The 72,089-nt window shown below is 46.7% G+C and overlaps 1 protein-coding gene across 1 annotated transcript; it reads left to right on the forward strand.

The window, feature by feature from the left end:
• Positions 1 to 22,054: 22,054 nt before the first annotated feature.
• On the forward strand, positions 22,055 to 32,584 carry LOC311135435 (ras-related protein Rab-11A). Its single transcript, XM_084169384.1, has 5 exons — positions 22,055 to 22,166; positions 23,741 to 23,936; positions 25,705 to 25,898; positions 29,111 to 29,191; positions 31,936 to 32,584. Exons 1-5 carry the CDS (start codon positions 22,127 to 22,129, stop codon positions 32,070 to 32,072), a joined length of 648 nt encoding a protein of 215 aa, XP_084025510.1. The 5' UTR covers positions 22,055 to 22,126; the 3' UTR covers positions 32,073 to 32,584.
• Positions 32,585 to 72,089: the final 39,505 nt, after the last annotated feature.

Genomic DNA, 72,089 nt, shown 5'->3' on the forward strand with positions numbered 1-72,089 from the left:
AGTTTAATAACATGTTACCAAATCATATACTCATTCAGTTGTTTATTAATAACATGTTACCAAATCATATATACTCATTCAGTTTAATAACATGTTACCAAATCATATACTCATTCAGTTTAATAACATGTTACCAAATCATATACTCATTCAGTTAAATAACATATTACCAAATCATATACTCATTCAGTTTTATAACATGTTACCAAATCATATACTCATTCAGTTGTTTATTAATAACATGTTACCAAATCATATACTCATTCAGTTTAATAACATATTACCAAATCATATACTCATTCAGTTCAATAACATGTTACCAAATCATATACTCATTCAGTTGTTTATTAATAACATGTTACCAAATCATATACTCATTCAGTTGTTTATTAATAACATGTTACCAAATCATATACTCATTCAGTTGTTTTGGTTTTACACCATCATGCTTTGATACAAAATGATTCATGAATCAACACTCCTGTAAAAGTTTCAAGAGAAAAGTACTCTAAATATGGTAATACAACTAAATAATACATGCGCTTCATGTATATATTATGTATTATTATCAAATCCACGGGCTTCATGCATATATAATGTATTATTATCAAATCCACGGGCTTCATGTATATATAATGTATTATGATCAAATCCACGGGCTTCATGCATATATAATGTATTATTATCAAATCCACGGGCTTCATGTATATATAATGTATTATGATCAAATCCACGGGCTTCATGCAACCCAATAATCTGCATGGACACAATGTACATGAGGATGGCTAAGGGGTGGTCTAGAGGGGGGGGGGGGGGGGCAAGGCCTTGAGTGGCCCAGCCAGAGCCCGGACTTGAACCCGATTGAACATCTCTGGAGAGACCTGAAAATAGCTGTGCAGCGACGCTCCCCATCCAATCTGACAGAGCTTGAGAGGATCTGCAGAGAAGAATGGGAGAAACTCCCCAAATACAGGTGTGCCAAGCTTGTAGCGTCATACCCAAGAAGACTCAAGGCTGTAATCACTGCAAAGGTGCTTCAACAAAGTACTGAGTAAAGGGTCTGAATACTAATGTAAATGTGATATTTCCGGGGGTTTTATTTTTATGAATTTGCAAACATTTATTAAAACCAGTTTTTGCTTTGTCATTATGGGGTATTGTGTGTAGATTGATGAGACGGAAAAAACATTTATTCAATTTTAGAATAAGGCTGTAACGTAACAAAATGTGGAAAAAGTCAAGGGGTCTGAATACTTTCTGAATGCACTGTAAATACTTTGATTTAAACGCATGAAAACTGGCATTTGATTTGATTGGATTTAGCTGATTTGGCTCTAGGTGAGTTTGATTTAGGGTAGGCATATTCACTAGAATTCTTGCAATGTTTGTAATAAGGAAATAACTGTCGTGGGTGGTGGTAATTACTGTTTGTGGCAGTGGGATGTGACTCGTGGGTGGTGGTAATTACTGTTTGTGGCAGTGGGATGTGACTCGTGGGTGGTGGTAATTACTGTTTGTGGCAGTGGGATGTGACTCGTGGGTGGTGGTAATTACTGTTTGTGGCAGTGGGATGTGACTCGTGGGTGGTGGTTGGTGGTGGGGGGTAGGGAATGCATGAAATAGGGACGTTTTAATTCAGAAGATGCTACTCTCATGAATCAGTACTGCATTGTAATGTGTCTTTGTGACAACCAAAATAACCCAAGAAGTTCCTCTTTCTGGTCTGATCACTACCCTGAGAAGGTCCTCTTGGATCAGGATCAAATCTGTTGTGCATAGTTAGCCTATCCTCCACGTTGCTTGGTGATGAAAGAGACTCAGCCTGCTCTCTGATGAATGGAGAGATTGCAGAAAGCAGAGAGATTGCATACAGAAAGTTCTAGTTCTTTGAGTTCTGAGTCGGAGGGAGGAAGGGAGGGAGGAAGGAAGGGAGGGGGGGGAGGAAGGAAGGGAGGGGGGGAAGGGAGGGAGGGAGGGAGGGAGGGAGGGAAGAAGGGAGGGAGGGAGGGAGGGAAGAAGGGAGGGAAGAAGGGAGGGAGGGAGGGAGGGAGGGAGGGAGGGAGGGAGGGAGGGAGGGAGGGAGGGAAGAAGGAAGGAAGGAAGGAAGGAAGGAAGGAAGGAAGGAAGGAAGGAAGGAAGGAAGGAAGGAAGGAAGGAAGGAAGGAAGGAAGGAAGGAAGGAAGGAAGGAAGGAGAGTGCTAGATGGAGCCAGAGAGCGGATGGTGTGGTTGTAGGAGCAGCGGATTACGGTGTCTATATTTAATCCTAAATCTGTTATCACTGTGTGACACATGTCCTCGGCTCTGGATGTTTAGAGGTGTTTGGGTTCTACCACAAATGGAAACAGGAGTGTTCAGACACACAGTTCAGACGCCAAAATTATGGAATAGAAATGAAGAGCAGGCTGACAGTGTTAAGAGCAGGCTGACAGTGTTAACAGCAGGCTGACAGTGTTAAGAGCAGGCTGACAGTGTTAACAGCAGGCTGACAGTGTTAACAGCAGGCTGACCGTGTTAAGAGCAGGCTGACAGTGTTAACAGCAGGCTGACAGTGTTAAGAGCAGGCTGACAGTGTTAACAGCAGGCTGACAGTGTTAACAGCAGGCTGACAGTGTTAACAGCAGGCTGACAGTGTTAAGAGCAGGCTGACAGTGTTAACAGCAGGCTGACAGTGTTAACAGCAGGCTGACAGTGTTAACAGCAGGCTGACAGTGTTAACAGCAGGTTGACAGTGTTAACAGCAGGCTGACAGTGTTAAGAGCAGGCTGACAGTGTTAACAGCAGGCTGACAGTGTTAAGAGCAGGCTGACAGTGTTAACAGCAGGCTGACAGTGTTAACAGCAGGCTGACAGTGTTAACAGCAGGCTGACAGCGTTAAGAGCAGGCTGACAGTGTTAACAGCAGGTTGACAGTGTTAACAGCAGGCTGACAGTGTTAAGAGCAGGCTGACAGTGTTAACAGCAGGCTGACAGTGTTAAGAGCAGGCTGACAGTGTTAACAGCAGGCTGACAGTGTTAACAGCAGGCTGACAGTGTTAACAGCAGGCTGACAGTTTTAAGAGCAGGCAAACAGTGTTAACAGCAGGCTGACAGTGTTAAGAGCTTTGCTTGACGTACCGATTGGTTTCATACAACCGCTCTGAACACTGCAGCAGACTTCCTCATTGGTTTTGGGTCGAATTCGTGCCGCCCCCAGGTGATAAGGGTAGGTAACAACACATCTTTCACGCTGATCCTCAACACGGGGGCCCCTCAGGGGTGCGTGCTCAGTTCTCTCCTGTACTCCCTGTTCACCCATGACTGCATGGCCAGGCACGACTCCAACACCATCATTAAGTTTGCCGACGACACGACGTTGGTAGGCCTGATCACTGATGACAATGAGACAGTGTGTTGGCAGGACAACAACCTCTCCATCAATGTCAGCAAGACAAAGGAGCTGATCGTGGACTACAGGAAACGATGGGCCACACCTCCATTCACATCGATGTGGCTATACAGTGCATTCGGAAAGTAATCAGACCACTTTACTTTTTCCACATTTTGTTACGTTACAGCATTATTCTAAAATGGATTAAATTTGTTTTTTTCCCCTCATCAATCTACACACAATACCCCATAATGACAAAGCAAAAACGTTTTTTTTAGAAATATTTGCACATTTATAAAAAATAAAAAACTGAAATGTCACATTTACATAAGTATTCAGACCCTTTTACTCAGTACTTTCTTGAAGCACCTTTGACAGCGATTACAGTCTTGAGTCTTCTTTGGTATGACGCTACAAGCTTGGCACGCCTGTATTTGTGGAGTTTCTCCCATTCTTCTCTGCAGATCCTCTCAAGCTCTGTCAGGTTGGATGGGGAGCGTCGCTGCACAGCTATTTTCAGGTCTCTCCAGAGATGTTCGATCGGGTTCAAGTCCGGGCTCTGGCTGGGCCACTCAAGGACATTCAGAGACTTGTTCCCGAAGCCACTCCTGCGTTGTCTTGGCTGTGTGCTTAGGGTCGTTATCCTGTTGGAAGGTGAACCTTCGTCTCAGTCTGAGGTCCTGAGCGCTCTGGAAAAGGTTTTCATCAAGGATCTCTCTGTACTTTGCTCCGTTCATCTTTCCCTCGATCCTGACTAGTCTCCCAGTCCCTGCTGCTAAAAAACATCCCCACAGCATGATGCTGCCACCACCATGCTTCACCGTAGGGATGGTGCCAGGTTTCCTCCAAACGTGACGCTTGGCATTCAGGCCAAAGAGTTCAATCTTGGTTTCATCAGACCAGAGAATCTTGTTTCTCATGGTCTGAGAGTCTTTTAGGTGCCTTTTGGCAAACTCCAAGCGGGATGTCATGTGACTTTTACTGAGTGGCTTCCGTCTGACCACTCTACCATAAAGGCCTGATTAGTGGAGTGCTGCAGAGATGGTTGTCCTTCTGGAAGTTTCTCCCATCTCCACAGAGGAACTCTGGAGCTCTCTCACCTCACTGAACAAGGCCCTTCTCTCCCGATTGCTCAGTTTGGCCGGGCGGTCAGCTTTAGGAAGAGTCTTGGTGGTTCCAAACTTATTCCATTTAAGAATGATGGAGGCCACTGTGTTCTTGGGGACCTTCAATGCTGCATAAATATTTTTGTACCCTTCCCCAGATCTGTTCCTCGACACAATCCTGTTTTGGAGCTCTACGGACAATTCCTTCAACCTCATGGCTTGGTTTTTGCTCTGACATGCAGTGTCAACTGTGGGACCTTATATAGACAGATGTGTGTCTTTCCAAATCATGTCCAATCAATTGAATTTACCACAGGTGGACTCCAATCAAGTTGTAGAAACATCTCAAGGATGATCAATGGAAACAGGATGCACCTGAGCTCAATTTCGAGTCTCATAGCAAAGAGGCTGAATACTTATGTAAATAAGGTATATCTGTTTTTTATGTTTAATACATTTGCAAAACTTTCTAAAAACCTGTTTTTGCTTCGTCATTATGGGGTATTGTGTGTAGATTGATGAGGAAAATGTTTTGTTTAATCCATTTAAAAATAAGGCTGTAAACGTAACAAAATGTGGAAAAAGTCAAGGGATCTGAATACATTCCAAATGCACTGTACATTATTGTTCTAAATAAAGGAGGAAGCCTCCCGGTAATGGAACAAGCCTAGAGAAAGAAAAGTCACAGCTTACCTTTCAAGTATCCTAGCCTCTATCAAAAACCAATATGTAGCCTTATACGCAGTTACTAGGCTACATATTTATCTCCATAGTAATTGGCTCAGTTGGTAGAGCATGGCGCGTTGTTAGTTTGATTCCCAGTCCCAGTACGAGATGGGGACCAGTATGAAAACGTATGCCGTTGCTCTGGATAAGAGTGTCTGCTAAATGACAAAAATGTAATTGTAAATTGAAGATTTATGTCTAATAAGTTAAAGATGTAGCCTATATTGCAAGCAATAAAAGAAGTCACTCTCCTTGACTGTTTTCACATTTTGTTACAGCCTGAATTTAAAATGGATTACATTGAGATTTTGTGTCACTGACCTACACACAATATCCCATAATGTCAAAGTGGAATTATGCTTCTAGAGATTTTGACAAATTATAAAAAATGTAATAACTGAAAAGTATTCAACTCCTTTGTTATGGCAAGCCTAAATAAGTTCAGGAGTAAAAATGTGCTTAACAAGTAGCATAATAAGTTGCATGATTTTTGAATACCTCATCTCTGTATCCCACACATACAATTATCTGTAATTGTTCAGTCAAGCAGTGAATTTCAAGCACAGATTCAACCGCAAAGACCTGGGAGATTTTCCAGTGCCTCGCAAAGAAGGGCACCCATTGGTAGATTAATAAATCCAGACATTAAATATCCCTTTGAGCATGGTGAAGTTATTAATTACACTTTGGATGGTGTATCAATACACCTAGTCACTACAAAGATACAGGCGTCCTTCCTAACTCAGTTGCCGGAGAAGAAGGAAACCGCTCAGGGATTTCAGCATGAGGCCAATGGTGATTTTAAAACAGTTACAGAGTTTAATGGCTATTATATGAGAAATCTGAGTGTCACGCCCTGACTCAGGGGACGTTTATTTGTTGAGTCAGGGTGTGTATATTCCGTGTTGTGTTGTTTCTATGGTGTAGTATCTGGTATGTCTATTTCTATGTTGGCCGGTGTGGTTCCCAATCAGAGGCAGCTGTCGCTCGTTGTCTCTGATTGGGGACCATACTTAGGCAGCCTTTTGGCACTAGTTAGTTGTGGGATCTTGTTCCGTGTGAGGTATGTTGTTTGTCTACCTTGGACTTCACGTTTCGTTTCATTTGTTGTTTTGTCGTGGTGTTTATTCAGTATAAATAAACATGTATGCATATCACGCTGCGCCTTGGTCCGTCCCGTCTATAAACGATCGTGACACTGAGGATGGATCAACAACATTGTAGTTACCCCACATTACTAACCTAAATGTCAGAGTGAAAAGAAGGAAGCCTGTACAGAATAAAAATATTCCAATACATGCATCCTGTTTGCAATAAGGCACTAAAGTAGAACTGCAAAAAATGTGGCAAAGAAATTAACTTTATTTCCTGAATACAAAGCGTTAAGTTTGGGACAAATCCAATACAACACATTACTGAGTACCACTCTTCATATTTTCAAGCATGGTGGTGGCTGCATCATGTTATGGGTATGCTTGTCATCGGCAAGGACTAGGGAGTTTTTTAGGATAAAAAGAAATGTAATAGAACTGAGCACAGGTAAAGTCCTAGAGGAAAACCTGGTTAAGTCTGCTTTCCAACAGACACTGAGAGATGAATTCACCATTCAGCAGGACAATAACCTAAAACACAAGGCCAAATATACACTGGAGCTGCTTACCAAGACGACATTGAATGTTCCTAAATTGGCTTGTAAATCTATGGTAAGACTTGAAAAAGGCTGTCTAGCAATGATCAACAACCAACTTGACAGAACTTGACATTTTTTTTAAAGAATAATGTGCAAATACTGCACAATCCAGGTGTGCAAAGCTCTTAGAGACTTACCCAGAAAGACTCAGAGCTGTAATCGCTGCCAAAGGTGATTCTAACATGTATTGACTCAGGGGTGTGAATACTTATGTAAATTAGATATTTCTGTAATTCATTGTTAATACATTTGCAAACATTTCTTAAAAATTGACTTAATCCATTTTGAATTCAGGCTGTAACACAACAAAATGTGGAATAAGTCAAGGGGTGTGAATACTTTTCTGAAGGCACTGTGTATCTCTGTTCTGATAGGCTACAATGTATCACCTACCAGTAAGTAACAGAGTACTGTATATAAGGCATAACACTGCATCCAGCAGCCTGACTTTAGTTCCATTAGGAGTTTATTCATTGATGGTTGTGTCCAGTATCACAGCTGGATTTTACCCTCCAGTGACAGTCAAACACTAAAGGCTTGAGGATCAATAAAGATGCCATGATAATTGACAGTCAAACACTAAAGGCTTGAGGATCAATGAAGATGCCATGATAATTGACAGTCAAACACTAAAGGCTTGAGGATCAATGAAGATGATAATCTGATTGTGTCCAGCCCAATTTAAAATAAAAGGAGGATGCATTTCATTTAAATAACATCACTGTTGATCGATGCTTAGACATAATCAATTAATTAGGTCAATCACAGAGAACACATAATTTCAGACTACAATATAGCCTTCAGGAGAGATCATCTTTGAAAAGCAAAATGTTATAATGGTCAAAAACACAGCATGTCCATCCAATGAAATGATGATGATCCTCTAGTCACCTCCCAGGATCACAACACGATTGTTGTCAAACGGTCACTGAATTAGACACTGCTATACTATCATTTACGTTTACATTTGTCATTTTAGCTTATCCAGAGCAACTTACATTATTTAAAAAAAAATCATACTGGCCCCTCGTGGGAAACGAACCCACAACCCTGGCGTTGCAAACGCCATGCTCTACCAACTGAGCTACCTCCCTGGCGGCCATTCCCTCCCCTACCCTGGGCCAATTGTGCGCCGCCCCATTGGTCTCCCGGTTGCGGCCGGCTACAGCAGAGCCTGGATTCGAACCAGGATCTCTAGTGGCACAGCTAGCACTGCGATGCAGTGCCTTAGACCACTGCGCCACTCAAAATAAACCTAAAATTCATGACAATTCATCAGCCATTACGGTTGTATTATTTTCACTTCTCCTGTTGTTTATAATAATAATAATATGCCATTTAGCAGACGCTTTTATCCAAAGCGACTTACAGTCATGCGTGCATACATTTTTTTTTTTTTGTGTATGGGTGGTCCCGGGGATCGAACCCACTACCTTGGCGTTACAAGCGCCATGCTCTACCAGCTGAGCTACAGAGGACCACATTTATGAGAATAACGTGTCTCGGGTCGATCAAAATAATATCAACGAAATAAATACAGTTGGCGTGAGCACCATTCACGTGACCGCTCACAAATCACACGAACGCGCACGGACGTCATTGGACCGATTATCATGCATTTATTTTCTTGTCTAAGTGCCTCTCATTTTAAAGCGGCAATCAGCAGTTAAACAATAACAAAGCGACTTCCCCGTGCCTGATTCTGTGAAAACATGAGGGATGGGGCTGAAGAAATGTAACCACTCTCAACGCTATGGATGCAAGGACAAACCATCCATGATTTCACAATTCTAGTTTGAACCATGTTTTGAGGCTATATAGTGTTTGTTTACAAACATTGGAGTAAAACAAGCTTCTATTTTGGGTTCTGACGGGGGACGACAGTTGAACTGAGGCATTTATAAGTTAGATTCTCCAAGAATCAATTGGGTACATATCATTCATTTAGAAGTCCAAAAATGGATGTAGCAACTGCATATTGCCCCTTTAAACAATTAACGTTCACTCAAGCATATTTCCATTATAAAATATTTTTATTATAAAACCTGTGATCAAGGATGTGAGTGGATTGATCTAGTTACTGTACTCATGCTGAACTCATCCTTGAAAGGCGGCGTTCTACCGAATATTTGTATGACTATCTGTGGTTCTACTGTTTCCATGTGGTTATTCCTGGGTAGTGCAATCATTTCCTTCTACAGCAGGGATCATCAACTAGATTCAGCCACGGGGTCGATTTTTTTCTTGAGCCGATGGTCGGTGCCGGAACATAATTACGAATAATTTGTAGACTGCAAATTGACCGCAAGGAGCTCAAACAGATATAATGTTTGACTAAAACATAATCATTTCAAACCTTGCACAAAATGTGTATACGATCACGTGTCTCTATTATGCGTGGGAATACTTGGGAACAGATTTCTTAAATTAAAATCACCTGGAGCTGATTTCCTGGTGTTTTTACAGTCAGAAACGCAACATGCAACAATTACAAAGATTTTATTTGTCACATGCACCGAATACAACAGGTGTAGCCCTACCGTGAAATGCTTACTTACAGCCCTTAACCAACAATGCAGTTCAAGAAATAGAGAAAATATTTACTAAATAAACTAAAGTAAAAAATACATATATACAGTACAAGTCAAAAGTTTGGACACACCTACTCATTCCAGGGTATTTCTTTATTTTTACTATTTTCTACATTGTAGAATAATAGTGAAGACATCAAAACTATGAAATAACACATGGAATCATGTAGTAACCAAAAAACTGTTAAACAAATCAAAATATATTTGAGATTTGAGATTCTTCAAATAGCCACCCTTTGCCTTGATGACAGCTTTGCACACTCTTGGCATTCTCTCAAATCAAATCAAATGTATTGGTCACATACACATGGTTAGCAGATGTTCTTGTGAGTGTAGCGACATACTTGTGCTTCTAGTTCCGACAGTGCAGCAATATCTAGCAAGTAATATCTAACAGATACACAACAAATACTTAATACACACAAATCTAAGTAAAGGAATGGAATAAGAATATGTAAATATATGGATGAGCAATGTCATTATCAGAGCAGCATAGGCTAAGATGCAATAGATAGTATAGAATACAGTATATACATATGAGATGGGTAATGCAAGATATGTAAACATGATTAAAGTGGCATTATTAAAGTGACTAGTGTTCCATTTATTAAAGTGGCTAGTGATTTTCCAGTCTGTATGTCTAATCTATGTATATAGGCAGCAGCCTCTAATGTGCTAGTGATGGCTATTTAACAGTCTGATGGCCTTGAGATAGAAGCTGTTTTTCAGTCTCTCGGTCCCAGCTTTGATGCACCTGTACTGACCTCACCTTCTGGATGATAGCGGGGTGAACAGGCAGTGGCTCGGGTGGTTGATGTCCTTGATGATCTTTTTGGCCTTCCTGTGACATCGGGTGCTGTATGTGTCCTGGAGGGCAGGTAGTTTGCCCCCGGTGATGCGTTGGGCAGACCGCACCACCCTCTGATGCTCTCAATTGTGCATCTGTAAAAGTTTGTGAGGGTTTTAGGTGATAAGCCAATTTCCTTCAGCCTCCTGAAGTTGAAGCTGCTCTGTTGCGCCTTCTTCACCACACTCTCTGCGTGGGTGGACCATTTCAGTTTGTCAGTGATGTGTACGCCAAGGAACTTAAAACTTTCCACCTTCTCCACTGCGGTGCCGTTGATGTGGATAGGGGGGTGCACCCTCTGCTGTTTCCTGAAGTCCACGATCATCTCCTTTGTTTTGTTGACGTTGAGGGAGAGGTTATTTTCCTGGCACCACACTCCCAGAGCCCTCACCTCCTCCCTGTAGGCGGTCTCATCGTTGTTGGTAATCAAGCCTACTACTGTTGCGTCGTCTCCAAACTTGATGATTGTGTTGGAGGCGTGCTTGGCCACGCAGTCATGGGTGAACAGGGAGTACAGGAGGGGGCTGAGAACGCACCCTTGTGGGGCCCCAGTGTTGAGGATCAACGAAGTGGAGATGTTGTTTCCTACCTTCACCACCTGGGGGCGGCCCGTCAGGAAGTCCAGGACCCAATTGCACAGGGTGGGGTTCAGACCCAGGGCCTCAAGCTTAATGATGAGCTTGGAGGGTACTATGGTGTTGAATGCTGAGCTATAGTCAATGAACAGCATTCTTACATAGGTATTCCTCCTGTCCAGATGGGATAGGGCAGTGTAAGGTGGAGGTGATATGATCCTTGACTAGTCTCTCAAAGCACTTCATGATGACAGAAGTGAGTGCTACGGGGATAGTCATTTAGTTCAGTTACCTTTGCAATCTTGGGTACAGGAACAATGGTGAACGCAAAGGTAACTGAACTGAATGAATATCGCCCCGTAGCACTCATGTCTGTCATCATGAAGTGCTTTGAGAAACATTTAGCCTTTGCAGCAGCTAATGGGGATCTCTAATAAATAGAAATCCAAAATGCCTAGATAATAAACAGCCAGTAGCAGCCATTTGATCAGGCTGTTGATTGTGGCTTGTGGAGTGTTGGATATTGGCAGGAACTGGAACACGCTGTCGTACACGTCGATCCAGAGCATCCCAAACATGCTCAATGGGTGACATGTCTGGTGAGTATGCAGGCCATGGAAGAACTGGGACATTTTCAGCTTCCAGGAACTGTGTACAGATCCTTGCGACATGGGGCCGTGCATTATCATGCTGAAACATGAGGTGATGGCGGCAGATGAATGGCACGACAATGGGCCTCAGGATCTCATCACGGTACCTCTGTGCATTCAAATTGCCAACGATAAAATGCAATTGTGTTCGTTGTTCATAGCTTATGACTGCCCATACCATAACCCCACCGCCACCATGGGGCACTCTGTTCATAACGTTGACATCAGCAAACCACTCGCCCACACAACGCCATACATGTGTTCTGCGGTTGTGAGGCCAGTTGGATGTCCTGCCAAATTCTCTAAAACAATGTTGGAGGAGGCTTATGGTAGAGAAATGAACATTCAATTCTCTGGCAAGAGCTTTGGTGGACATTCCTGCAGTCAGCATACCAATTGCACGCTCCCTCAACTTGAGACGTCTGCGGCATTGTGTTGTGTGACAAAACTGCACATTTTAGAGTGGCCTTTTAGTTTCCCCAGCACAAGGTGCACCTGTGTAATGATCATGCTGTTTAATCAGCTTTTTGATATGCCACACCAGTCAGGTGGATGGATTATCTTGGCAAAGGAGAATTGGGAATAGAGAGGACGAGTTTAACAACCGTAAGTTTACATACACCTTAGCCAAATACATTTAAACTCAGTTTTTCACAATTCCTGACATTTAATCCTAGTAAAAATTCCCTGTCTTTGGTCAGTTAGGATCACCACTTTATTTTAAGAATGTGAAATGTCAGAATAATAGTAGAGAGAATGATTTATTTCAGCTTTTATTTCTTTCATCCCATTCCCAGTGGGTCAGACCTTTAAATTGTTTAACTTGGGTCAAACATTTCGGATAGCCTTCCACAAGCTTCCCACAATAAGTTGGGTGAATTTTGGCCAATTCCTCCTGACAGAGCTGGTGTAACTGAGTCAGGTTTGTAGGCCTCCTTGCTCGCACACGCTTTTTCAGTTCTGCCCACACATTTTCTATAGGATTGAGGTCAGGGCTTTGTGATGGCCACTCCAATACCTTGACTTTGTTGTCCTTAAGCCATTTTGCCACAAATTTGGAAGTATGCTTGGGATCATTGTCCATTTGGAAGACCCTTGGTCCCGAGTGGCGCAGCGGTCTAAGGCACTGCATGTCAGTGCTTGAGGCGTCACTACAGACCCCCTGGTTTGATTCCAGGCTGTATCACAACCGGCCGTGATTGGGAGTCCCATAGGGCGGCGCACAATTGGCCCAGCGTCGTCTGGGTTTGGCTGGTGTAGGCTGTCATTGTAAATAAGAATTTGTTCTTAACTGAGTTGCCTAGTTAAATAAAGGTTAAAAAAAAAATATTTGTGACCAAGCTTTAACTTCCTGACTGATGTCTTGAGATGTTGCTTCAATATATCCACAGAATTTTCCTTCCTCATGATGCCATCTATTTTGTGAAGTGCACCAGTCCCTCCTGCAGCAAAGTACCCCCACAGCATGATGCTGCCACCCCCGTGCTTCACGGTTGGGATGGTGTTCTTCGGCTTGCAAGCAACCCCCCTTTTTCCTCCAAACATAAAGATGGTCATTATGGCCAAACAGTTAAATTTTTGTTTCATCAGACCAGAGGACATTTCTCCAAAAAGTACGGTCTTTGTCCCCATGTGCAGTTGCAAACCGTAGTCTGGCTTTTTTATGGCCGTTTTGGAGCAGTGGCATCTTCCTTGCTGAGCTGCCTTTCAGGTTATGTCGATGTAGGACTCGTTTTACTGTGGATATAGATATCGTTGTACCTGTTTCCTACAGCATCTTCACAAGGTCCTTTGCTGTTGTTCTGGGATTGATTTGCACTTTTCGCACAAAAGTACGTTCATCTCTAGGAGACAGAACGCGTCTCCTAGCTGAGCAGTATGACAGCTGCGTGGTCCCATGGTGTTTATACTTGCGTACTATTCTTTGTACAGATGAACGTGGTCCCTTCAGGCATTTGGAAATTGCTCCCATGGATTAACCAGACTTGTGGAGGTCTACAATTCTTTTTCGAAGGTCTTGGCTGATTTCTTTTGATTTTCCCATGATGTCAAGCAAAGAGGCACTGAGTTTGAAGGTAGGCCTTGAAATACATCCACAGGTACACTTCTAATTGACTCAAATGATGTCAATTAGCCTATCAGAAGCTTCTAAAGCCATGACATCATTTTCTGGAATTTTCCAAGCTGTTTAAAGGCACAGTCAACTTAGTGTATGTAAACTTCTGACCCACTGGAATTGTGATACAGTGAAATTATAAGTGAAATAATCTGTCTGTAAACAATTGTTGGAAAAATTACTTGTGTCATGCACAAAGTAGATGTCCTAACCGACTTGCCAAAACGATAGTTTGTTAAAAAGAAATGTGTGGAGTGGTTGAAAAACGAGTTTTAATGACTCCAACCTAAGTGTATGTAAACTTCCGACTTCAACTGTATATTCAAATGTAGAAACTGGGTTCTGGGAGTGTGTAAACGTAATTGTTTTATTACCGTAGCATTTTTGTATGTTCTCTATAGTCATGTCCTTGTATGTTCTCTATAGTTATGTCCTTGTATGTTCTCTATAGTTATGTCCTTGTATGTTCTTTATAGTTATGTCCTTGTATGTTCTCTATAGTTATGTCCTTGTATGTTCTCTATAGTTATGTCCTTGTATGTTCTCTATAGTTATGTCCTTGTATGTTCTCTATAGTTATGTCCTTGTATGTTCTCTATAGTTATGTCCTTGTCTGTTCTCTATAGTCATGTCCTTGTATGTTCTCTATAGTTATGTCCTTGTATGTTCTCTATAGTTATGTCCTTGTATGTTCTCTATAGTTATGTCCTTGTATGTTCTCTATAGTTATGTCCTTGTATGTTCTCTATAGTTATGTCCTTGAAAATGTATCAATTGACCAAATCTAAATGACAGCTAGATTCCTACATCACCGTCTGGCCTTTCTCTGGCATTTCAAAGATGATGCAAAACAATAAGAAATAGAAAACGCACGTTCTTTTGTTTGTATTATCTTTTACCAGATCTAATGTGTTATATTCTCCTACATTAATTTCACATTTCCACAAACTTCAAAGTGTTTCCTTTCAAATGGTACCAAGAATATGCATATTCTTGCTTCATGTCCTGAGCTACAGGCAGTTCGGGTATGTCATTTTAGGTAAAAAAAAAAAAAAAAAAAAAAAAGGGTACGATCCTTAAGAGGTTATTAAACTAATTTGTGCACAACATTTGAGAGAAACAAGCTTTTTGTGCATATGTAAAATTTCTTGGATCTTTTATTTCAGCTCATGAAACAACACTTTACATGTTAGGTTTATATTTTTGTTTAGTTTATTTAATCTACTCCTCGTAATCCCCAACTGTTTTGACTCACAGTTTAGAACTTCAAAACTTCAGGTCCTACCGAGATTTGAACTCGGATCGCAGGATTCAGAGTCCTGAGTGCTAACCATTACACCATAGAACCGTGCTGTGCTTAGCCGTAGGCACGATACCAATCTTACTCACTGTGATTCTTCCCCCATTACTAGCTGTTGACACAATGTATGAATTTATTCGCTAAATTCATTTAATGTAGATATATTAATGAAATAAAGTCAGAAGAAGTGTTGTCAATGAAAACGCTTGATCCGGAAGTGGCCATTATATATAGCGGTTGGATGCTAAACTAGCTAGCTTTCCTGCTGCTAAGGTTAAATGACAAGGCTCTGGCAGCAGTGTATTGCAGTGCCAGGCAGGATAACACCACTAGGTTAAACGACAAGGCTCTGGCTGCAGTGCATTGCAGTGCCAGGCAGGATAACACCACTAAGGTTAAACGACAAGTGCATTGCAGTGTCAGGCAGGATAACACCACTAGGTTAAACAACATGGCTCTGGCTGCAGTGCATTGCAGTGCCAGGCAGGATAACACCACTAAGGTTAAACGACAAGTGCATTGCAGTGTCAGGCAGGATAACACCACTAGGTTAAACGACATGGCTCTGGCAGCAGTGCATTGCAGTGCCAGGCAGGATAACACCACTAGGTTAAACGACAAGGCTCTGGCTGCAGTGCATTGCAGTGCCAGGCAGGATAACACCACTAAGGTTAAACGACAAGTGCATTGCAGTGTCAGGCAGGATAACACCACTAGGTTAAACGACATGGCTCTGGCTGCAGTGCATTGCAGTGCCAGGCAGGATAACACCACTAAGGTTAAACGACAAGGCTCTGGCAGCAGTGCATTGCAGTGCCAGGCAGGATAACACCACTAAGGTTAAACGACAAGGCTCTGGCTGCAGTGCATTGCAGTGCCAGGCAGGATAACACCACTAAGGTTAAACGACAAGGCTCTGGCTGCAGTGCATTGCAGTGCCAGGCAGGATAACACCACTAGGTTAAATGACAAGGCTCTGGCAGCAGTGTATTGCAGTGCCAGGCAGGATAACACCACTAAGGTTAAACGACAAGGCTCTGGCAGCAGTGCATTGCAGTGCCAGGCAGGATAACACCACTAGGTTAAATGACAAGGCTCTGGCAGCAGTGTATTGCAGTGCCAGGCAGGATAACACCACTAAGGTTAAACGACAAGGCTCTGGCTGCAGTGCATTGCAGTGCCAGGCAGGATAACACCACTAGGTTAAATGACAAGGCTCTGGCAGCAGTGCATTGCAGTGCCAGGCAGGATAACACCACTAAGGTTAAACGACAAGTGCATTGCAGTGCCAGGCAGGATAACACCACTAGGTTAAACGACAAGGCTCTGGCAGCAGTGTATTGCAGTGCCAGGCAGGATAACACCACTAAGGTTAAACGACAAGGCTCTGGCTGCAGTGCATTGCAGTGCCAGGCAGGATAACACCACTAAGGTTAAACGACAAGGCTCTGGCTGCAGTGCATTGCAGTGCCAGGCAGGATAACACCACTAGGTTAAATGACAAGGCTCTGGCAGCAGTGTATTGCAGTGCCAGGCAGGATAACACCACTAAGGTTAAACGACAAGGCTCTGGCAGCAGTGCATTGCAGTGCCAGGCAGGATAACACCACTAGGTTAAATGACAAGGCTCTGGCAGCAGTGTATTGCAGTGCCAGGCAGGATAACACCACTAAGGTTAAACGACAAGTGCATTGCAGTGCCAGGCAGGATAACACCACTAGGTTAAACGACAAGGCTCTGGCAGCAGTGTATTGCAGTGCCAGGCAGGATAACACCACTAAGGTTAAACGACAAGGCTCTGGCTGCAGTGCATTGCAGTGCCAGGCAGGATAACACCACTAAGGTTAAACGACAAGGCTCTGGCTGCAGTGTATTGCAGTGCCAGGCAGGATAACACCACTAAGGTTAAACGACAAGGCTCTGGCTGCAGTGCATTGCAGTGCCAGGCAGGATAACACCACTAAGGTTAAACGACAAGGCTCTGGCAGCAGTGTATTGCAGTGCCAGGCAGGATAACACCACTAAGGTTAAACGACAAGGCTCTGGCTGCAGTGCATTGCAGTGCCAGGCAGGATAACACCACTAAGGTTAAACGACAAGGCTCTGGCTGCAGTGCATTGCAGTGCCAGGCTGGATAACACCACTAAGGTTAAACGACAAGGCTCTGGCAGCAGTGCATTGCAGTGCCAGGCAGGATAACACCACTAAGGTAGAATAACCGATAGGACCAAGGAAGAAAGGAAAGGGACGGTGCCACTTGGATTCAAAGACATCGAACATCTCCTTAATTTTTTTAATTCAGAATGGGGAATAGAGACGACGAGTATGATTACTTATTTAAAGGTACATTTATACTAAATCTGACATAACGTTACTGTTGGTGAAACCATAATATGGAGAGGAAGTACAAAACCAACGACGCTAGACGGAGAGGAATTTGCTTAAGCAAAAGGCAGTTTATTAAACACAGAGATAGCTGGTACTGCTCAAGCTACATGCATGGGATCCTGCTAATTAACATGCATGGACCTAATCATATGCCACGCTAATAGTGTCAGCTGAGAAGGATGGATAAACAGAGTTTTCAGCATTACTTTATACAATGCAACATAATGAAAGGGGTCCTTCTTCTAGTCCCTTGATTGGTTCCCGAGGCGTAGGAGGCGGGTCTGCTCTGTCCAGAGCAGAAGCCCCATTGGTGCACGGCAGAGTCCTCTGCCCTTTGGCACCCGACCAGTAGAAAGAAGTGGAGTTTGTGTGTGTGCGTCCACAGAGAAATGTGTGTGTGAGTGTGTGTATGTCTCAAGGGAAACTCGTGGGGAGCAACAGTGATTGTGGCCTGTGGCGTGGGTGTTGTCCTTGACAAGATATGGTCCTCTGTCCATTGTTCTTGCATAGGAACAGCATTGATTGAAAACAAGCTCCTAACACAAAATGGGTCATGCACAACATTTTAGTCAGACCAAGCTATAACATTTTATATTTACTACGACATTACCTGTCCATAAAATGTGATGTAATCCGAGTTTGCTGGGAGTGGTCGCCTGGCTACGGCACAGGAAGCTAAGCTAGTTAGCGGCTAGCTAACGCTACGCATTTGTAGCCAGCTGACTTTAGCCTGATATCCTGCGAACTTAAAAGGAGGGCGTTTGGATATTATTGGATATAAATATATCTATTGGGTCATTGTCTTGATATTCGCAATAATGCTAACTAACAGCCGTTGATGATTTGTATTTAGCTTGTTGGCCAGTAAAAAAAAAAAAAGAAAAAAAGGGTACGATCCTTAAGAGGTTATTAAACTAATTTGTGCACAACATTTGAGAGAAACAAGCTTTTTGTGCATATGTAAAATTTCTTGGATCTTTTATTTCAGCTCATGAAACAACACTTTACATGTTAGGTTTATATTTTTGTTTAGTTTATTTAATCTACTCCTCGTAATCCCCAACTGTTTTGACTCACAGTTTAGAACTTCAAAACTTCAGGTCCTACCGAGATTTGAACTCGGATCGCAGGATTCAGAGTCCTGAGTGCTAACCATTACACCATAGAACCGTGCTGTGCTTAGTCGTAGGCACGATACCAATCTTACTAACTGGGATTCTTCCGACCATTCTTCCCCCATTACTAGCTGTTGACACAATGTATGAATTTATTCGCTAAATTCATTTAATGTAGATATATTAATGAAATAAAGTGAGAAGAAGTGTTATCAATGAAAACGCTTGATCCGGAAGTGGGCATTATATATAGCGGTTGGATGCTAAACTAGCTAGCTTTCCTGCTGCTAAGGTTTATATATTTATATTTATATATTTTAGTCATTTAGCAGACGCTCTTATCCAGAGCGACTTACAGGAGCAAGTAGGGTTAAGTGCCTTGCTCAAGGGCACATCGACAGATTTTTCACCTAGTCGATTTTTCACGGTGCCACTTGGATTCAAAGACATCGAACATCCTTAAGGTTAAACGACAAGGCTCTGGCTGCAGTGTATTGCAGTGCCAGGCAGGATAACACCACTAGGTTAAACGACAAGGCTCTGGCAGCAGTGTATTGCAGTGCCAGGCAGGATAACACCACTAGGTTAAACGACAAGGCTCTGGCAGCAGTGCATTGCAGTGCCAGGCAGGATAACACCACTAAGGTTAAATGACAAGGCTCTGGCAGCAGTGTATTGCAGTGCCAGGCAGGATAACACCACTAAGGTTAAACGACAAGGCTCTGGCAGCAGTGTATTGCAGTGCCAGGCAGGATAACACCACTAAGGTTAAACGACAAGGCTCTGGCTGCAGTGCATTGCAGTGCCAGGCAGGATAACACCACTAGGTTAAACGACAAGGCTCTGGCTGCAGTGCATTGCAGTGCCAGGCAGGATAACACCACTAAGGTTAAACGACAAGGCTCTGGCTGCAGTGCATTGCAGTGCCAGGCAGGATAACACCACTAAGGTTAAACGACAAGGCTCTGGCTGCAGTGCATTGCAGTGCCAGGCAGGATAACACCACTAGGTTAAACGACAAGGCTCTGGCTGCAGTGTATTGCAGTGCCAGGCAGGATAACACCACTAAGGTTAAACGACAAGGCTCTGGCAGCAGTGTATTGCAGTGCCAGGCAGGATAACACCACTAAGGTTAAACGACAAGGCTCTGGCAGCAGTGCATTGCAGTGCCAGGCAGGATAACACCACTAGGTTAAACGACAAGGCTCTGGCTGCAGTGCATTGCAGTGCCAGGCAGGATAACACCACTAAGGTTAAACGACAAGGCTCTGGCTGCAGTGTATTGCAGTGCCAGGCAGGATAACACCACTAAGGTTAAACGACAAGGCTCTAGCAGCAGTGTATTGCAGTGCCAGGCAGGATAACACCACTAAGGTTAAACGACAAGGCTCTGGCAGCAGTGTATTGCAGTGCCAGGCAGGATAACACCACTAAGGTTAAACGACAAGGCTCTGGCAGCAGTGCATTGCAGTGCCAGGCAGGATAACACCACTAGGTTAAACGACAAGGCTCTGGCTGCAGTGCATTGCAGTGCCAGGCAGGATAACACCACTAAGGTTAAACGACAAGGCTCTAGCAGCAGTGCATTGCAGTGCCAGGCAGGATAACACCACTAAGGTTAAACGACAAGGCTCTGGCTGCAGTGTATTGCAGTGCCAGGCAGGATAACACCACTAAGGTTAAACGACAAGGCACTGGCTGCAGTGCATTGCAGTGCCAGGCAGGATAACACCACTAAGGTTAAACGACAAGGCTCTAGCAGCAGTGCATTGCAGTGCCAGGCAGGATAACACCACTAAGGTTAAACGACAAGGCTCTGGCTGCAGTGTATTGCAGTGCCAGGCAGGATAACACCACTAAGGTTAAACGACAAGGCTCTAGCAGCAGTGCATTGCAGTGCCAGGCAGGATAACACCACTAAGGTTAAACGACAAGGCTCTGGCTGCAGTGTATTGCAGTGCCAGGCAGGATAACACCACTAAGGTTAAACGACAAGGCTCTAGCAGCAGTGCATTGCAGTGCCAGGCAGGATAACACCACTAAGGTTAAACGACAAGGCTCTGGCTGCAGTGTATTGCAGTGCCAGGCAGGATAACACCACTAGGTTAAACGACAAGGCTCTAGCAGCAGTGCATTGCAGTGCCAGGCAGGATAACACCACTAGGTTAAACGACAAGGCTCTAGCAGCAGTGCATTGCAGTGCCAGGCAGGATAACACCACTAGGTTAAACGACAAGGCTCTAGCAGCAGTGTATTGCAGTGCCAGGCAGGATAACACCACTAAGGTTAAACGACAAGGCTCTGGCAGCAGTGCATTGCAGTGCCAGGCAGGATAACACCACTAAGGTTAAACGACAAGGCTCTGGCTGCAGTGCATTGCAGTGCCAGGCAGGATAACACCACTAAGGTTAAACGACAAGGCTCTGGCTGCAGTGTATTGCAGTGCCAGGCAGGATAACACCACTAAGGTTAAACGACAAGGCTCTGGCAGCAGTGTATTGCAGTGCCAGGCAGGATAACACCACTAGGTTAAACGACAAGGCTCTAGCAGCAGTGTATTGCAGTGCCAGGCAGGATAACACCACTAAGGTTAAACGACAAGGCTCTGGCAGCAGTGCATTGCAGTGCCAGGCAGGATAACACCACTAAGGTTAAACGACAAGGCTCTGGCTGCAGTGCATTGCAGTGCCAGGCAGGATAACACCACTAAGGTTAAACGACAAGGCTCTGGCTGCAGTGTATTGCAGTGCCAGGCAGGATAACACCACTAAGGTTAAACGACAAGGCTCTGGCAGCAGTGTATTGCAGTGCCAGGCAGGATAACACCACTAAGGTTAAACGACAAGGCTCTAGCAGCAGTGTATTGCAGTGCCAGGCAGGATAACACCACTAGGTTAAATGACAAGGCTCTGGCAGCAGTGCATTGCAGTGCCAGGCAGGATAACACCACTAAGGTTAAACGACAAGGCTCTGGCTGCAGTGTATTGCAGTGCCAGGCAGGATAACACCACTAAGGTTAAACGACAAGGCTCTGGCAGCAGTGTATTGCAGTGCCAGGCAGGATAACACCACTAGGTTAAACGACAAGGCTCTGGCTGCAGTGCATTGCAGTGCCAGGCAGGATAACACCACTAAGGTTAAACGACAAGGCTCTGGCAGCAGTGTATTGCAGTGCCAGGCAGGATAACACCACTAAGGTTAAACGACAAGGCTCTGGCTGCAGTGCATTGCAGTGCCAGGCAGGATAACACCACTAAGGTTAAACGACAAGGCTCTGGCTGCAGTGCATTGCAGTGCCAGGCAGGATAACACCACTAGGTTAAACGACAAGGCTCTGGCTGCAGTGCATTGCAGTGCCAGGCAGGATAACACCACTAAGGTTAAACGACAAGGCTCTGGCTGCAGTGCATTGCAGTGCCAGGCAGGATAACACCACTAAGGTTAAACGACAAGGCTCTGGCAGCAGTGTATTGCAGTGCCAGGCAGGATAACACCACTAAGGTTAAACGACAAGGCTCTGGCTGCAGTGCATTGCAGTGCCAGGCAGGATAACACCACTAAAGTAGAATAACCGATAGGACCAAGGAAGAAAGGAAAGGGACGGTGCCACTTGGATTCAAAGACATCGAACGGCCTTAATTTTTTAAATTCAGAATGGGGAATAGAGACGACGAGTATGATTACTTATTTAAAGGTACATTTATACTAAATCTGACATAACGTTACCTGTCCATAAAATGTGATGTAATCCGAGTTTGCTGGGAGTGGTCGCCTGGCTACGGCACAGGAAGCTAAGCTAGTTAGCGGTTAGCTAACGCTACGCATTTGCAGCCAGCTGACTTTAGCCTGATATCCTGCGAACTTAAAAGGAGGGCGTTTGGATATTATTGGATATAAATATAGCTATTGGGTCATTGTCTTGATATTCGCAATAATGCTAACTAACAGCCGTTGATGATTTGTATTTAGCTTGTTGGCCAGTTAGCTGGAGTGCGGCAACGTTACCGTCAGGAAATAAACAACTAACGGTAGTTAGATTTTACACCAGTAACAGCCATCTAGTTAACCAGCTACTTTGCCAAATGACCACATAGCTAACGTTAACTTAGTTAGCTAGCTACTGAAACCATAGCTAGTTGCTCCAGCTACCTAAACGTTATAGCTAGCTCTGTGATGTCATGTCTACTAGCTAGCTATGTACCATACTAACAGCGGCTTCAACAACATGCTCATCATCATGCCATAGGATCAAACGTCTTCTTCCTAGCTAGGTGCATTTAAAATATAATAATTTAATTTAATTAATATGCCATTTAGCAGACGCTTTTATCCAAAGCGACTTACAGTCGTGCGTGCATACATTTTTGTGTATGGGTGGTCCCGGGGATCGAACCCACTACCTTGGCGTTACAAGCGCCATGCTCTACCAGCTGAGCTACAGAGGACCACTAGCCTTGCTTTCAATTGTATTGGGTTGCACAGAAAACTGGTAGTGGAAAGACAGAAGTCAAATAGAAATCCATTTCAATACGCTATGCCGGTGGGCAGGACGGTTGGTCATTATGACAGGGGGAATTTGAGACAAAATAGCTCAACGATGGTATTATTAAAGATGGTATTATTAAAGATGTTCCAAACGTGGGTCTGTTGTAGACCCACTTGCTCTCTGAGGTTAGAGCGTTGGGCCAGGAACCGAAAACCAGAGCTGACAAGGCGAAAGATCTGTTTCTCCAGGGTGCTGTACAATGGTTACCCTGGCTGTATCCCCACTTTCTGCTGGTGTCTCAGGGGGAGTTGGGATATGCAGAGAAAAACACGTTTTCATTACACACTTGTAGTACAAGCACCCACCATATTACTAGTATGAATGTTATTACCTCATGTCAAAATAAGTCCACATGTGGATAAAAAACGGTTTAATAATACGCTCCTTTAGATATTTTGTCTCAAATCCCCCCCCAACAACAGCTTCCTATTCAGCTTCCTATTCTACATCATAATGAATGGGCTCCTGCTTGTTAGTTGTTAGCATATGATGGTAATCCGGTCAAAGCACGTTTAGATTCAGGTAAATACTATTTCTTTATTGTACAATAAGGGGGTGTATTGTATTGATGTATGCGATGTCTGTTGTTTTATATTCCTGCTGTAATAGATCTAGAGGATGTGTGTTGTAAACTGACTGCCTTCTTCAATGTGAGGGGAAATCAGGGGATACATTAAGTTGTTTTGAATTGACTCTAACCTGTCTCTTTGTCTCTGGCCCAGTGGTGTTGATCGGAGACTCTGGTGTGGGGAAGAGTAACCTATTGTCTCGTTTCACCCGGAATGAGTTTAACCTGGAGAGTAAGAGCACCATCGGGGTGGAGTTTGCCACCCGCAGCATCCAGGTGGACGGCAAGACAGTGAAGGCCCAGATCTGGGACACGGCCGGTCAGGAGAGATACCGGGCTATCACCTCAGCGTGAGTCTGGGGATTGGGCCCATTTGGAAAACACTTTGAAACACCCTATTTTTCATGGAAATACTGCCTTCCGAAATGTTGCATATTAAACTTTAAAAATCATATGAAAGTATCATGCATAGTCCAACACATAGACCTAATGCATTTAGTTGGAGAGTCAGTCCAACTCATAGACCTAATGCATTTAGTTGGAGAGTCAGTCCAACTCATAGGCCTAATGCATTTAGTTGGAGAGTCAGTCCAACTCATAGGCCTAATGCATTTAGTTGGAGAGTCAGTCCAACTCATAGGCCTAATGCATTTAGTTGGAGAGTCAGTCCAACTCATAGGCCTAATGCATTTAGTTGGAGAGTCAGTCCAACTCATAGACCTAATGCATTTAGTTGGAGAGTCAGTCCAACTCATAGGCCTAATGCATTTAGTTGGAGAGTCAGTCCAACTCATAGGCCTAATGCATTTAGTTGGAGAGTCAGTCCAACTCATAGGCCTAATGCATTTAGTTGGAGAGTCAGTCCAACTCAGACCTAATGCATTTAGTTGGAGAGTCAGTCCAACTCATAGGCCTAATGCATTTAGTTGGAGAGTCAGTCCAACTCATAGGCCTAATGCATTTAGTTGGAGAGTCAGTCCAACTCATAGACCTAATGCATTTAGTTGGAGAGTCAGTCCAACTCATAGGCCTAATGCATTTAGTTGGAGAGTCAGTCCAACTCATAGGCCTAATGCATTTAGTTGGAGAGTCAGTCCAACTCAGACCTAATGCATTTAGTTGGAGAGTCAGTCCAACTCATAGGCCTAATGCATTTAGTTGGAGAGTCAGTCCAACTCATAGACCTAATGCATTTAGTTGGAGAGTCAGTCCAACTCATAGGCCTAATGCATTTAGTTGGAGAGTCAGTCCAACTCATAGACCTAATGCATTTAGTTGGAGAGTCAGTCCAACTCATAGGCCTAATGCATTTAGTTGGAGAGTCAGTCCAACTCATAGACCTAATGCATTTAGTTGGAGAGTCAGTCCAACTCATAGGCCTAATGCATTTAGTTGGAGAGTCAGTCCAACTCATAGGCCTAATGCATTTAGTTGGAGAGTCAGTCCAACTCATAGGCCTAATGCATTTAGTTGGAGAGTCAGTCCAACTCATAGGCCTAATGCATTTAGTTGGAGAGTCAGTCCAACTCATAGGCCTAATGCATTTAGTTGGAGAGTCAGTCCAACTCAGACCTAATGCATTTAGTTGGAGAGTCAGTCCAACTCATAGGCCTAATGCATTTAGTTGGAGAGTCAGTCCAACTCATAGGCCTAATGCATTTAGTTGGAGAGTCAGTCCAACTCATAGACCTAATGCATTTAGTTGGAGAGTCAGTCCAACTCATAGGCCTAATGCATTTAGTTGGAGAGTCAGTCCAACTCATAGGCCTAATGCATTTAGTTGGAGAGTCAGTCCAACTCATAGGCCTAATGCATTTAGTTGGAGAGTCAGTCCAACTCATAGGCCTAATGCATTTAGTTGGAGAGTCAGTCCAACTCATAGGCCTATAATGTTGGTTTCAGTTTTAGACTGGACCTATCACAGATAGACATCCTGACTTATTTGAGACATTTTAAACTTTCCATCAGAATGAACGGGTTCTTCTAGAAAGCATGGACCAATGTATTTAGGCTATTTCAAAGCCTGTTACAAGGTTTAGTTCTAGTTTCTAACAACACGATATAGACCATCTCTGTTTGTCACCTTTGATCCCAACTCCCCGAACTCTGCATCCTCAGGTATTACCGTGGCGCGGTGGGGGCCTTGTTGGTCTATGACATCGCCAAGCACCTGACCTATGAAAACGTGGAGCGTTGGCTGAAGGAGCTGAGAGACCATGCAGACAGCAACATCGTCATCATGCTGGTCGGCAACAAGAGTGACCTGCGCCACCTCAGGGCTGTGCCCACCGACGAGGCAAGGACATTCGCAGGTCAGTGTGTGTGTGTGGGTGGCATGGGCCAGACAATAAGAGTGATCTGTGCCCCTCAGGGCTGTGCCCACCGACGAGGCAAGGACATTCGCAGGTCAGTGTGTGTGTGGGTGGCATGGGCCAGACAATAAGAGTGATCTGTGCCCCCTCAGGGCTGTGCCCACCGACGAGGCAAGGACATTCGCAGGTCAGTGTGTGTGTGGGTGGCATGGGCCAGACAATAAGAGTGATCTGTGCCCACCGACGACGCAGCTTAGTGCAGTACCAACTCACACAGAAAGAGATCTAGGAGTAGTGGTGTTAACGTTTTCATTATTTTCCTTAGCCATGAGTGGCTGTTAGTTATCATGGTTTATTTATCCAAATAGGAAGATACAGTGGCTTGCGAAAGTATTCACCCCCCTTGGCATTTTAAATTAAAAATGATTTTTGGGGGGGGGGTTGTATCATTTGATTTACACAACATGCCTACCACTTTGAAGATGCAAAATATTTTTTTTTGTGAAACTTGGTGCATAACTAGTCACCCCCCCCCCCCCCAAAGTCAATACTTTGTAGAGCCACCTTTTGCAGCAATTACAGCTGCAAGTCTCTTGGGGTATGTCTCTATAAGCTTGGCACATCTAGCCACTGGGATTTACCATTTTTCAAGGTAAAACTGCTCCAGCTCCTTCAAGTTGGATGGGTTCCGCTGGTGTACAGCAATCTTTAAGTCATACCACAGATTCTCAATTGGATTGAGGTCTGGGCTTTGACTAGGCCATTCCAAGACATTTAAATGTTTCCCCTTAAACCACTCAAATTTTGCTTTAGCAGTATGCTTAGGGTCATTGTCCTGCTGGAAAGTGAACCTCCGTCCCAGTCTCAAATCTCTGGAAGATTGAAACCGGTTTCCCTCAAGAATTTACCTGTATTTAGCGCCATCCATCATTCCTTCAATTCTGACCAGTTTCCCAGTCCCTGCCGATGAAAAACATCCCCACAGCATGATGCTGCCACCACCATACTTCACTGTGGGAATGGTGTTCTCTGGGTGATGAGAGGTGTTGGGTTTGCGCCAGACATAGCATCTTCCTTGATGGCCAAAAAGCTAAATTTTTGTCTCATCTGACCAGAGTACCTTCTTCCATATGTTTGGGGAGCCTCCCACATGTGTTTGCTTACGAAATGTGTTTGCTTATTTTTTTCTTTAAGCAATGGCTTTTTTCTGGCCACTCTTCCGTAAAGCCCAGCTCTGTGGAGTGTACGGCTTAAAGTGGTCCTATGGACAGATACTCCAATCTCCGCTGTGGAGCTTTGCAGCTCCTTCAGGGTTATCTTTGGTCTCTTTGTTGCCTCTCTGATTAATGCCCTCCTTGCCTGGTCTGTGAGTTTTGGTGGGCGGCCCTCTCTTGGCAGGTTTGTTGTGGTGCCATATTCTTTCCATTTTCTATTAATGGATTTAATGGTGTTCTGTGGGATGTTCAAAGTTTCTGATATTTTTTTATAACCCAACCCTGATCTGTACTTCTCCACAACTTTGTCCCTGACCTGTTTGGAGAGCTCCTTGGTCTTCATGGTGCCGCTTGCTTGGTGGTGCCCCTTGCTTAGTGGTGTTGCAGACTCTGGGGCCTTTCAGAGCAGGTGTATATATATACTGAGATCATGTGACAGATTATGTAACACTTAGATTGGACACAGGTGGACTTTATTTAACTAATAATGTGACTTCTGAAGGTAATTGGTTGCACCAGATCTTATTTAGGGGCTTCATAGCAAAGGGGGTGAACACATATGCACGCACCACTTCTCCGTTATTTATTTTGTAGAATATTTTGAAACAAGTTATTTTTTTCATTTCACTTCACCAATTTTGACTATTTTGTGTATGTTCATTACATTAAATCCAAATAAAAATCAATTTAAATTACAGGTTGTAATGCAACAAAATAGGAAAAACGCCAAGGGGGATGAATACTTTTGCAAGGCACTGTATCTCTAATGTAATAGGAAGACATCTGTAATGTAACAGGAAGACATCTCTAATGTAACAGGAAGACATCTCTAATGTAACAGGAAGACATCTCTAATGTAACAGGAAGACATCTACTGTAAAAGGAAGACGTCTCTAATGTAACAGGAAGACATCTCTAATGTAACAGGAAGACATCTCTAATGTAACAGGAAGACATCTCTAATGTAACAGGAAGACATCTGTAATGTAACAGGAAGACATCTCTAATGTAACAGGAAGACATCTCTAATGTAACAGGAAGACGTCTCTAATGTAACAGGAAGACATATCTAATGTAACAGGAAGACGTCTCTAATGTAACAGGAAGACGTCTGTAATGTAACAGGAAGACGTCTCTAATGTAACAGGAAGACGTCTGTAATGTAACAGGAAGACATCTGTAATGTAACAGGAAGACGTCTCTAATGTAACAGGAAGACGTCTCTAATGTAACAGGAAGACATCTCTAATGTAACAGGAAGACATCTCTAATGTAACAGGAAGACGTCTGTAATGTAACAGGAAGACATCTGTAATGTAACAGGAAGACATCTCTAATGTAACAGGAAGACATCTCTAATGTAACAGGAAGACATCTGTAATGTAACAGGAAGACATCTGTAATGTAACAGGAAGACATCTGTAATGTAACAGGAAGATATCTCTAATGTAACAGGAAGACATCTCTAATGTAACAGGAAGACGTCTCTAATGTAACAGGAAGACGTCTCTAATGTAACAGGAAGACATCTCTAATGTAACAGGAAGACATCTGTAATGTAACAGGAAGACATCTGTAATGTAACAGGAAGACGTCTGTAATGTAACAGGAAGACATCTGTAATGTAACAGGAAGACATCTCTAATGTAACAGGAAGACATCTCTAATGTAACAGGAAGACATCTGTAATGTAACAGGAAGACATATCTAATGTAACAGGAAGACGTCTCTAATGTAACAGGAAGACATCTCTAATGTAACAGGAAGACATCTCTAATGTAACAGGAAGACATCTCTAATGTAACAGGAAGACATCTCTAATGTAACAGGAAGACATCTCTAATGTAACAGGAAGACATCTCTAATGTAACAGGAAGACGTCTCTAATGTAACAGGAAGACGTCTCTAATGTAACAGGAAGGTGTCTTGAAGATTAATGGTAGAGACCTCAACACAGTAGTGATTGACATGTGTTTACGGTTTCCCTCTGTCCCTCAGAGAAGAACGGCTTGTCTTTCCTGGAGACTTCAGCCCTGGACTCTACTAACGTGGAGACATCCTTCCAGACCATTCTGACGGGTGAGGGGTCTTTTCTACCATAGAAATAGATTGTATTTCTGGATCTGAAGATAACTCTGATTGATTTGTATGTATGATAGGCTGGAAGGTTTGATACAGTGTCATGATATAGACTTGTGGTGGTAAAGACTTTTATTGCATCATGGCTCTGGGGTTTGTGTGCGTTCGTGCGTGCGTGTGAGAGAGAAGAGAACAGTGATTGTGTGTTGGAGTGACCAGGGCCAGATCTGCCTGAATACCTAATCACAGCTGAGACATGACTAGCCTTGATGAGGTCTAATGTGTGGGTTCTCCTGAAGTCCAGTTCTTCTAACAGGATATGACCACCATAATGCTTTGCAGCTGGGTCCTAATGCTGCTCTGCTCTAGACTGGTCCCAGATCTGTTTATAATGCTGGGCCTCTGACCCTGTCCTGTCCTGCTGTATACCAGCTCCTTCCTCTGATCCTGTCCTGTCCTGCTGTATACCAGCTCCTTCCTCTGATCCTGTCCTGTCCTGCTGTATACCAGCTCCTTCCTCTGATCCTGTCCTGCTGTATACCAGCTCCTTCCTCTGATCCTGTCCTGCTGTATACCAGCTCCTTCCTCTGATCCTGTCCTGCTGTGTACCAACTCCTTCCTCTGATCCTGTCCTGCTGTGTACCAACTCCTTCCTCTGATCCTGTCCTGCTGTGTACCAGCTCCTTCCTCTGATCCTGTCCTGCTGTGTACCAACTCCTTCCTCTGATCCTGTCCTGCTGTATACCAGCTCCTTCCTCTGATCCTGTCCTGTCATGCTGTGTACCAACTCCTTCCTCTGATCCTGTCCTGTCATGCTGTGTACCAACTCCTTCCTCTGATCCTGTCCTGTCCTGCTGTATACCAGCTCCTTCCTCTGATCCTGTCCTGTCCTGTCCTGCTGTGTACCAACTCCTTCTTCTGATCCTGTCCTGCTGTATACCAGCTCCTTCCTCTGATCCTGTCCTGCTGTATACCAGCTCCTTCCTCTGATCCTGTCCTGCTGTGTACCAGCTCCTTCCTCTGATCCTGTCCTGCTGTATACCAGCTCCTTCCTCTGATCCTGTCCTGCTGTGTACCAGCTCCTTCCTCTGATCCTGTCCTGTCCTGCTGTGTACCAACTCCTTCCTCTGACCCTGTCCTGTCCTGCTGTGTACCAGCTCCTTCCTCTGATCCTGTCCTGTCCTGCTGTATACCAGCTCCTTCCTCTGATCCTGTCCTGCTGTATACCAGCTCCTTCCTCTGATCCTGTCCTGCTGTGTACCAACTCCTTCCTCTGATCCTGTCCTGTCCTGCTGTATATCAGATCCTTCCTCTGACCCTGTCCTGTCCTGCTGTATACCAGCTCCTTCCTCTGATCCTGTCCTGCTGTGTACCAACTCCTTCCTCTGATCCTGTCCTGTCCTGCTGTATATCAGATCCTTCCTCTGACCCTGTCCTGTCCTGCTGTATACCAGCTCCTTCCTCTGATCCTGTCCTGCTGTGTACCAGCTCCTTCCTCTGATCCTGTCCTGCTGTATACCAGCTCCTTCCTCTGATCCTGTCCTGCTGTATACCAGCTCCTTCCTCTGATCCTGTCCTGCTGTGTACCAACTCCTTCCTCTGACCCTGTCCTGTCCTGCTGTATACCAGCTCCTTCCTCTGATCCTGTCCTGTCCTGCTGTGTACCAGCTCCTTCCTCTGATCCTGTCCTGTCCTGCTGTATACCAGCTCCTTCCTCTGATCCTGTCCTGCTGTGTACCAACTCCTTCCTCTGATCCTGTCCTGCTGTGTACCAGCTCCTTCCTCTGATCCTGTCCTGTCCTGCTGTATACCAGCTCCTTCCTCTGATCCTGTCCTGTCCTGCTGTATACCAGCTCCTTCCTCTGATCCTGTCCTGTCCTGCTGTATACCAGCTCCTTCCTCTGATCCTGTCCTGTCCTGCTGTATACCAGCTCCTTCCTCTGATCCTGTCCTGCTGTATACCAGCTCCTTCCTCTGACCCTGTCCTGCCCTTTCCTGCTCTACACTATCCTGTCCTGTCCTGCCAGTCCTGCCTGTCCTGCCTGCACTAACAAGCACACAGTGTAGTCAAACAAATGTTTTAAAGGGAGTTTTATCAGATTCTATCTGGTGATTGTGTTAGATAAGCTTCCTGTTTAAGCTGTGAGTGCTAAGCCTTTTCTCAAGTATATATCCCCATCTCCTCGCCTCCTCCTCAAAAGGAGGGGAGTCATCTCTGATCTTCTCCTCCAATGGATTGTGAGAAAGCGGTGTGGAGAGAGGATGGGACGGAGGAAATGAGACAGAGGCCTAGTGTTCTCAGGTCTTTCTATGTGAGTGAGGTTGATGTTAATGACCTGTCTCCTTCCCTCCCTTCCCCCTCCCCTCACTCTCCCCACCACTCCCTGTCTCCTCCCTCCCCTCTCTTTCCCCACCACTCCCTGTCTCCTCCTCTCCTCCCTCCCCTCTCTTTCCCCACCACTCCCTGTCTCCCTTCCCCCTCCCCTCTCTCCCCACCACTCCTTGTCTCCCTCCCTCCCCCCTCCCCTCACTCTCCCCACCACACCCTGTCTCCCTCCCCCCTCCCCTCACTCTCCCCACCACTCCCTGTCTCCCTCCCCCCTCCCCTCACTCTCCCCACCACTCCCTGTCTCCCTTCCCCCTCCCCTCTCTCCCCACCACTCCCTGTCTCCCTCCCCCCTCCCCTCTCTCCCCACCACTCCCTGTCTCCTCCCTCCCTCTCCTCTGTACCCCCCTCCCTGCAGAAATCTATCGCATCGTGTCTCAGAAACAGATGTCAGACCGACGAGACAACGACATGTCGCCTAGCAACAACGTGGTCAACATCCAGGTGCAGCCGACGGAGAATAAACCAAAGATGCAGTGTTGTCAGAGCATCTGACCCCCGACCCCCGACCCCAAACACCCTTCTAAAAGACTGCTTGGTCCTGTCTGTCTGAGACACAGCTGCATGGCCAGTCTCTAAATGCCATGCCTCCATGTCGAGGCTGAGGCTGTGTCCAGATTCTCCACCCTTCCTCCCAAAGTCTGAACGTTCACACTCCGTCATGGATTCAAAAGCATTGGATTGTAATCATTGGTTGAAGGGAGTTTATTTCCACCATTGTTAAATGTATGATGGGAAGTGTGCAAGGGAACACTTTGTGAAAAGGGTGGATAATTAGGGTGCAGCATGTGTCTGAGCCCGTTGGTTCCTTAAGGATCCCCAGTCAGAACCATACAGCTGTGTCTGAGCCCGTTGGTTCCTTAAGGATCCCCAGTCAGAACCATACAGCTGTGTCTGAGCCCGTTGGTTCCTTAAGGATCCCCAGTCAGAACCATACAGCTGTGTCTGAGCCCGTTGGTTCCTTAAGGATCCCCAGTCAGAACCATACAGCTGTCTGAGCCCGTTGGTTCCTTAAGGATCCCCGGTCAGGACTATACAGCTGTCTGAGCCCGTTGGTTCCTTAAGGATCCCCAGTCAGGACCATACAGCTGTGTCTGAGCCCGTTGGTTCCTTAAGGATCCCCAGTCAGAACCATACAGCTGTGTCTGAGCCCGTTGGTTCCTTAAGGATCCCCAGTCAGGACCATACAGCTGTGTCTGAGCCCGTTGGTTCCTTAAGGATCCCCAGTCAGAACCATACAGCTGTGTCTGAGCCCGTTGGTTCCTTAAGGATCCCCAGTCAGAACCATACAGCTGTGTCTAGGCCCGTTGGTTCCTTAAGGATCCCCAGTCAGAACCATACAGCTGTGTCTAGACCCGTTGGTTCCTTAAGGAACCCCAGTCAGAACCATACAGCTGTGTCTGAGCCCGTTGGTTCCTTAAGGATCCCCAGTCAGAACCATACAGCTGTGTCTAGGCCCGTTGGTTCCTTAAGGATCCCCAGTCAGAACCATACAGCTGTGTCTGAGCCCGTTGGTTCCTTAAGGATCCCCAGTCAGGACTATACAGCTGTGTCTGAGCCCGTTGGTTCCTTAAGGATCCCCAGTCAGAACCATACAGCTGTCTGAGCCCGTTGGTTCCTTAAGGATCCCCAGTCAGAACCATACAGCTGTGTCTGAGCCCGTTGGTTCCTTAAGGATCCCCAGTCAGAACCATACAGCTGTGTCTAGGCCCGTTGGTTCCTTAAGGATCCCCAGTCAGAACCATACAGCTGTGTCTAGGCCCGTTGGTTCCTTAAGGATCCCCAGTCAGAACCATACAGCTGTCTGAGCCCGTTGGTTCCTTAAGGATCCCCAGTCAGAACCATACAGCTGTCTGAGCCCGTTGGTTCCTTAAGGATCCCCAGTCAGAACCATACAGCTGTGTCTGAGCCCGTTGGTTCCTTAAGGATCCCCAGTCAGAACCATACAGCTGTGTCTAGGCCCGTTGGTTCCTTAAGGATCCCCAGTCAGAACCATACAGCTGTGTCTAGGCCCGTTGGTTCCTTAAGGATCCCCAGTCAGGACCATACAGCTGTGTCTGAGCCCGTTGGTTCCTTAAGGATCCCCAGTCAGAACCATACAGCTGTATCTGAGCCCGTTGGTTCCTTAAGGATCCCCAGTCAGAACCATACAGCTGTGTCTAGGCCCGTTGGTTCCTTAAGGATCCCCAGCTTTTTCTTTCTGACGTCTTTTATGTTATTATATAGCTAGGTTTTAATAAATCAGACAAACGCTGGACGAATCTTCACAGAAATGTATTCATATATGATTGACTACTTTTATTATTAATAATAATGCAGACCTGCCAACTTGCGTGCATTGTACCTACCATGCATGCAATTTGAGGAAAAACTACTCAAAAATACGCAATCATAGGCTTCTAGTTAGCACATTCTGGTTTTTGACTCAACCGTCTGAAGTTGGAGCTGAGCCAATCAGAGGACTTGGCCGAGAAGGAAAAATCTATACAGGAGAGCCCTGATTGTACATCTAAACATATTTCTAGTTAGCTACTGAAGAACAGCCAATTACCAATAACAGTCTATAGCCTACCATTCCTACTGAGGCATTCTTCCACCAACATTATCAGGATAAAAAACGTGCCTATGATTTGAGCAGTGTGGGTGTCGCTGTGCTGAAGTGGTACTCGTAAAAATTCTTCAAGGAAAATGTGAGGTTTGTTTTGTTCATCTGTAAATTCACCTGGTCAATAGTAGTGTACTATATAGGGAATATATGGGCCCTGGTCAATAATAGGGCACTATATAGGGAATATATGGGCCCTGGTCAATAGTAGTGTACTATATAGGGAATATATGGGCCCTGGTCAATAGTAGTGTACTATATAGGGAATATATGGGCCCTGGTCAATAGTAGTGTACTATATAGGGAATATATGGGCCCTGGTCAATAGTAGTGCACTATATAGGGAATATATGGGCCCTGGTCAATAGTAGGGCACTATATAGGGAATATATGGGCCCTGGTCAATAGTAGTGTACTATATAGGGAATATATGGGCCCTGGTCAATAGTAGGGCACTATATAGGGAATATATGGGCCCTGGTCAATAGTAGTGTACTATATAGGGAATATATGGGCCCTGGTCAATAGTAGTGTACTATATAGGGAATAAATGGGCCCTGGTCAATAGTAGTGTACTATATAGGGAATATATGGGCCCTGGTCAATAGTAGTGTACTATATAGGGAATATATGGGCCCTGGTCAATAGTAGGGCACTATATAGGGAATATATGGGCCCTGGTCAATAGTAGGGCACTATATAGGGAATATATGGGCCCTGGTCAATAGTAGTGTACTATATAGGGAATATATGGGCCCTGGTCAATAGTAGTGTACTATATAGGGAATATATGGGCCCTGGTCAATAGTAGTGTACTATATAGGGAATATATGGGCCCTGGTCAATAGTAGTGTACTATATAGGGAATATATGGGCCCTGGTCAATAGTAGGGCACTATATAGGGAATATATGGGCCCTGGTCAATAGTAGTGTACTATATAGGGAATATATGGGCCCTGGTCAATAGTAGTGTACTATATAGGGAATATATGGGCCCTGGTCAATAGTAGTGTACTATATAGGGAATATATGGGCCCTGGTCAATAGTAGTGTACTATATAGGGAATATATGGGCCCTGGTCAATAGTAGTGTACTATATAGGGAATATATGGGCCCTGGTCAATAGTAGTGTACTATATAGGGAATATATGGGCCCTGGTCAATAGTAGGGCACTATATAGGGAATATATGGGCCCTGGTCAATAGTAGGGCACTATATAGGGAATATATGGGCCCTGGTCAATAGTAGTGTACTATATAGGGAATATATGGGCCCTGGTCAATAGTAGTGTACTATATAGGGAATATATGGGCCCTGGTCAATAGTAGTGTACTATATAGGGAATAGAGTGCCATTTGGGGAACCTGGTGATGTGGTGCTGCTGTATAGATTATGTCTTCTCTCTGGTAGGAATGCTATAATGCTAATGATGATAGGCTAGGGATCAGTGGTAGTAATGCTATAATGCTAATGATGATAGGCTAGGGATCAGTGGTAGTAATGCTATAATGCTAATGATGATAGGCTAGGGATCAGTGGTAGGAATGCTATAATGCTAATGATGATAGGGTAGGAATGCTATAATGCTAATGATGATAGGCTAGGGATCAGTGGTAGGAATGCTATAATGCTAATGATGATAGGCTAGGGATCAGTGGTAGTAATGCTATAATGCTAATGATGATAGGCTAGGGATCAGTGGTAGGAATGCTATAATGCTAATGATGATAGGCTAGGGATCAGTGGTAGGAATGCTATAATGCTAATGATGATAGGCTAGGGATCAGTGGTAGGAATGCTATAATGCTAATGATGATAGGCTAGGGATCAGTGGTAGGAATGCTATAATGCTAATGATGATAGGCTAGGGATCAGTGGTAGTAATGCTATAATGCTAATGATGATAGGCTAGGGATCAGTGGTAGGAATGCTATAATGCTAATGATGATAGGCTAGGGATCAGTGGTAGGAATGCTATAATGCTAATGATGATAGGCTAGGGATCAGTGGTAGGAATGCTATAATGCTAATGATGATAGGCTAGGGATCAGTGGTAGGAATGCTATAATGCTAATGATGATAGGCTAGGGATCAGTGGTAGGAATGCTATAATGCTAATGATGATAGGCTAGGGATCAGTGGTAGTAATGCTATAATGCTAATGATGATAGGCTAGGGATCAGTGGTAGGAATGCTATAATGCTAATGATGATAGGCTAGGGATCAGTGGTAGGAATGCTATAATGCTAATGATGATAGGCTAGGGATCAGTGGTAGTAATGCTGTAATGCTAATGATGATAGGCTAGGGATCAGTGGTAGTAATGCTATAATGCTAATGATGATAGGCTAGGGATCAGTGGTAGGAATGCTATAATGCTAATGATGATAGGCTAGGGATCAGTGGTAGGAATGCTATAATGCTAATGATGATAGGCTAGGGATCAGTGGTAGGAATGCTATAATGCTAATGATGATAGGCTAGGGATCAGTGGTAGGAATGCTATAATGCTAATGATGATAGGCTAGGGATCAGTGGTAGTAATGCTATAATGCTAATGATGATAGGCTAGGGATCAGTGGTAGGAATGCTATAATGCTAATGATGATAGGCTAGGGATCAGTGGTAGGAATGCTATAATGCTAATGATGATAGGCTAGGGATCAGTGGTAGTAATGCTATAATGCTAATGATGATAGGCTAGGGATCAGTGGTAGTAATGCTATAATGCTAATGATGATAGGCTAGGGATCAGTGGTAGTAATGCTATAATGCTAATGATGATAGGCTAGGGATCAGTGGTAGTAATGCTAATGATGATAGGCTAGGGATCAGTGGTAGGAATGCTATAATGCTAATGATGATAGGCTAGGGATCAGTGGTAGTAATGCTATAATGCTAATGATGATAGGCTAGGGATCAGTGGTAGTAATGCTATAATGCTAATGATGATAGGCTAGGGATCAGTGGTAGTAATGCTATAATGCTAATGATGATAGGCTAGGGATCAGTGGTAGTAATGCTATAATGCTAATGATGATAGGCTAGGGATCAGTGGTAGTAATGCAATGCTATAATGCTAATGATGATAGGCTAGGGATCAGTGGTAGTAATGCTATAATGCTAATGATGATAGGCTAGGGATCAGTGGTAGTAATGCTATAATGCTAATGATGATAGGCTAGGGATCAGTGGTAGTAATGCTATAATGCTAATGATGATAGGCTAGGGATCAGTGGTAGTAATGCTATAATGCTAATGATGATAGGCTAGGGATCAGTGGTAGTAATGCTATAATGCTAATGATGATAGGCTAGGGATCAGTGGTAGTAATGCTATAATGCTAATGATGATAGGCTAGGGATCAGTGGTAGTAATGCTATAATGCTAATGATGATAGGCTAGGGATCAGTGGTAGTAATGCTATAATGCTAATGATGATAGGCTAGGGATCAGTGGTAGTAATGCTATAATGCTAATGATGATAGGCTAGGGATCAGTGGTAGTAATGCTATAATGCTAATGATGATAGGCTAGGGATCAGTGGTAGTAATGCTATAATGCTAATGATGATAGGCTAGGGATCAGTGGTAGTAATGCTATAATGCTAATGATGATAGGCTAGGGATCAGTGCTCCTTCTGAGCTTCCCACCTCCAAGTATTATTCATAATTGAAGGGGTTGCAAAATTCTGGAAACTTTCCCTATATTTTCCAGGTTTTTCAGGAATCCCTGTTGGAGGATTTATCCAGCAGGGAGCCAGGTGGAGCTTGTTGTCATGGTGATAGATGGTGGTATAAAGTCTAGTGATGTCACTGCTTATGAGTCATGAGTCCCTGCTCTGTTTGTGTGGTCTTGCCAGCTCTGTCATTATCAAAGACATAAGACCGGGGTTTTCCAATCTGACCCTACGAGGTGTGGACTACTGCTGCTTCTCTGTTCTAACTGATCATTCATTTCACCTGTTTGACGGAATGAATACACCCTGGTCCAGATCTGAATTTGGGGGACATAGGTGTTATGGCAAGACGGCACAAACAGATCTGGGACTCAGGCTAAGCATGGTCTACCTTGGTGTCAATGGGAACAAGTCAAGTAATGGCACATACATAACCACTGTCTGGAGGGACCAGACTACAGCTAGACTGCCTAACACACTGTCCTATAAGACTGATTCATTCATATGTTGCTGCTGTTGTTTTGTTTTTAAACATGCTCTATGCCAGGGTTGGGATCAATTCCATTTCAATTCAGGAAGTACACTGAAATTCCAATTATATTCAATGAGGAAAATTTGGAATTGGAAATGGAATTTGGTTTACTTTCTGAATTGACTGGAATTGAAATGGAATTGACCCCAACCCTGATGCTAACCCTGAGACATGGCTGTAAGCTCCTATGGCATTACAGAAGGGTTAGCTTTATGTTGCAAGTAGTGAGTGAGTAGTGGGCGGCAGGAAGCTTAGTGAGCGTTGTGCCAGTAACCGAAAGGTCGCTGGTTCTAATCCCTGAGCCGACTAGGTGAAAAATCTGTCTGTGCCCTTGAGCAAGGCACTTAACCCTAATTGCTCCTGTAAGTCGCTCTGGATAAGAGCGTCTGCTAAATGACTAAAATGTAAAATGTAGTGTTTCAGTGCCTTTATGGTAGAATGTCATGTTGGTTGGGAGTTTTCGGACACCACCTCTCCTTCTCTTCAAGCCTGGCCGGCTCACTAGCTCTCTGGGTTAGTGGACGGAAAAAGTCTAAATGAAATCCTTGGGACGTCCAACTCTATCACCCCATTGAAGGTGGAATTTTAAGCAGTTAAGATTAGGGTAAGGATAAGGGTTATGTTTTAGGGTAGGGGTGTCCCAAGGATTGGATAGCATTAACCGTTAGTGGACAGGACTGGTTCCTGGCCTTAGAAGTTGATCAGGGCGGTTGGCAGGTTCCCTCCAAGCGACTCTTGTCAAGCAGATCACTCCCACAATGCACCACGGTCTGCAGACTTAGATCAGCTGCAGGTGTGGATAGGAGGGAGATAAATCAACTTAATCAGCCCTAGTAGTCCACTTCACATAAAATAGTGTGTCTCTTTGCATTGAACTTAAAACACGCCCCCAATCAAACTGAGATCACTACAAATGAGACTGTGCCGCTTCCATGTATTAAAGGTTCTGGATGTTGGCAACGAGGCCCTTTATCTACTGGCCCAGAGTCAGATGAAGCCCTTTATCTACTGGCCCAGAGTCAGATGAAGCCCTTTATCTACTGACCCAGAGTCAGATGAAGCCCTTTATCTACTGACCCAGAGTCAGATGAAGCCCTTTATCTACTGACCCAGAGTCAGATGAAGCCCTTTATCTACTGACCCAGAGATGAACTAATGGATAAAAAATGTATGTCTCTGCGTCCAGTATGGCGGAAGTTAGCCAATGCGAAGTAGCGTTAGTGCAATGACTGGAAGTCCACAGGAACAACTAGCATGCTAGCTGTTCCCAGAGACTTCCAGTCATTTTGCTAATGCTAGTTAGCGACTGCACTAACGCTAGTTGGTAACTTCCTTCAATCTGAACGCAGAGACATACAAATGGTATCGACGAGTTCATCTGACTCTGGGGAAGTAGATAAAGGGCTCCATCTGACTCTGGGCCAGTAGATAAAGGGCTCCATCTGACTCTGGGTCAGTAGATAAAGGGCTTCATCTGACTCTGGGTCAGTAGATAAAGGGCTTCATCTGACTCTGGGTCAGTAGATAAAGGGCTTCATCTGACTCTGGGTCAGTAGATAAAGGGCTCCATCTGACTCTGGGCCAGTAGATAAAGGGCTCCATCTGACTCTGGGTCAGTAGATAAAGGGCTTCATCTGACTCTGGGTCAGTAGATAAAGGGATTCATCTGACTCTGGGTCAGTAGATAAAGGGATTCATTGCCAACATCCCAAACTATCCCTTTAATTATATTTTTGCTCACTTCTGATTTTAAACAAATGATCATTGATGATGAATGGTCCATTAGCATGCTGTATTGAACCCCGTGGCTGGTGGTGTTCTGTAAGATACAGGTGACCTGTTGCTGCGTCCTTAATGGAATCTTATTCCCTACAAAGTGCACTATTCCTGAGCCCTGGTCAAAAGTAGTGCACTAAATAGGGAATAGGGTGCCATTTTCCCTGGGAAAGACTGCAACCCAGTATCGTACTGACCTGGGTTGTGTTCATTACTGACTGAAATAGGGAGGGACTACCTGAACCAGCGGTCCAATGAGAAACACTTGTTTTCCGTTGCAAAACGTTTTTGCTACTGTGTGCCTGACTGAACACAGCCCTGCTTTAGGTTGTAATCCCTGGCTCCATCCCAAATGGCACCCTATTCCTTATATAGTGCACTACTTTAGACCTGGGCCCACAGGGCTTTGGTCAAAATGAGCGCACTACATAGAGAAAAGGTTTCCATTTGGGATACGGCCCCAGTCTGTGGCTGGCAGGCTGGCAGGCTGGCAGGCTGGCAGTGCCAATGATAAGGTTCCAGAAGTCATCATCTCCAATTAGCCTCGCTTTGCTCTTTCTATATCCCCTTACTGTTAGCGTTATGTGATTAATTATGTCAACAATCTTTCACTGTATGCCTCGGCTCCACTGTTTTATATTTCATTCGCACTGTACTGTGATTTTTATTTGTTTATAATTAAACTGCTATCTCTGTCCACTAATTACAATTGAAAAGTGCAAATAAATAAAATTAACTATTACAACCGAGGGAAGGTGTGTGTGTGGAACTCTGTCTGAGCATGTCTTGTATGGTTTCAGGATAGATGGATTTATCTGATGGCAGCATAGACTTGACATGTTTTATTGATATACCAAAACATCAAGCAGCATGGAGATAGAGAGCTACTTTAGAGGAACAACCGTCAGTCATAATCAGGGATTGGAACCGGTTCAGGGAACATAACCGGAATTTTTTTTTTTTTTTTCAAGGAACAGAATCAGAACTGTGTAGGAAAGTGATCTTTACTGTTCCGGAACAGAACCGTTATTTTAAAAGCGTGGGAACCGGTTAATAACGTTCTTCCGGTTAATAACGTTATTTTAAGTCCTGGGCATTTTTTTCCAGTCCCACAAAAAAACATTACGCGTCAATGCAAAGCCCTCCCTCGGTCAATCAGAAGCCCTCCCTCGGTCAATCAGAAGCCCTCCCTCTGTCAATCAGAAGCCCTCCCTCTGTCAATCAGAAGCCCTCCCTCGGTCAATCAGAAGCCCTCCCTCGGTCAATCAGAAGCCCTCCCTCGGTCAATCAGAAGCCCTCCCTCTGTCAATCAGAAGCCCTCCCTCTGTCAATCAGAAGCCCTCCCTCTGTCAATCAGAAGCCCTCCCTCGGTCAATCAGAAGCCCTCCCTCTGTCAATCAGAAGCCCTCCCTCGGTCAATCAGAAGCCCTCCCTCTGTCAATCAGAAGCCCTCCCTCGGTCAATCAGAAGCCCTCCCTCTGTCAATCAGAAGCCCTCCCTCGGTCAATCAGAAGCCCTCCCTCTGTCAATCAGAAGCCCTCCCTCTGTCAATCAGAAGCCCTCCCTCGGTCAATCAGAAGCCCTCCCTCGGTCAATCAGAAACGTGTTGTCCAGTGTCTGTCTGCCTGCTGACCATCTTCACCAGTGGGTGTGTGTATAGGCTACCTCCCCCTCTGAAGCATAGCTGTAACCTACTGATGTTACAAGCGTGATTCAGAAGGTGGGGAGAGAGATTTTTAATTAGAGAAGAATGGATTAACTTTTTCAAGGCTAGTTAGGGATACTATTATCACGTTTCACGTTGGATTTATTAACTACAAAAAAGTAAGAAGTGTTTTTAATTCGGGTGCTGCTCTGCAGCTAACTAGCTCTGGTCCAACGTTAAACCAACTCTGAAGTTCAAAGGACATTCAGCGTTCCTCCATAGAAGCCGCTCCTCCGTAGGTATTATTCTGTGGACCTATTTCAGATAATGCAGGTCATAACAAGATGCACACCGCAAGATTTCAGTTTGATCTTGAGCCCTACCCTTGTCTGTCCATCATGCATGTAAACGACTCACTGAGCAATAGCTTGCCTGTCCTATAGCACTGAATGATTGGTGAAGTCATTTCATGTCGAGCTAAATGTAAAAAAATATATATATTTCAGAGGTTTAAAAAGGAACAGAAAGGAACGATATTAACCAGTACTTTTCTGGGGTTCGAACCAGTTCAAAACTTTATTTTGCTGGTCAGAACAAAATAAATAATGGTTCTGTTCAGAATGAAACGATTGGAAAATAATTTCGGTTCCAACCCCTGTAGCTCAGCTGGTAGAGCACGGCGCTTGTAACGCCAAGGTAGTGGGTTCGATCCCCGGGACCACCCATACACAAAAATGTATGCACGCATGACTGTAAGTCGCTTTGGATAAAAGCATCTGCTAAATGGCATATTATTATTATTATAATATAATCAACCTTCAACGCACTGGCTGGAGATAATGACATACTGTCCTCCTACTGATCAACACACTGGCTGGAGATAATGACATACTGTCCTATTACTGATCAACACACTGGCTGGAGATAATGACATACTGTCCTATTACTGATCAACACACTGGCTGGAGATAATGACATACTGTCCTCCTACTGATCAACACACTGGCTGGAGATAATGACATACTGTCCTATTACTGATCAACACACTGGCTGGAGATAATGACATACTGTCCTATTACTGATCAACACACTGGCTGGAGATAATGACATACTGTCCTCCTACTGATCAACACTGGCTGGAGATAATGACATACTGTCCTCCTACTGATCAACACACTGCCTGGAGATAATAACACACTGGCTGGAGATAATGACATACTGTCCTACTACTGATCAACACAAAGGCTGGAGATAATGACATACTGTCCTATTACTGATCAACACACTGGCTGGAGATAATGACATACTGTCCTCCTACTGATCAACACAAAGGCTGGAGATAATGACATACTGTCCTACTACTGATCAACACTGGCTGGAGATAATGACATACTGTCCTCCTACTGATCAACACACTGGCTGGAGATAATGACATACTGTCCTCCTACTGATCAACACACTGGCTGGAGATAATGACATACTGTCCTCCTACTGATCAACACTGGCTGGAGATAATGACATACTGTCCTCCTACTGATCAACACTGGCTGGAGATAATGACATACTGTCCTCCTACTGATCAACACTGGCTGGAGATAATGACATACTGTCCTCCTACTGATCAACACTGGCTGGAGATTTTTTTATTTTTTTATTTTATTTCACCTTTATTTAACCAGGTAAGCCAGTTGAGAACAGGTTCTCATTTACAACTGCGACCTGGCCAAGATAAAGCAAAGTAGTGCAATAAAAACAACACAGAGTTACATATGGGGTAAAAAAAAAAACATAAAGTCAGAAATACAACAGAAAATATATATACAGTGTGTGCAAATGTAGCAAGTTATGGAGGTAAGGCAATAAATAGGCTATAGTGCAGAATAATTACAATAGTATTAACACTGGAATGCTAGATGTGCAAGAGATTATGTGCAAATAGAGATACTGGGGTGCAAAAGAGCAAAATAAATAACAATATAGGGATGAGGTAGTTGGGTGGGCTAATTTCAGATGGGCTGTGTACAGGTGCAGTGATCGGTAAGGTGCTCTGACAACTGATGCTTAAAGTTATTGAGGGAGATAAGAGTCTCCAGCTTCAGAGATTTTTGCAATTCGTTCCAGTCATTGGCAGCAGAGAACTGGAAGGAATGGCGGCCAAAGGAGGTGTTGGCTTTGGGAATGACCAGAGAGATATACCTGCTGGAGCGCAGACTACGGGTGGGTGCTGCTATGGTGACCAATGAGCTAAGATAAGGCGGGGATTTGCCTAGCAGTGATTTATAGATGGCCTGGAGCCAGTGGGTTTGACGACGAACATGTAGTGAGGACCAGCCAACAAGAGCGTACAGGTCACAGTGGTGGGTAGTGTATGGGGCTTTGGAGACAAAACGGATGGCACTGTGATAGACTACATCCAATTTGCTGAGTAGAGTGTTGGAGGCTATTTTGTAAATGACATCGCCGAAGTCAAGGATCGGTAGGATAGTCAGTTTTACGAGGGCATGTTTGGCAGCATGAGTGAAGGAGGCTTTGTTGCGAAATAGGAAGCCGATTCTAGATTTAACTTTGGATTGGAGATTCTTTATGTGAGTCTGGAAGTTGAGTTTACAGTCTAACCAGACACCTAGATATTTGTAGTTGTCCACATACTCTAGGTCAGACCCGTCGAGAATGGTGATTCTAGTCGGGTGGGCGGGTGCTAGCAGCGTTCGATTGAAAAGCATGCATTTAGTTTTACTAGTGTTTAAGAGCAGTTGAAGGCTACTGAAGGATTGTTGTATGGCATTGAAGCTTGTTTGGAGGTTTGTTAACACAGTGTCCAATGAAGGGCCAGATGTATACAAAATGGTGTCGTCTGCGTAGAGGTGGATCTGAGAGTCACCAGCAGCAAGAGCGACATCATTGATATACACGGAGAAAAGTGTCGGCCCAAGAATTGAACCCTGTGGCACCCCCATAGAGACTGCCATAGGTCCAGACAACAGGCCCTCCGATTTGACACACTGAACTCTATCTGAGAAGTAGTTGGTGAACCAGGCGAGGCAGTCATTTGAGAAACCAAGGCTATTTAGTCTGCCAATAAGAATGCGGTGGTTGACAGAGTCGAAAGCCTTGGCCAGGTCGATGAAGACGGCTGCACAGTACTGTCTGTACTGTCTGTACTGACACTGAGATACTGTCTGTACTGACACTGTACTGAGATAATGACATACTGTCCTCCTACTGATCAACACTGGCTGGAGATAATGACATACTGTCATCCTACTGATCAACACTGGCTGGAGATAATGACATACTGTCCTCCTACTGATCAACACACTGGCTGGAGATAATGACATACTGTCCTCCTACTGATCAACACACTGGCTGGAGATAATGACATACTGTCCTCCTACTAATCAACACACTTGCTGGAGATAATGACATACTGTCCTCCTACTGATCAACACTGGCTGGAGATAATGACATACTGTCCTCCTACTGATCAACACACTGGCTGGAGATAATGACATACTGTCCTCCTACTGATCAACACTGGCTGGAGATAATGACATACTGTCCTCCTACTGATCAACACACTGGCTGGAGATAATGACATACTGTCCTCCTACTGATCAACACACTGGCTGGAGATAATGACATACTGTCCTCCTACTGATCAACACACTGGCTGGAGATAATGACATACTGTCCTCCTACTGATCAACACTGGCTGGAGATAATGACATACTGTCCTACTACTGATCAACACACTGGCTGGAGATAATGACATACTGTCCTCCTACTGATCAACACTGGCTGGAGATAATGACATACTGTCCTACTACTGATCAGCACACTGGCTGGAGATAATGACATACTGTCCTCCTACTGATCAGCACACTGGCTGGAGATAATGACATACTGTCCTACTACTGATCAGCACACTGGCTGGAGATAATGACATACTGTCCTCCTACTGATCAACACACTGGCTGGAGATAATGACATACTGTCCTCCTACTGATCAACACACTGGCTGGAGATAATGACATACTGTCCTCCTACTGATCAACACACTGGCTGGAGATAATAACACACTGGCTGGAGATAATGACATACTGTCCTCCTACTGATCAACACACTGGCTGGAGATAATAACACACTGGCTGGAGATAATGACATACTGTCCTACTACTGATCAACACACTGGCTGGAGATAATGACATACTGTCCTCCTACTGATCAACACACTGGCTGGAGATAATGACATACTGTCCTATTACTGATCAACACACTGGCTGGAGATAATGACATACTGTCCTCCTAATGATCAACACACTGGCTGGAGATAATGACATACTGTCCTCCTACTGATCAACACTGGCTGGAGATAATGACATACTGTCCTCCTACTGATCAGCACACTGGCTGGAGATAATGACATACTGCCTACTACTGATCAGCACACTGGCTGGAGATAATGACATACTGTCCGCCTACTGATCAACACACTGGCTGGAGATAATGACATACTGTCCTCCTACTGATCAACACACTGGCTGGAGATAATGACATACTGTCCTCCTACTGATCAACACACTGGCTGGAGATAATGACATACTGTCCTCCTACTGATCAACACACTGGCTGGAGATAATGACATACTGTCCTACTACTGATCAACACACTGGCTGGAGATAATGACATACTGTCCTACTACTGATCAACACACTGGCTGGAGATAATGACATACTGTCCTCCTACTGATCAGCACACTGGCTGGAGATAATGACATACTGTCCTCCTACTGATCAGCACACTGGCTGGAGATAATGACATACTGTCCTCCTACTGATCAGCACACTGGCTGGAGATAATGACATACTGTCCTACTACTGATCAACACACTGGCTGGAGATAATGACATACTGTCCTCCTACTGATCAGCACACTGGCTGGAGATAATGACATACTGTCCTCCTACTGATCACCACACTGGCTGGAGATAATGACATACTGTCCTACTACTGATCAACACACTGGCTGGAGATAATGACATACTGTCCTCCTACTGATCAACACACTGGCTGGAGATAATGACATACTGTCCTCCTACTGATCAACACACTGGCTGGAGATAATGACATACTGTCCTCCTACTGATCAACACACTGGCTGGAGATAATAACACACTGGCTGGAGATAATGACATACTGTCCTACTACTGATCAACACACTGGCTGGAGATAATGACATACTGTTCTCCTACTGATCAGCACACTGGCTGGAGATAATAACACACTGGCTGGAGATAATGACATACTGTCCTACTACTGATCAACACACTGGCTGGAGATAATGACATACTGTCCTCCTACTGATCAACACACTGGCTGGAGATAATGACATACTGTCCTCCTACTGATCAACACACTGGCTGGAGATAATGACATACTGTCCTCCTACTGATCAACACACTGGCTGGAGATAATGACATACTGTCCTCCTACTGATCAACACACTGGCTGGAGATAATAACACACTGGATGGAGATAATGACATACTGTCCTACTACTGATCAACACTGGCTGGAGATAATGACATACTGTCCTCCTACTGATCAGCACACTGGCTGGAGATAATGACATACTGTCCTCCTACTGATCAACACACTGGCTGGAGATAATGACATACTGTCCTCCTACTGATCAGCACACTGGCTGGAGATAATGACATACTGTCCTCCTACTGATCACCACACTGGCTGGAGATAATGACATACTGTCCTACTACTGATCAACACACTGGCTGGAGATAATGACATACTGTCCTCCTACTGATCAACACACTGGCTGGAGATAATGACATACTGTCCTCCTACTGATCAACACACTGGCTGGAGATAATGACATACTGTCCTCCTACTGATCAACACACTGGCTGGAGATAATAACACACTGGCTGGAGATAATGACATACTGTCCTACTACTGATCAACACACTGGCTGGAGATAATGACATACTGTCCTCCTACTGATCAGCACACTGGCTGGAGATAATAACACACTGGCTGGAGATAATGACATACTGTCCTACTACTGATCAACACACTGGCTGGAGATAATGACATACTGTCCTCCTACTGATCAACACACTGGCTGGAGATAATGACATACTGTCCTCCTACTGATCAACACACTGGCTGGAGATAATGACATACTGTCCTCCTACTGATCAACACACTGGCTGGAGATAATGACATACTGTCCTCCTACTGATCAACACACTGGCTGGAGATAATAACACACTGGCTGGAGATAATGACATACTGTCCTACTACTGATCAACACTGGCTGGAGATAATGACATACTGTCCTCCTACTGATCAACACACTGGCTGGAGATAATAACACACTGGCTGGAGATAATGACATACTGTCCTACTACTGATCAACACACTGGCTGGAGATAATGACATACTGTCCTCCTACTGATCAACACACTGGCTGGAGATAATAACACACTGGCTGGAGATAATGACATACTGTCCTACTACTGATCAACACTGGCTGGAGATAATGACATACTGTCTTCCTACTGATCAGCACACTGGCTGGAGATAATGACATACTGTCCTCCTACTGATCAGCACACTGGCTGGAGATAATGACATACTGTCCTACTACTGATCAACACACTGAATGGAGATAATGACATACTGTCCTCCTACTGATCAGCACACTGGCTGGAGATAATGACATACTGTCCTACTGATCAGCACACTGGCTGGAGATAATGACATACTGTCCTCCTACTGATCAGCACACTGGCTGGAGATAATGACATACTGTCCTCCTACTGATCAACACACTGGCTGGAGATAATGACATACTGTCCTACTATATTTATGATGAATATTTCGATGATGAAAAGTGGGTCCTCCAGAGCTTCCTGTCCTCCAGAGCTTCCTGTCCTCCAGAGCTTCCTGTCCTCCAGAGCTTCCTGTCCTCCATAATCTCCTCCTCCAGTCGCTCCTTAGCTGGTCCACATACAGGATCTCTGGGCTCATATCCACAAAGCCTCTCAGAGTAAGAGTGCTGATCTAGAATCATTTTCACCTTTTAAATCATTATGGATAATATTATATGGACAGGTGGACATCTGATCCCAGATCAGCAATCCTACTCTGAGAGGCTTTGAGGATGCCTGGCCTGCCCTCTCTGTGTTTGCCAGAGGATCAGTTCACTAGCCAGGAACGGGGTGGCCTGCCCTCTCTGTGTTTGCCAGAGGATCAGTTCACTAGCCAGGAACGGGGTGGCCTGCCCTCTGTGTTTGCCAGAGGATCAGTTCACTAGCCAGGAACGGGGTGGCCTGCCCTCTCTGTGTTTGCCAGAGGATCAGTTCACTAGCCAGGAACGGGGTGGCCTGCCCTCTCTGTGTTTGCCAGAGGATCAGTTCACTAGCCAGGAACGGGGTGGCCTGCCCTCTCTGTGTTTGCCAGAGGATCAGTTCACTAGCCAGGAACGGGGTGGCCTGCCCTCTCTGTGTTTGCCAGAGGATCAGTTCACTAGCCAGGAACGGGGTGGCCTGCCCTCTCTGTGTTTGCCAGAGGATCAGTTCACTAGCCAGGAACGGGGTGGCCTGCCCTCTCTGTGTTTGCCAGAGGATCAGTTCACTAGCCAGGAACGGGGTGGCCTGCCCTCTCTGTGTTTGCCAGAGGATCAGTTCACTAGCCAGGAACGGGGTGGCCTGCCCTCTCTGTGTTTGCCAGAGGATCAGTTCACTAGCCAGGAACGGGGTGGCCTGCCCTCTCTGTGTTTGCCAGAGGATCAGTTCACTAGCCAGGAACGGGGTGGCCTGCCCTCCCTGTGTTTGCCAGAGGATCAGTTCACTAGCCAGGAACGGGGTGGCCTGCCCTCCCTGTGTTTGCCAGAGGATCCGTTCACTAGCCAGGAACGGGGTGGCCTGCCCTCTCTGTGTTTGCCAGAGGATCCGTTCACTAGCCAGGAACGGGGTGGCCTGCCCTCTCTGTGTTTGCCAGAGGATCAGTTCACTAGCCAGGAACGGGGTGGCCTGCCCTCTCTGTGTTTGCCAGAGGATCCGTTCACTAGCCAGGAACGGGGTGGCCTGCCCTCTCTGTGTTTGCCAGAGGATCCGTTCACTAGCCAGGAACGGGGTGGCCTGCCCTCTCTGTGTTTGCCAGAGGATCAGTTCACTAGCCAGGAACGGGGTGGCCTGCCCTCTCTGTGTTTGCCAGAGGATCAGTTCACTAGCCAGGAACGGGGTGGCCTGCCCTCTCTGTGTTTGCCAGAGGATCAGTTCACTAGCCAGGAACGGGGTGGCCTGCCCTCTCTGTGTTTGCCAGAGGATCAGTTCACTAGCCAGGAACGGGGTGGCCTGCCCTCTCTGTGTTTGCCAGAGGATCAGTTCACTAGCCAGGAACGGGGTGGCCTGCCCTCTCTGTGTTTGCCAGAGGATCAGTTCACTAGCCAGGAACGGGGTGGCCTGCCCTCTCTGTGTTTGCCAGAGGATCAGTTCACTAGCCAGGAACGGGGTGGCCTGCCCTCTCTGTGTTTGCCAGAGGATCAGTTCACTAGCCAGGAACGGGGTGGCCTGCCCTCTCTGTGTTTGCCAGAGGATCAGTTCACTAGCCAGGAACGGGGTGGCCTGCCCTCTCTGTGTTTGCCAGAGGATCAGTTCACTAGCCAGGAACGGGGTGGCCTGCCCTCTCTGTGTTTGCCAGAGGATCAGTTCACTAGCCAGGAACGGGGTGGCCTGCCCTCTCTGTGTTTGCCAGAGGATCAGTTCACTAGCCAGGAACGGGGTGGCCTGCCCTCCCTGTGTTTGCCAGAGGACCAGTTCACTAGCCAGGAACGGGGTGGCCTGCCCTCCCTGTGTTTGCCAGAGGATCAGTTCACTAGCCAGGAACGGGGTGGCCTGCCCTCTCTGTGTTTGCCAGAGGACCAGTTCACTAGCCAGGAACGGGGTGGCCTGCCCTCTCTGTGTTTGCCAGAGGATCAGTTCACTAGCCAGGAACGGGGTGGCCTGCCCTCTCTGTGTTTGCCAGAGGATCAGTTCACTAGCCAGGAACGGGGTGGCCTGCCCTCCCTGTGTTTGCCAGAGGACCAGTTCACTAGCCAGGAACGGGGTGGCCTGCCCTCCCTGTGTTTGCCAGAGGATCAGTTCACTAGCCAGGAACGGGGTGGCCTGCCCTCTCTGTGTTTGCCAGAGGATCAGTTCACTAGCCAGGAACGGGGTGGCCTGCCCTCTCTGTGTTTGCCAGAGGATCAGTTCACTAGCCAGGAACGGGGTGGCCTGCCCTCCCTGTGTTTGCCAGAGGACCAGTTCACTAGCCAGGAACGGGGTGGCCTGCCCTCCCTGTGTTTGCCAGAGGATCAGTTCACTAGCCAGGAACGGGGTGGCCTGCCCTCTCTGTGTTTGCCAGAGGACCAGTTCACTAGCCAGGAACGGGGTGGCCTGCCCTCTCTGTGTTTGCCAGAGGATCAGTTCACTAGCCAGGAACGGGGTGGCCTGCCCTCTCTGTGTTTGCCAGAGGATCAGTTCACTAGCCAGGAACGGGGTGGCCTGCCCTCTCTGTGTTTTCCAGAGGATCAGTTCACTAGCCAGGAACGGGGTGGCCTGCCCTCCCTGTGTTTGCCAGAGGACCAGTTCACTAGCCAGGAACGGGGTGGCCTGCCCTCCCTGTGTTTGCCAGAGGATCAGTTCACTAGCCAGGAACGGGGTGGCCTGCCCTCTCTGTGTTTGCCAGAGGATCAGTTCACTAGCCAGGAACGGGGTGGCCTGCCCTCTCTGTGTTTGCCAGAGGATCAGTTCACTAGCCAGGAACGGGGTGGCCTGCCCTCCCTGTGTTTGCCAGAGGACCAGTTCACTAGCCAGGAACGGGGTGGCCTGCCCTCCCTGTGTTTGCCAGAGGATCAGTTCACTAGCCAGGAACGGGGTGGCCTGCCCTCTCTGTGTTTGCCAGAGGACCAGTTCACTAGCCAGGAACGGGGTGGCCTGCCCTCTCTGTGTTTGCCAGAGGACCAGTTCACTAGCCAGGAACGGGGTGGCCTGCCCTCTCTGTGTTTGCCAGAGGATCAGTTCACTAGCCAGGAACGGGGTGCCATTTGGGATGCTTACCCAGCATGTTATTGCTTCTACTACAAGTGGAGATGTAATTCATATGATAAAATAATATGTTCTTTCAAATTAGATAATTCAAGTGAAGTAGCTTCATCACAAAACAAAATTCAAAAACGTTTACACGTTCATTTTTATACAAGGTTTCCAATGCAATCATCACACTGTTTAAGGGCTAGTGTGTTAGCCTGGCACCTTTAGAGTGGTTTCACTAAGGGCTAGTGTGTTAGCCTGGCACCTTTAGAGTGGTTTCACTAAGGGCTAGTGTGTTAGCCTGGCACCTTAAGAGTGGTTTCACTAAGGGCTAGTGTGTTAGCCTGCCACCTTTAGAGTGGTTTCACTAAGGGCTAGTGTGTTAGCCTGGCACCTTTAGAGTGGTTTCACTAAGGGCTAGTGTGTTAGCCTGCCACCTTTAGAGTGGTTTCACTAAGGGCTAGTGTGTTAGCCTGGCACCTTTAGAGTGGTTTCACTAAGGGCTAGTGTGTTAGCCTGGCACCTTTAGAGTGGTTTCACTAAGGGCTAGTGTGTTAGCCTGGCACCTTTAGAGTGGTTTCACTAAGGGCTAGTGTGTTAGCCTGGCACCTTTAGAGTGGTTTCACTAAGGGCTAGTGTGTTAGCCTGCCACCTTTAGAGTGGTTTCACTAAGGGCTAGTGTGTTAGCCTGCCACCTTTAGAGTGGTTTCACTAAGGGCTAGTGTGTTAGCCTGGCACCTTTAGAGTGGTTTCACTAAGGGCTAGTGTGTTAGCCTGGCACCTTTAGAGTGGTTTCACTAAGGGCTAGTGTGTTAGCCTGGCACCTTTAGAGTGGTTTCACTAAGGGCTAGTGTGTTAGCCTGCCACCTTTAGAGTTGTTTCACTAAGGGCTAGTGTGTTAGCCTGGCACCTTTAGAGTGGTTTCACTAAGGGCTAGTGTGTTAGCCTGGCACCTTTAGAGTGGTTTCACTAAGGGCTAGTGTGTTAGCCTGGCACCTTTAGAGTGGTTTCACTGGACGTGAAGTAAAACAATGATGACAATTCAGTCTGCTTTCACCAGGCTAAGTTACCAGTTTCACTGGGCTAAGTTACCAGTTTCCCCCGGGTAAGTTACCAGTTTCCCCCGGCTAAGTTACCAGTTTCCCCCGGGCTAAGTTACCAGTTTCACCAGGCTAAGTTACCAGTTTCACCAGGCTAAGTTACCAGTTTCCCCCGGGCTAAGTTACCAGTTTCACTGGGCTAAGTTACCAGTTTCCCCCGGGCTAAGTTACCAGTTTCACTGGGCTAAGTTACCAGTTTCCCCCGGGTAAGTTACCAGTTTCCCCCGGGTAAGTTACCAGTTTCCCCCGGGCTAAGTTACCAGTTTCACCAGGCTAAGTTACCAGTTTCACCAGGCTAAGTTGCCAGTTTCACCAGGCTAAGTTACCAGTTTCACCAGGCTAAATTACCAGTTTCCCCCGGGCTAAGTTACCAGTTTCACTGGGCTAAGTTACCAGTTTCACTGGGCTAAGTTACCAGTTTCCCCCGGCTAAGTTACCAGTTTCCCCCGGCTAAGTACCAGTTTCCCCCGGGCTAAGTTACCAGTTTCCCCCGGCTAAGTACCAGTTTCCCCCGGGCTAAGTTACCAGTTTCCCCCGGCTAAGTAACCAGTTTCCCCCGGCTAAGTTACCAGTTTCCCCCGGGCTAAGTTACCAGTTTCCCCCGGCTAAGTACCAGTTTCCCCCGGGCTAAGTTACCAGTTTCACCAGGCTAAGTTACCAGTTTCCCCCGGGCTAAGTTACCAGTTTCCCCCGGGCTAAGTTACCAGTTTCCCCCGGGCTAAGTTACCAGTTTCCCCCGGGCTAAGTTACCAGTTTCCCCCAGCTAAGTACCAGTTTCCCCCGGGCTAAGTTACCAGTTTCACCAGGCTAAGTTACCAGTTTCCCCCGTGCTAAGTTACCAGTTTCCCCCGGCTAACTACCAGTTTCCCCCGGGCTAAGTTACCAGTTTCACCAGGCTAAGTTACCAGTTTCACCAGGCTAAGTTACCAGTTTCACCAGGCTAAGTTACCAGTTTCCCCCGGGCTAAGTTACCAGTTTCCCCCGGGCTAAGTTACCAGTTTCACCAGGCTAAGTTACCAGTTTCACCAGGCTAAGTTACCAGTTTCCCCCGGGCTAAGTTACCAGTTTCACTGGGCTAAGTTACCAGTTTCCCCCGGGCTAAGTTACCAGTTTCACTGGGCTAAGTTACCAGTTTCCCCCGGGTAAGTTACCAGTTTCCCCCGGCTAAGTTACCAGTTTCCCCCGGGCTAAGTTACCAGTTTCACCAGGCTAAGTTACCAGTTTCACTGGATTAATTGACCAGTTTCACCGGGCTAATTGACCAGTTTCACTGGGCTAAGTTACCAGTTTCACCGGGCTAAGTTACCAGTTTCCCCCGACCTAAGTTACCAGTTTCCCCCGGGCTAAGTTACCAGTTTCACCGGGCTAAGTTACCAGTTTCTGTCTCCTGTTACCAGTTTCTGTCTCCATCGACTGTGCCCGACGGCACAGTCGATGGCATGGCACGCAACCATTGGTTGATGCATGCAACGTCTGCTCAGGGGAGCGTGCCCTACATCATGATGTGGTTAGCTGGTACGTAAACACCTAGCCAGGTGATGTAAGGTCTGGCATGCGTCTGCAATGTAGTTGGGCAGGAATTTAACCGTATTCAGGAGACGCCTTCCCTGTCACTGGAAACCATGTCAGAGAGAGAGTTTATTCCGGAGACGCCTTCCCTGTAACTGGAAACCATGTCACAGAGAGAGTTCCCTTTCAACATACGTGACTCTAATCTCTCAGATCACCTGATGTGTTGTTATCAACAGGGATTTCTTCATTTCACCATCTTCGCTTTTTTGGTTTTTCTAGTGTCACAATAACACAATTCCTCACTATCTCTAGTGTAAACAAAACATAATTAAATACATCAAAATACATACAAAACATAAAGGCCAAAAATATCCCTTATCAGTTGTCACCACATGTAAACACCAACGGACCAAGAAGAAAAGCTTCCACTTAGTAAAGCAACTCCATAATTCATATTGATCATTGTTTTACATCACTGATTAGAAGACCATACTGTCCTATATCTGTTATGATGAGTTTCTGGTTTTGAGAAGTTCAAGATGCAAGAATTTACTTAGACATTCTGTGGAGATTTTATACCAAGTATTTATTGGATCACGAGCTCGTGGGTTCATCTAACAAACGGACATGGCTTTGCCCTTCGTCAGTTGAACTGCCCCATACACACAAATCTCACAGCTTTATATACCCTTGGTTATCCTTCCTTTCACATACATCTGGCAACCATCATAGTCACTCCCTTTCTCTGTTGTTATTACCATTTGCCCCAAGTCATTACATCCTGTCCATCACTCATGCTATCATAAACATCACTAATCTACCTTGACATAAGGAATGTAGACTTCATGGCCCCAAACCACTTAATCCCGTAACTCTACCTCTGTTCCACACGATACTATGCCCTGACATCATAACAATATCTTACTATTTAACCATGCTTTATCAGTTGGGGCTTGAGATCCAATTTGATCGGATTTAACAGTACAGGAGGGTTGTACCGCGTCATGGGGGGGTGGGTGATCTCTGGTTGTCTAATAGTGGATCTCTCTTAGACCCATAAGAAGATGGTGATGGTGATCGGTCCTTCTCTTAGACCCAGAGACCGTTGTCAGGGTCAGTCCAGTCCCGTGTAGAGCATGGCGCTTGCAACGACAGGGTTGTGGGTTCGATTCCCACGGGGGACCAGTATGAAAAATGTATGAACTCACTAACTGTAAGTGTCTCTGGATAAGAGTGTCTGCTAAATGACTCACTAACTGTAAGTGGCTCTGGATAAGAGCGTCTGCTAAATGACTCACTAACTGGAAGTGGCTCTGGATAAGAGCGTCTGCTAAATGACTCACTAACTGTAAGTGGCTCTGGATAAGAGCGTCTGCTAAATGACTCACTAACTGTAAGTGGGTCTGGATAAGAGTGTCTGCTAAATGACTCACTAACTGTAAGTGGCTCTGGATAAGAGCGTCTGCTAAATGACTCACTAACTGTAAGTGGCTCTGGATAAGAGCGTCTGCTAAATGACTCACTAACTGTAAGTGGCTCTGGATAAGAGCGTCTGCTAAATGACTCACTACTGTAAGTGGCTCTGGATAAGAGCGTCTGCTAAATGACTCACTAACTGTAAGTGGCTCTGGATAAGAGCGTCTGCTAAATGACTCACTAACTGTAAGTGGCTCTGGATAAGAGCGTCTGCTAAATGACTCACTAACTGTAAGTGGCTCTGGATAAGAGCGTCTGCTAAATGACTCACTAACTGTAAGTGGCTCTGGATAAGAGCGTCTGCTAAATGTACAGCAGGCATCTCCACAGCTCAGGTCTGACATATGAGTGGTAGATGTCTCCCTGAGCTGGGATTCCTGTGGGACTCAGTCAAGGCTGAGCTGTGATTCCTGTGAGACTCAGTCAAGGCTGAGCTGTGATTCCTGTGGGACTCAGTCAAGGCTGAGCTGTGATTCCTGTGGGACTCAGTCAAGGCTGAGCTGTGATTCCTGTGGGACTCAGTCAAGGCTGAGCTGTGATTCCTGTGGGACCTCAGTCAAGGCTGAGCTGTGATTCCTGTGGGACCTCAGTCAAGGCTGAGCTGTGATTCCTGTGGGACCTCAGTCAAGGCTGAGCTGTGATTCCTGTGGGACTCAGTCAAGGCTGAGCTGTGATTCCTGTGGGACCTCAGTCAAGGCTGAGCTGTGATTCCTGTGGGACTCAGTCAAGGCTGAGCTGTGATTCCTGTGGGACTCAGTCAAGGCTGAGCTGTGATTCCTGTGGGACCTCAGTCAAGGCTGAGCTGGGATTCCTGTGGGACCTCAGTCAAGGCTGAGCTGTGATTCCTGTGGGACTCAGTCAAGGCTGAGCTGTGATTCCTGTGGGACTCAGTCAAGGCTGAGCTGTGATTCCTGTGGGACCTCAGTCAAGGCTGAGCTGTGATTCCTGTGGGACTCAGTCAAGGCTGAGCTGTGATTCCTGTGGGACTCAGTCAAGGCTGAGCTGTGATTCCTGTGGGACTCAGTCAAGGTGTCTAGACCTGCTAGTCTATATTAGGACACTGGACTGCTCCCAAAACACCTGGATACCGAGGGCTTAACATGGTCAGAGAGGTTTGTCTCTTCTGGTTTCTCCTGGACCATTTAGTCCATCTGATACGATCTATAGTACAGATTAAAAAATCAGTAATATGATCCGTTCCAGAGGTCCACCGTGACAGTCTTGGAGGAAACAACAGATGAATCGTCAGTCTGGTGGTGAGTCCGTCTCCCTCTCAGGGGGTCTGGTCTGTCTCCCTCTCAGGGGGTCCGGTCCGTCTCCCTCTCAGGGGGTCCGGTCCGTCTCCCTCTCAGGGGGTCTGGTCCGTCTCCCTCTCAGGGGGTCCGGTCCGTCTCCCTCTCAGGGGGTCCGTCTCCCTCTCAGGGGGTCTGGTCCGTCTCCCTCTCAGGGGGTCCGTCTCCCTCTCAGGGGGTCCGTCTCCCTCTCAGGGGGTCCGTCTCCCTCTCAGGGGGTCCGTCTCCCTCTCAGGGGGTCTGGTCCGTCTCCCTCTCAGGGGGTCTGGTCTGTCTCCCTCTCAGGGGGTCTGGTCCGTCTCCCTCTCAGGGGGTCTGGTCCGTCTCCCTCTCAGGGGGTCCGGTCCGTCTCCCTCTCAGGGGGTCCGGTCCGTCTCCCTCTCAGGGGGTCCGGTCCGTCTCCCTCTCAGGGGGTCCGGTCCGTCTCCCTCTCAGGGGGTCTGGTCTGTCTCCCTCTCAGGGGGTCTGGTCCGTCTCCCTCTCAGGGGGTCTGGTCCGTCTCAGGGGGTCCGGTCCGTCTCCCTCTCAGGGGGTCTGGTCCGTCTCCCTCTCAGGGGGTCTGGTCTGTCTCCCTCTCAGGGGGTCTGGTCCGTCTCCCTCTCAGGGGGTCTGGTCCGTCTCCCTCTCAGGGGGTCCGGTCCGTCTCCCTCTCAGGGGGTCCGGTCCGTCTCCCTCTCAGGGGGTCCGGTCCGTCTCCCTCTCAGGGGGTCTGGTCTGTCTCCCTCTCAGGGGGTCTGGTCCGTCTCAGGGGGTCCGGTCCGTCTCCCTCTCAGGGGGTCTGGTCCGTCTCAGGGGGTCTGGTCCGTCTCCCTCTCAGGGGGTCTGGTCCGTCTCAGGGGGTCTGGTCCGTCTCAGGGGGTCTGGTCCGTCTCCCTCTCAGGGGGTCTGGTCCGTCTCCCTCTCAGGGGGTCTGGTCCGTCTCCCTCTCAGGGGGTCTGGTCCGTCTCCCTCTCAGGGGGTCCATCTCCCTCTCAGGGGGTCCGTCTCCCTCTCAGGGGGTCTGGTCCGTCTCCCTCTCAGGGGGTCTGGTCCGTCTCCCTCTCAGGGGGTCTGGTCCGTCTCCCTCTCAGGGGGTCTGGTCCGTCTCCCTCTCAGGGGGTCTGGTCCGTCTCCCTCTCAGGGGGTCCGGTCCGTCTCCCTCTCAGGGGGTCCGGTCCGTCTCCCTCTCAGGGGGTCCGGTCCGTCTCCCTCTCAGGGGGTCCGGTCCGTCTCCCTCTCAGGGGGTCCGGTCCGTCTCCCTCTCAGGGGGTCTGGTCCGTCTCAGGGGGTCCGGTCCGTCTCCCTCTCAGGGGGTCTGGTCCGTCTCAGGGGGTCTGGTCCGTCTCCCTCTCAGGGGGTCTGGTCCGTCTCAGGGGGTCTGGTCCGTCTCCCTCTCAGGGGGTCTGGTCCGTCTCCCTCTCAGGGGGTCTGGTCCGTCTCCCTCTCAGGGGGTCTGGTCCGTCTCCCTCTCAGGGGGTCTGGTCCGTCTCCCTCTCAGGGGGTCCGGTCCGTCTCCCTCTCAGGGGGTCCGGTCCGTCTCCCTCTCAGGGGGTCCGGTCCGTCTCCCTCTCAGGGGGTCTGGTCTGTCTCCCTCTCAGGGGGTCTGGTCCGTCTCAGGGGGTCCGGTCCGTCTCCCTCTCAGGGGGTCTGGTCCGTCTCAGGGGGTCTGGTCCGTCTCAGGGGGTCTGGTCCGTCTCAGGGGGTCTGGTCCGTCTCCCTCTCAGGGGGTCCGGTCCGTCTCCCTCTCAGGGGGTCCGGTCCGTCTCCCTCTCAGGGGGTCCGGTCCGTCTCCCTCTCAGGGGGTCCGGTCCGTCTCCCTCTCAGGGGGTCCGGTCCGTCTCCCTCTCAGGGGGTCCGGTCCGTCTCCCTCTCAGGGGGTCCGGTCCGTCTCCCTCTCAGGGGGTCCGGTCCGTCTCCCTCTCAGGGGGTCCGGTCCGTCTCCCTCTCAGGGGGTCCGGTCCGTCTCCCTCTCAGGGGGTCTGGTCCGTCTCAGGGGGTCCGGTCCGTCTCCCTCTCAGGGGGTCTGGTCCGTCTCCCTCTCAGGGGGTCTGGTCTGTCTCCCTCTCAGGGGGTCCGGTCCGTCTCCCTCTCAGGGGGTCTGGTCCGTCTCCCTCTCAGGGGGTCTGGTCCGTCTCAGGGGGTCCGGTCCGTCTCCCTCTCAGGGGGTCTGGTCCGTCTCCCTCTCAGGGGGTCTGGTCTGTCTCCCTCTCAGGGGGTCTGGTCCGTCTCCCTCTCAGGGGGTCTGGTCCGTCTCCCTCTCAGGGGGTCCGGTCCGTCTCCCTCTCAGGGGGTCTGGTCCGTCTCCCTCTCAGGGGGTCCGGTCTGTCTCCCTCTCAGGGGGTCTGGTCCGTCTCCCTCTCAGGGGGTCTGGTCTGTCTCCCTCTCAGGGGGTCTGGTCCGTCTCAGGGGGTCCGGTCCGTCTCCCTCTCAGGGGGTCTGGTCCGTCTCAGGGGGTCTGGTCCGTCTCCCTCTCAGGGGGTCTGGTCCGTCTCAGGGGGTCTGGTCCGTCTCAGGGGGTCTGGTCCGTCTCCCTCTCAGGGGGTCTGGTCCGTCTCCCTCTCAGGGGGTCTGGTCCGTCTCCCTCTCAGGGGGTCTGGTCCGTCTCCCTCTCAGGGGGTCTGGTCCGTCTCCCTCTCAGGGGGTCCGTCTCCCTCTCAGGGGGTCCGTCTCCCTCTCAGGGGGTCTGGTCCGTCTCCCTCTCAGGGGGTCCGGTCCGTCTCCCTCTCAGGGGGTCTGGTCCGTCTCAGGGGGTCCGGTCCGTCTCCCTCTCAGGGGGTCCGGTCCGTCTCCCTCTCAGGGGGTCTGGTCCGTCTCCCTCTCAGGGGGTCTGGTCCGTCTCAGGGGGTCCGGTCCGTCTCCCTCTCAGGGGGTCTGGTCCGTCTCCCTCTCAGGGGGTCTGGTCTGTCTCCCTCTCAGGGGGTCTGGTCCGTCTCCCTCTCAGGGGGTCTGGTCCGTCTCCCTCTCAGGGGGTCCGGTCCGTCTCCCTCTCAGGGGGTCTGGTCCGTCTCCCTCTCAGGGGGTCCGGTCTGTCTCCCTCTCAGGGGGTCTGGTCCGTCTCCCTCTCAGGGGGTCTGGTCTGTCTCCCTCTCAGGGGGTCTGGTCCGTCTCAGGGGGTCCGGTCCGTCTCCCTCTCAGGGGGTCTGGTCCGTCTCAGGGGGTCTGGTCCGTCTCCCTCTCAGGGGGTCTGGTCCGTCTCAGGGGGTCTGGTCCGTCTCAGGGGGTCTGGTCCGTCTCCCTCTCAGGGGGTCTGGTCCGTCTCCCTCTCAGGGGGTCTGGTCCGTCTCCCTCTCAGGGGGTCTGGTCCGTCTCCCTCTCAGGGGGTCCGTCTCCCTCTCAGGGGGTCCGTCTCCCTCTCAGGGGGTCCGTCTCCCTCTCAGGGGGTCTGGTCCGTCTCCCTCTCAGGGGGTCTGGTCCGTCTCCCTCTCAGGGGGTCCGGTCCGTCTCCCTCTCAGGGGGTCCGGTCCGTCTCCCTCTCAGGGGGTCCGGTCCGTCTCCCTCTCAGGGGGTCCGGTCCGTCTCCCTCTCAGGGGGTCCGGTCCGTCTCCCTCTCAGGGGGTCCGGTCCGTCTCCCTCTCAGGGGGTCCGGTCCGTCTCCCTCTCAGGGGGTCTGGTCCGTCTCAGGGGGTCTGGTCCGTCTCAGGGGGTCTGGTCCGTCTCCCTCTCAGGGGGTCTGGTCCGTCTCCCTCTCAGGGGGTCTGGTCCGTCTCCCTCTCAGGGGGTCCGGTCCGTCTCCCTCTCAGGGGGTCCGGTCCGTCTCCCTCTCAGGGGGTCCGGTCCGTCTCCCTCTCAGGGGGTCCGGTCCGTCTCCCTCTCAGGGGGTCCGGTCCGTCTCCCTCTCAGGGGGTCCGGTCCGTCTCCCTCTCAGGGGGTCCGGTCTGTCTCCCTCTCAGGGGGTCTGGTCCGTCTCAGGGGGTCCGGTCCGTCTCCCTCTCAGGGGGTCTGGTCCGTCTCAGGGGGTCTGGTCCGTCTCCCTCTCAGGGGGTCTGGTCCGTCTCAGGGGGTCTGGTCCGTCTCAGGGGGTCTGGTCCGTCTCCCTCTCAGGGGGTCTGGTCCGTCTCCCTCTCAGGGGGTCTGGTCCGTCTCCCTCTCAGGGGGTCCGGTCCGTCTCCCTCTCAGGGGGTCCGGTCCGTCTCCCTCTCAGGGGGTCCGGTCCGTCTCCCTCTCAGGGGGTCCGGTCCGTCTCCCTCTCAGGGGGTCCGGTCCGTCTCCCTCTCAGGGGGTCCGGTCCGTCTCCCTCTCAGGGGGTCCGGTCCGTCTCCCTCTCAGGGGGTCCGGTCCGTCTCCCTCTCAGGGGGTCCGGTCCGTCTCCCTCTCAGGGGGTCTGGTCCGTCTCCCTCTCAGGGGGTCTGGTCCGTCTCCCTCTCAGGGGGTCTGGTCCGTCTCAGGGGGTCCGGTCCGTCTCCCTCTCAGGGGGTCTGGTCCGTCTCCCTCTCAGGGGGTCTGCTCCGTCTCCCTCTCAGGGGGTCTGGTCCGTCTCCCTCTCAGGGGGTCTGGTCCGTCTCCCTCTCAGGGGGTCTGGTCCGTCTCAGGGGGTCTGGTCCCTCTCAGGGGGTCTGGTCCGTCTCCCTCTCAGGGGGTCTGGTCCGTCTCCCTCTCAGGGGGTCTGGCGTGTGAGTCTCTCTAGAAGAGGAGTATGTCTCTCTCCCTCTCAGGGGGTGTGTCTCCAGGGCAGAAGAGGAGGTTCTCCCTCTCTTTCCCTCGCTGTAAGGTGAAGGCTCTCTTTCTCTCTCCATGACTGAATCCTTCTCAGGGTGTAATGTGGGGAGTTGATCCCGCTCTGTCCTCAGTCCTCAGGGGGTTTAGACTAAACACAGAAAGACAACAACAAAGTTGGGGTCCAACCCAGCCCTCCCTCAATATTAGACCGTAGTCATCATGCATGTAGACAAGGGGAAGGCTTAACATTAGCCCAACGCTGTCAGAACATTGTCAGAAGAACATTGTCACAATGTCAGGGCTAGCGCCCGGGGCTTGGTGGCCCGGTGGAAGGGTGGCCCGGGGCTTGGTGGCCCGGTGGAAGGGTGGCGAGCCCAGGACCTTTCTCCCCTCTAGAGCAGGGAGCTGGGGCTCTCTGGGGGAGGGGGAGGGGGTGGTGTGGAGATGTGTCTGGGGCTGTGACCAGGGGCTCTCTGGGGGAGGGGGAGGGGGTGGTGTGGAGGTGTGTCTGGGGCAGCCCCCCACACCTGAGACAGCGAGAGAGGGGGGGGGAGAGAGAGAGAGAGAGGGGGGAGACAGAGAGAGAGGGGGGGAGACTGGGGGGAGAGAGAGACACGGAGACAGAGAGAGAGAGAGAGGAGAGGAGGGCGAAGCGAGAGAGAGAATTGAACACACTAAAAATGACTCATACCTTGGTCTGACCATATCTGCATCGGGAAACTTTAATATGGCAGTGAATGCACTCAAAGAAAAAGCAGAGCATTGTATGCTTTCTAGTGGTAATGAAAGTACAGAAAAGATCATTACAATTTTGGCTACATCTAAATTCAAGTCCAAATTCAAGTCTGCAATTTAAAGCACTTCAAACCCAAGAGCTGAGCCCAGAAACGAGCCCTCTCAGTCAGCTGGTGTTGGACCTAACCAACCAAGCTGACACCAGCACTGCTTCAAAAGAAATAATTCCAATGAACAAAATCATGAACCAATCAAAGGACTCATATTTACAACATTGGAAAAACGAAACAAAATCCCAAAGCGGACTAAATTGCTATCTGGCCCTAAACAGAGAATATGAATTGGCTGATTATCTCTACTCTGTCAGAGATACGAAGCAGAGACAGATCCTTACCAAGTACAGGCTGAGTGACCATCAATTGGCAATAGAAACCGGCAGACATAAAAAGACATGGCTACCCAAAGAGGAGTGTGTATGTGGTCACTGCACGACAGGGGAGGTAGAAACAGAGATGCACTTTCTCCTTTACTGTGATAAATATTACTCACAAAGAGATTCATTATTCACAGAAATGACTAAATTTATTCCAAATTGTAACTTATTAAAACCAGAGGAAAAACTAAAAATAGTAATGGGCGAAGGAGCAATGGCTCCTCTTGCAGCCAAATATGTATTAGCCTGCCATAGCCTGAGGGACACTGAATAACATATGCATAGTAAACAGTAACTTACTTATTATTAGTATTATTACTATTATTATTATTATTAGTGGTTTTATTGTTATTAATATTATTGTTGTTGTTGTGATAATGATTCTAAATAGTAGTGATACTGGTAGTAGGGGTGATGGTAAGGATAGCAGTTTAATGATGGTGGTGGTAGTAGTGGTAATGATGATGGTAGTAGGGGTGATGGTAATGATAGGAGTTTAATGATGGTGGTGGTAGTAGTAGTAATGATGATGGTAGTAGGGGTGATGGTAATGATAGCAGTTTCATGATGGTGGTGGTAGTAGTAGTAGTAATGATGATGGTAGTAGGGGTGATGGTAATGGTAGCAGTTTAATGATGGTGGTGGTAGTAGTAGTAGTAATGATGATGGTAGTAGGGGTGATGGTAATGATAGCAGTTTAATGATGGTGGTGGTAGTAGTAGTAATGATGATGGTAGTAGGGGTGATGGTAAGGATAGCAGTTTAATGATGGTGGTAGTAGTAGTAGTAGTGATGATGATGGTAGTAGGGGTGATGGTAAGGATAGCAGTTTAATGATGGTGGTGGTAGTAGTAGTGGTAATGATGATGGTAGTAGGGGTGATGGTAATGATAGCAGTTTAATGATGGTGGTGGTAGTAGTAGTAGTAATGATGATGGTAGTAGGGGTGATGGTAATGATAGCAGTTTAATGATGGTGGTGGTAGTAGTAGTAGTAGTAATTATGATGGTAGTAGGGGTGATGGTAATGATATCAGTTTAATGATGGTGGTGATGGTAGTAGTAATGATGATGGTAGTAGGGGTGATGGTAATGATAGCAGTTTAATGATGGTGGTGGTAGTAGTAGTAGTGATGATGGTAGTAGGGGTGATGGTAATGATATCAGTTTAATGATGGTGGTGGTAGTAGTAGTAGTAATGATGATGGTAGTAGGGGTGATGGTAATGATAGCAGTTTAATGATGGTGGTAGTAGTAGTAGTAGTAATGATGATGGTAGTAGGGGTGATGGTAATGATATCAGTTTAATGATGGTGGTAGTAGTAGTAGTAGTAATGATGATGGTAGTAGGGGTGATGGTAATGATAGCAGTTTAATGATGGTGGTGGTAGTAGTAGTAGTAATGATGATGGTAGTAGGGGTGATGGTAAAGATAGCAGTTTAATGATGGTGGTGGTAGTAGTAGTAGTAATGATGATGGTAGTAGGGGTGATGGTAATGATAGCAGTTTAATGATGGTGGTGGTAGTAGTAGTAGTAGTAATTATGATGGTAGTAGGGGTGATGGTAATGATAGCAGTTTAATGATGGTGGTGGTGGTGGTAGTAGTAATGATGATGGTAGTAGGGGTGATGGTAATGATAGCAGTTTAATGATGGTGGTAGTAGTAGTAGTAGTAATGATGATGGTAGTAGGGGTGATGGTAATGATAGCAGGTTAATGATGGTGGTGGTAGTAGTAGTGGTAATGATGATGGTAGTAGGGGTGATGGTAATGATAGCAGTTTAATGATGGTGGTGGTAGTAGTAGTAGTAATGATGATGGTAGTAGGGGTGATGGTAATGATAGCAGTTTAATGATGGTGGTAGTAGTAGTAATGATGATGGTAGTAGGGGTGATGGTAATGATAGCAGTTTAATGATGGTGGTGGTAGTAGTAGTAGTAATGATGATGGTAGTAGGGGTGATGGTAATGATATCAGTTTAATGATGGTGGTGGTAGTAGTGGTAATGATGATGGTAGTAGGGGTGATGGTAATGATAGCAGTTTAATGATGGTGGTGGTAGTAGTAGTAATGATGATGGTAGTAGGGGTGATGGTAATGATAGCAGTTTAATGATGGTGGTGGTAGTAGTAGTAGTAATGATGATGGTAGTAGGGGTGATGGTAATGATAGCAGTTTAATGATGGTGGTGGTAGTAGTAGTAGTAATGATGATGGTAGTAGGGGTGATGGTAATGATAGCAGTTTAATGATGGTGGTGGTAGTAGTAGTAATGATGATGGTAGTAGGGGTGATGGTAATGATATCAGTTTAATGATGGTGGTGGTAGTAGTAGTAGTAATGATGATGGTAGTAGGGGTGATGGTATTGATATCAGTTTAATGATGGTGGTGGTAGTAGTGGTAATGATGATGGTAGTAGGGGTGATGGTAATGATAGCAGTTTAATGATGGTGGTGGTAGTAGTAGTAGTAATGATGATGGTAGTAGGGGTGATGGTAATGATAGCAGTTTAATGATGGTGGTGGTAGTAGTAGTAGTAATGATGATGGTAGTAGGGGTGATGGTAATGATAGCAGTTTAATGATGGTGGTGGTGGTGGTAGTAGTAATGATGATGGTAGTAGGGGAGATGGTAATGATAGCAGTTTAATGATGGTGGTGGTAGTAGTAGTAGTAATGATGATGGTAGTAGGGGTGATGGTAATGATATCAGTTTAATGATGGTGGTGGTAGTAGTGGTAATGATGATGGTAGTAGGGGTGATGGTAATGATAGCAGTTTAATGATGGTGGTGGTAGTAGTAGTAATGATGATGGTAGTAGGGGTGATGGTAATGATAGCAGTTTAATGATGGTGGTGGTAGTAGTAGTAGTAATGATGATGGTAGTAGGGGTGATGGTAATGATAGCAGTTTAATGATGGTGGTGGTAGTAGTAGTAGTAATGATGATGGTAGTAGGGGTGATGGTAATGATAGCAGTTTAATGATGGTGGTGGTAGTAGTAGTAATGATGATGGTAGTAGGGGTGATGGTAATGATATCAGTTTAATGATGGTGGTGGTAGTAGTAGTAGTAATGATGATGGTAGTAGGGGTGATGGTAATGATAGCAGTTTAATGATGGTGGTGGTAGTAGTAGTAGTAATGATGATGGTAGTAGGGGTGATGGTAATGATATCAGTTTAATGATGGTGGTGGTAGTAGTAGTAGTAATGATGATGGTAGTAGGGGTGATGGTAATGATAGGAGTTTAATGATGGTGGTGGTAGTAGTAGTAATGATGATGGTAGTAGGGGTGATGGTAATGATAGCAGTTTCATGATGGTGGTGGTAGTAGTAGTAGTAATGATGATGGTAGTAGGGGTGATGGTAATGGTAGCAGTTTAATGATGGTGGTGGTAGTAGTAGTAGTAATGATGATGGTAGTAGGGGTGATGGTAATGATAGCAGTTTAATGATGGTGGTGGTAGTAGTAGTGGTAATGATGATGGTAGTAGGGGTGATGGTAAGGATAGCAGTTTAATGATGGTGGTGGTGGTAGTAGTAGTAATGATGATGGTAGTAGGGGTGATGGTAATGATAGCAGTTTAATGATGGTGGTGGTAGTAGTAGTAATAATGATGATGGTAGTAGGGGTGATGGTAATGATAGCAGTTTAATGATGGTGGTGGTGGTAGTAGTAGTAGTAATGATGATGGTAGTAGGGGTGATGGTAATGATAGCAGTTTAATGATGGTGGTGGTGGTAGTAGTAGTAATGATGATGGTAGTAGGGGTGATGGTAATGATAGCAGTTTAATGATGGTGGTGGTAGTAGTAGTAGTAATGATGATGGTAGTAGGGGTGATGGTAATGATAGCAGTTTAATGATGGTGGTGGTAGTAGTAGTAGTAATGATGGTAGTAGGGGTGATGGTAATGATAGCAGTTTAATGATGGTGGTGGTAGTAGTAGTAGTGATGATGATGGTAGTAGGGGTGATGGTAATGATAGCAGTTTAATGATGGTGGTGGTAGTAGTAGTAGTAATGATGATGGTAGTAGGGGTGATGGTAATGATAGCAGTTTAATGATGGTGGTGGTAGTAGTAGTAGTAATGATGGTAGTAGGGGTGATGGTAATGATAGCAGTTTAATGATGGTGGTGGTAGTAGTAGTAGTGATGATGATGGTAGTAGGGGTGATGGTAATGATAGCAGTTTAATGATGGTGGTGGTAGTAGTAGTAGTAATGATGATGGTAGTAGGGGTGATGGTAATGATGGCAGTTTAATGATGATGGTGGTAGTAGTAGTAGTAGTAATGATGATGGTAGTAGGGGTGATGGTAATGATAGCAGTTTAATGATGGTGGTGGTAGTAGTAGTAGTAATGATGATGGTACTAGGGGTGATGGTAATGATAGCAGTTTAATGATGGTGGTGGTAGTAGTAATGATGATGGTAGTAGGGGTGATGGTAATGATAGCAGTTTAATGATGGTGGTGGTAGTAGTAATGATGATGGTAGTAGGGGTGATGGTAAGGATAGCAGTTTAATGATGGTGGTGGTAGTAGTAGTAATGATGATGGTAGTAGGGGTGATGGTAATGATAGCAGTTTAATGATGGTGGTAGTAGTAGTAGTAGTAATGATGATGGTAGTAGGGGTGATGGTAATGATAGCAGTTTAATGATGGTGGTAGTAGCAGTAGTAGTAATGATGATGGTAGTAGGGGTGATGGTAATGATAGCAGTTTAATGATGGTGGTGGTAGTAGTAGTAGTAATGATGATGGTAGTAGGGGTGATGGTAAGGATAGCAGTTTAATGATGGTGGTGGTGGTAGTAGTAGTAATGATGATGGTAGTAGGGGTGATGGTAATGATAGCAGTTTAATGATGGTGGTGGTAGTAGTAGTAGTAATGATGATGGTAGTAGGGGTGATGGTAATGATAGCAGTTTAATGATGGTGGTGGTGGTAGTAGTAGTAGTAATGATGATGGTAGTAGGGGTGATGGTAATGATAGCAGTTTAATGATGGTGGTGGTGGTAGTAGTAGTAATGATGATGGTAGTAGGGGTGATGGTAATGATAGCAGTTTAATGATGGTGGTGGTAGTAGTAGTAGTAATGATGATGGTAGTAGGGGTGATGGTAATGATAGCAGTTTAATGATGGTGGTGGTAGTAGTAGTAGTAATGATGGTAGTAGGGGTGATGGTAATGATAGCAGTTTAATGATGGTGGTGGTAGTAGTAGTAGTGATGATGATGGTAGTAGGGGTGATGGTAATGATAGCAGTTTAATGATGGTGGTGGTAGTAGTAGTAGTAATGATGATGGTAGTAGGGGTGATGGTAATGATAGCAGTTTAATGATGGTGGTGGTAGTAGTAGTAGTAATGATGGTAGTAGGGGTGATGGTAATGATAGCAGTTTAATGATGGTGGTGGTAGTAGTAGTAGTGATGATGATGGTAGTAGGGGTGATGGTAATGATAGCAGTTTAATGATGGTGGTGGTAGTAGTAGTAGTAATGATGATGGTAGTAGGGGTGATGGTAATGATGGCAGTTTAATGATGATGGTGGTAGTAGTAGTAGTAGTAATGATGATGGTAGTAGGGGTGATGGTAATGATAGCAGTTTAATGATGGTGGTGGTAGTAGTAGTAGTAATGATCATGGTACTAGGGGTGATGGTAATGATAGCAGTTTAATGATGGTGGTGGTAGTAGTAATGATGATGGTAGTAGGGGTGATGGTAATGATAGCAGTTTAATGATGGTGGTGGTAGTAGTAGTAGTAATGATGATGGTAGTAGGGGTGATGGTAAGGATAGCAGTTTAATGATGGTGGTGGTAGTAGTAGTAATGATGATGGTAGTAGGGGTGATGGTAATGATAGCAGTTTAATGATGGTGGTAGTAGTAGTAGTAGTAATGATGATGGTAGTAGGGGTGATGGTAATGATAGCAGTTTAATGATGGTGGTAGTAGCAGTAGTAGTAATGATGATGGTAGTAGGGGTGATGGTAATGATAGCAGTTTAATGATGGTGGTGGTAGTAGTAGTAGTAATGATGATGGTAGTAGGGGTGATGGTAAGGATAGCAGTTTAATGATGATGGTGGTGGTAGTAGTAGTAGTAATGATGATGGTAGTAGGGGTGATGGTAATGATAGCAGTTTAATGATGGTGGTGGTAGTAGTAGTAGTAATGATGATGGTAGTAGGGGTGATGGTAATGATAGCAGTTTAATGATGGTGGTGGTAGTAGTAGTAGTAATGATGATGGTACTAGGGGTGATGGTAATGATAGCAGTTTAATGATGGTGGTGGTGGTAGTAGTAGTAGTAATGATGATGGTAGTTGTAGTACTGATGTAATGGTGAGGATAACAGTTAGTTATTAGTTAGTTATAGTTTCATTTTCCATGTTTAGCCTTTTCTATTTATTATATTTCTACTGTTGACTGTTGTTATTATTTATTACCATTTTATATTATTATTCTTTGTTATTGTATTAGAATGTTTATTGTATACGTTGTTGCTTTGGCAATATTGACGCAGTGTTTTCCACTCCAATAAAGCAGCTTGAATTTGAGAGAGAGAGAGAAGAGAGCGAGAGACTAGAATGCTATTTGGCCCTAAACATGGAGTACACAGTGGCAGAATACCTGACCACTGTGACTGACCCAAACTTAAGGAAAGTTTTGACTATGTACAGACTCAGTGAGCATAGCCTTACTATTGAGAAAGGCCGCCGTAGGCAGACCTGGCTCTCAAGAGAAGGCAGGCTATGTGCAAACTGTCGACAAAACAAGGTGGAAACTGAGCTGCACTTCCTAACCTGAGAGAAAGAGAGAAATAGGCAGATAGAGGGAGTGAAGAGGAGGGAGTGTTGGTATTTATTATGGATCCCCATTAGTTCCTGCCAAGGCAGCAGCTACTCTTCCTGGGGTTTATTATGGATCCCCATTAGTTCCTGCCAAGGCAGCAGCTACTCTTCCTGGGGTTTATTATGGATCCCCATTAGTTCCTGCCAATGCATCAGCTACTCTTCCTGGGGTTTATTATGGATCCCCATTAGTTCCTGCCAAGGCAGCAGCTACTCTTCCTGGGGTTTATTATGGATCCCCATTAGTTCCTGCCAAGGCAGCAGCTACTCTTGCTGGGGTTTATTATGGATCCCCATTAGTTCCTACCAAGGCAGCAGCTACTCTTCCTGGGGTTTATTATGGATCCCCATTAGTTCCTGCCAAGGCAGCAGCTACTCTTCCTGGGGTTTATTATGGATCCCCATTAGTTCCTGCCAAGGCAGCAGCTACTCTTCCTGGGGTTTATTATGGATCCCCATTAGTTCCTGCCAAGGCAGCGGCTACTCTTCCTGGGGTCCAGCTAAATTAAGGCAGTTATACATTTTAAAAACATTACAATACATTCATAACAGATTTCACAACATATTAAGTGTAGTGAAGAGGAGAGAGAGAAGAGGAGAGAGAGAAGAGGAGAGAGTGAAGAGGCCCTCTCAAGGTGCCATTCTTTTAGTTTAGGGCCTGATTCAGAGTTGAGATAAGCACATACAGGCAACTTAAATTTCCGTACCAGTCTCCCGTTGAGTCATGCTTCCTTATCTCAGCTCTGAATCTAGCCCTGCCTTAGCCTCTTGAGAACCCACCCGATAGCTCCTAAACACCCCCAGAGAGCCCCTAAACACCCCCCCAGAGCCCCTAAACACCCCCCCAGAGCCCCTAAACACCCCCAGAGAGCCCCTAAACACCCCCAGAGAGCCCCTAAACACCCCCAGAGAGCCCCTAAACACCCCCAGAGAGCTCCTAAACACCCCCAGAGCCCATAAACACCCCCAGAGAGCTCCTAAACACCCCCAGAGAGCTCCTAAACACCCCCAGAGAGCTCCTAAACACCCCCAGAGAGCCCCTAAACACCCCCAGAGCCCCTAAACACCCCCAGAGAGCCCCTAAACACCCCCAGAGAGCCCCTAAACACCCCCAGAGAGTCCCTAAACACCCCCAGAGAGCCCCTAAACACCCCCAGAGAGCCCCTAAACACCCCCAGAGAGTCCCTAAACACCCCCTGAGAGCCCCTAAACACCCCCAGAGAGCCCCTAAACACCCCCAGAGAGTCCCTAAACACCCCCAGAGAGCCCCTAAACACCACCAGAGAGCTCCTAAACACCCCCAGAGAGCCCCTAAACACCCCCAGAGAGTCCCTAAACACCCCCAGAGAGCTTTAGTATAATCTATTTAAACATTTCCTATAGCTTTTTTTTTATAAATTTGATCAGTCTATCATTTTAATGGTAGGTTTATTTGAACAGTGAGAGACAGAATAACAACAACAAAATCCAGAAAAACGCATGTCAAAAATGTTATAAATTGATTTGCATTTTAAATGAGGGAAATAAGTGTTTGACCCCCTCTCAATCAGAAAGATTTCTGGCTCCCAGGTGTCTTTTATACAGGTAACGAGCTGAGATTAGGAGCACACTCTTAAAGGGAGTGCTCCTAATCTCAGCTTGTTACTTGTATAAAAGACACCTGTCCACAGAAGCAATCAATCAATCAGATTCCAAACTCTCCACCATGGCCAAGACCAAAGAGCTCTCCAAGGATGTCAGGGACAAGATTGAAGACCTACACAAGGCTGGAATGGGCTACAAGACCATCGCCAAGCAGCTTGGTGAGAAGGTGACAACAGTTGGTGCGATTATTCGCAAATGGAAGAAACACAAAAGAACTGTCAATCTCCCTCGGCCTGGGGCTCCATGCAAGATCTCACCTCGTGGAGTTGCAATGATCATGAGAACGGTGAGGAATCAGCCCAGAACTACACGGGAGGATCTTGTCAATGATCTCAAGGCAGCTGGGACCATAGTCACCAAGAAAACAATTGGTAACACACTACGCCGTGAAGGACTGAAATCCTGCAGCGCCCGCAAGGTCCCCCTGCTCAAGAAAGCACATATACAGGCCCGTCTGAAGTTTGCCAATGAACATCTGAATGATTCAGA

Source organism: Coregonus lavaretus (genome assembly GCF_964263955.1).
Source record: "Coregonus lavaretus genome assembly, chromosome: 9".
NCBI lineage: Eukaryota > Metazoa > Chordata > Actinopteri > Salmoniformes > Salmonidae > Coregonus > Coregonus lavaretus.

Bases quoted from the DNA above. Each gene is read 5' to 3' on its own strand.
- LOC311135435 (XM_084169384.1), top strand. From the start codon at position 22,127: ATGGGGAATAGAGACGACGAGTATGATTACTTATTTAAAG. The intron at 23,937-25,704 runs GTGAGTCTGGGG...CTGCATCCTCAG, and splicing joins TACCGGGCTATCACCTCAGC to GTATTACCGTGGCGCGGTGG. The intron at 25,899-29,110 runs GTCAGTGTGTGT...TCTGTCCCTCAG, and splicing joins CGAGGCAAGGACATTCGCAG to AGAAGAACGGCTTGTCTTTC.